The sequence below is a fragment of the Phyllobates terribilis genome, unplaced genomic scaffold, assembly GCF_046119375.1.
Source record: "Phyllobates terribilis strain yellow unplaced genomic scaffold, ASM4611937v1 Scaffold_17__1_contigs__length_24005725, whole genome shotgun sequence".
In the NCBI taxonomy this organism is placed as follows: domain Eukaryota; kingdom Metazoa; phylum Chordata; class Amphibia; order Anura; family Dendrobatidae; genus Phyllobates; species Phyllobates terribilis.
In genome coordinates, this window is record NW_027362777.1 from 1,013,041 (window position 1) to 1,085,129 (window position 72,089).

Genomic DNA, 72,089 nt, shown 5'->3' on the forward strand with positions numbered 1-72,089 from the left:
TCTCTGTTATACCTACGATGTCATACCTCTCCTCCGATATAAGCGCCCGCAGCTCATCCGCCTTATTGGTCAGGCTTCTTGCGTTGGTCAGCATGCAAGATAAAACTTTGGGGTTATTTAGCATCCTATTCTTCTCTAATGATCTAACTGTACTATCCCCACCCCCCTCTCCACCCTCATTATATTCACTTATCCCCTTCCCCCTTGCTTGCCTCACATCCCACCTATTTCCTTGGTTTCCCCCCCCGTCTCTAGTTTAAAAACTCCTCCAACCTATTAGCCATCTTCTTCCCCAGCACCGCTGCACCCTCCCCATTGAGGTGCAGCCCGTCCCTACGGTAGAGCCTGTAGCCGACCGCAAAGTCGGCCCAGTTCTCCATGAACCCAAACCCTTCTGCCTTGCACCAACTCTTTAGCCACTTATTCACCTCCCTAACTTCCCGTTGGCGCTCTTGTGTGGCTCGCGGGATTGGTAGTATTTCTGAGAAAACTACCTTGGAGGTCCTTGCCCTAAGCTTCCTACCTAGGTCCCTGAAATCATTTTTAAGGACCCTCCATCTACCACTCACTTTGTCATTGGTGCCGATGTGGACCATGACCGCTGGGTCTTCGCCAGCCCCACCCAGTAACTTGTCAACCCGATCCGCGATGTGCCGGACTCGAGCGCCAGGGAGGCAGCACACCGTTCGGCGATCCCGGTCTTTGTGACAGATTGCCCTGTCTGTCCCCCTAATAATAGAGTCACCCACTACCAGAACCTGTCTTGCCTGCCCTACACTTCCCCCCTCCCCCTCATTACTGGAGCATACACTCCCCCGGCGGTCAGAGAATCTGTCGTGCTCCAATAATGCCGGTTCTGAACCAGCCTTCCTATACTTCTTCCCTCTATCCCTCCTAACTGTTATCCAGCTCCCTGCCTGTTCAGCCTGCATTTCCCCTCTATGCTCCACCCCCAGTATTGACCCATTGAGTGTCTGCTCGGTGAGCAGCAAACTCCATTCCATGTTGTCGATGCTCCTCAGTATCGCTATCTGAGCACTTAGATCCAGAATTTGGGCTTCCAAGTGCACGATATGCTCACATCTCTCGCAGCAGTATGGATCCTCGAGCGGTTGCTCACGGAATGCATACATTGCGCAAGATGTACACTGCACGGCTCCGGCCAACATGGACGTCATTCTAAATATGGGGATACAGTCAGTATATATATACAAGTACAAAACACAATTATTTATATATAGGTGTATGGACGGGGATCAATTAGGGATGTGCAAGTGTATCAATTAGATATCGGCGGGGGATCAGTTAAGTATGGACGGGGGATCAATTAAGTATCAAGTATGGATGGGGGAATCAGCTAAGTAAGTCAGGTGGATTAATTAAGTAAAAAGTAAAGTAAGAAAGAATGAAATACAGTCAGCAATTCAGTCCTAAGTCCTCCCTTCCAAACTCCCTGAATCCAAAGTCACTGAAAAACAAGTCACACACTTACTTTCGTTCGCACTTACGCTCCGGACACACGCAGCTCGTTCACACTCGCAAACTAAGAGATTTAAAGAGGTTTTTTTTTTGTTTGTTTGTTTTTTCCTTTTCCAGCAATGTACCCTTCACCTCAATGCACTTCCAAAGGACTTGATGCCCAACCAGCTGCCCCTTATAAACCCTTAATTATGACCCCTTCCCCTTAATTAACCCCTTGTGAGTAAATCTACACCTCAGGATTTTAGTGCAATGTAGTTAACCCTTAAATACACAGGTAGTAAACTAAGAAACTAAAACTGTAGTGAGAAAATAGGTTTTAAAAAGCCCAATAAATCTAAACAGGTAGAAAAGCACTCAGCAGGTCACAATGCAGCACTTACCGCAATTCACACAGGTATTTTCTACAGGATTCCCAATACCTCTTCACTGAAAAACAAGTCACACACTTACTTTCGTTCGCACTTACGCAGCTCGTTTACACTCGCAAACTAAGACATTTAAAGAGTTTTTTTTTTTTTTCCTTTTCCAGCAATGTACCCTTCACCTCAATGCACTTCAAGCCCAGTCAAGAGAGCTTGTAAAAGAACTTCTACAAGATGTTTCAAGGATGGAAAGAGACTGCCATCTACTGGCCAGACGCAGTCAAGCGGAACCAGGATATGCAAGGGAAGTTGCAGGGAGAGCAAGTTCAGACGCTGGACCTGATCAGGTGACTTCCAGGAAGGAGTTCCGGAAAATAAGAGGCCAGCGCGCCAAACCTGAGGGGTCTTTGGCGCCAAGCAGCAGAAAGGAGCAGATGTGTTCCCTGCGTCTTGAGAAACCCCGCGTGACAGGCCTAAGCTAGAGGCCTGTGAGGTGCCACAGCCGGGCACCGGTAAAAGAGCTCCGGATATCTCGCGGATGTTACCTGAGTGCTGTGCCTGCTGAGGAGACTAGGAACCTAATTGCGGTGCTGAGTGAGTTTGTGGAACCCGACGTCGCCCGCCGACAGACGAGGCCTGGACCCCCCTATCCAAGGCTCGAGAGACTGCCTCCAACAGCCAAGGAGAGAGGAGTTGAGAGATGGTTGCCCCAGTAAAGTCATGCCAGCGGAAGCGGAGGAGCTGCATACGTGAACAGGGCCGTCACTTCCACTGTTCACCCACAGTACCGGGGACAATTGGGTTTAGATAATCAGGTTGGGAGGGGAACGGTTGGGACTAAAGGAGCACAACGTGATCTAATTGAATTTATGCGGAAGAGACTCACGGCCTAGCGTGAATAACCGATGACCCCCGCTAGGGCCAAATGTACAGTTAAAGAACTTACGTGGTGTCTCCCATGACTGAGGGCATCACCCTACTTAAGAGACTTCGCCTTACTTAAGAAACTTCACCTTACTTAAGAGACTTCACCCTACTAAAGAGACTGCACCTTACTTAAGAGACTTCACCTTACTTTGAGAGGCTTCACCTTACTTTGAGAGACTGCGTCTTATTTTGAGAGATTTTGACTTTTGCTGATATATTGAATTACTGTTCATTACCCTTGTTACTAATCCCATGTTCAGAATACCTGTTGCATAAAATTGTTTATTTTCATCTCAGACTGTTCTCGCCTTGTGTCTCTGTGCGTTGCATTCCCGCACCTGCATTACATTTGGCGTAGTCGGCAGGATGCAACATTCAGACGCAGAGATGGGGGATCAGTCTGTGGCTGGGTCCGGTCGGACCCATATACCCCTGGGGGCTATGCTCAGCCATCTTCCCAAGTTTTCAGGGGATGGCATGTCACTGTGGGACTGGGTAGAAAGACTGAGAAGTATGCTACGGATGTACCCCCTTGATCCCCTAGCCCAGGCGGAGCTGGCCCTCCTAACCCTTGATGGAGAGGCCCGACAGACTGTCATGTACCGCCCACCTGGGGACCGTGACACTGTGGATAAAGTGATAAAAATTTTAGAGGACATGCACGATGACACTACAGATTTGGGACACTTGCGTTTACGGTTGTTCCAGTGGGTCCAAGGGAAAAATGAGACAGTAAATCAGTATGTTAATGCGTTGCAGGAAGTGACGGCCCATATCACTAAGAAAGCTCGAGATGGGAACCGAGGACTGAGACCATTGGATGAGGTGTTGCGTGACCAACTGATTGCCGGCTTGAAAGACCCTTCCCTGAGGCAGATCCTGAAGGAGCGGCTGTGATTGAGCCCTGATATGGGCTTCCTGGAGGTAGGGGCTGAAGCTAGAGTGCTGGAGAGAGAAGTTCCTGTTCTCAAAGCCCCAGTTAGAAGTCAAGAGGCAATTGCTCCTGGATTCACCAACCAAGAGCCTGATTGGGTACGGGAAATACGTCAGGAAATTCGAGACATTCGGGGTGAGCTGAATGCTATTAGAAAGCCCCCTACTGCCCCCTTGCGGACGGAGACCAGAACGAGAGAGATGCTCCTATCCGGCCCCAGCACGACATGTACCAGACCTATCGGCAGAAAGAGGACCGGAGTGCTGGACTTGCGAAGGTAGGGGGCATATCTCCAAAGACTGTCCCAACCGAGAAAGGAGGAGGAGGGGACAGCCGTTAAACTAAAATGCCCCATGGTTGTGGAGCATACCGTGGGGTCTCGTGCTTCAGAGAGTAGAAGAGGGAGCTCTGAAGACATTGTCTCCGAGAGGCCCATCATCTGGGCTGAATTCAATGGGCAGCGGATCCGCTGTTTGATGGACACCGGGTCTCAAGTGACCACTATGCCTGAGACGTATTTCCAAAGTCACTTTCCTGAAGTCACTCGTTCCTGTCGGGAACCCACTGTCAAATTGGTGGCGGCCAATCAACTACCTATCCCAGTAGCGGGAGTAGTATGGATGTCCATGCGGGCATGTGGAAAGGACCTCGGTCGAAAAGGGATCGTACTAACCACAGGGCCTGGAGGCGATGGGCCCATTGTTACCCTGGGCATGAATGTGCTGAAAGAAGTCGGACAGTTCCTGGCTGAGGGCTGTAGCAAAAACAACTGGACCCTCGCCACTCGAGACCCAGCTAGCAAGAGAGTGTTCCAACACCTCGTGCGGGTCAGTCAGATTTAAAAATTGCCCGCTACCTCTCAGTACCTTGGCAAGGTATCGATCCCGCCCAAAGCCACAATGACAATGACACTGCCGGTGGGACAGACTGTACTCACGTTGCCGGTGCTGGCACATGTGTCCTTAGAGGGCGTGGACATTCAAACTGAACAGATGGAAGGAGAAGAAGCGCCCTCTGGACTCCTGATTGCTCGAACCCTGGGCACCGTGCGGCGCGGCCGAGTACCCGTGCGCTGCATCAATTTAGGTGGCACCAGTTTACAGTTGTTGCCCCGACAAGAGGTGGCGCGAGTGTACATAATTCCAGAGGCCCTTACTAGAGTGGACGCTATAGACCTGGCACCTGTGGAAGGAAAACCATGGACCCTGGAGGTGTCCCTCAACAGCCAGGAGAATGGAAGAGAACCGTTGGCTGGACGCCACCTTCTGGAAGAAATGGAGGCTAATCTGACTGAGTTTTCTGCTGGACAAGTAAGGCAGATCGAACAACTTCTACAGCGATATCAGGGAGTGTTTGCACAGCATGAAGATGATTTCGGATGCACTCGGGACATTCAGCACAAAATACCCACCGGAAATACTGCTCCCATCCGAGAGAGATATCGGCAGATCACGCCTCAAATGTACAAGGAGGTGAAAGAGCTGTTGGCCCACATTTTGCGGAACGGTGTGATCTGTGAAAGTCAGAGCCCCTGGGCGGCTCCGATCATGCTGGTCCGAAAGAAGGATGGTACCCTGAGATTTTGCGTGGACTATCGAAAGCTGAATGCCTGTACAGTTCGGGACTCCTATCCACTCCCCCGAATTGAAGAGTCTCTATCTGCACTAGGGAGCGACAAATTCTTCTCTTCCCTCGACCTGGCCAGTGGCTATTGGCAGGTCCCAGTAGCTGAGAAGGATTGCCCGAAGACCGCTTTTGTTCTCCCTATGGGCCTGTTTGAGTTCAATCGGATGCCGTTCGGACTAACAAATGCGCCAGGGACCTTCCAACGGCTGATGGAGAGATGCTTGGGGGACCTCAACTTTGAAGCCACTTTAATATATCTGGACGATATAATTATCTATTCCGCTACGTTTGAGGATCATCTCCGCCGATTGGAACAAGTGTTAGAACGGCTTCAGAGACACGGCCTGAAAATTAAGCCTCGAAAGTGTCGTCTCTTCAAACGAGAAATTGAGTATCTGGGGCACACTGTGTCCAGTGCAGGAGTACACCCAACTGCAGAGAAAGTAGCTGCCGTGCAGAAGTGGCCCACGCCCGCCAACCTAAGGGAATTGAGGGCGTTCCTGGGGCTTGCTGGATACTACCGCAGATTCATTAAAGACTTCGCTAAGATTGCGATCCCGCTCAATGAATTGCTGAGAGGAACAGCTGGGGGAGCCAAGCGACAGCCCATCCAGTGGGGCCCACGACAAGAAGAGGCATTCCGAGCATTGAAAATGGCGCTAACAGATGCCCCAATCTTGGCCTACGCCCACTTTTCGCAGCCTTTCGTGTTGTACACCAATGGAAGCTTGCATGGACTGGGAGCAGTGCTGGCTCAAGTACAAGGAGGAAAAGAGCGAGTTATCGCGTATGCCAGCAGGTCACTCCGAGATACGGAGAAGAATCCAGAGAACTACAGTTCGTTTAAGCTGGAGCTACTAGCACAGGTGTGGGCCATGACCGAGAAATTTGCTGAGTACTTGTCAGGGTCAGAAGTGCAAGTGCGGACAGATAACAACCCTTTGGCCCACTTGGAGAATGCCAAACTGGGCCCGTTAGGACAGCGGTGGGTTGCAAGGATGTCCAAATACCAGTATAAGATTGCCTATCGGTCCAAGGCCCTGAACACCCATGCCGATGCCCTGTCCCGGGTGACTCAGGCGGGGCCGAAGGAGGACAGAGATGAGGAGCTCGAAGGCGACGAGATTCCGGATTTCAGCCAGTTCGACGCTGCCCAAGAGACTAGAGAGGAGCCGAAGCCCACTCAGATTCTGGGCTGTTCAAGAGACGAATGGATACATTTGCAGCAATCCGATCCAGAGTTAGCAAAATTGAGGGAATGGGTCGCCCTAAATCAAAGACCCGACCAGGAAACCAGAGCCGCTTCACTTCCAACTACCCTACAAATCCTAGGTCAGTGGGAGAGGCTTCTACTGAAGGACGGCTTGCTATGCCGAAGAATCCAGCTGGCTCGAGAGTTTGATGTTACCTGGCAGGTGGTAGTTCCAGGAGCGCTAGTAACACAGCTAGCCCAAGAAGCTCATAGAAGAGGTGCTCACTTCGGAGTAGAAAAGACCTTTCGGTGGTTGCAACGGCTGGTGTATTGGCCTCAACTGCAGCAAGAAGTCGAGGGAGTCTGCCGAGCATGTCGCCAGTGTGAGTTCAATAAGCCCCCGGAACAAAGAGCTCCCATTCAGACCATCCGAACTTCTGCCCCCTTGGAGGTCTTGATGATTGACTACTTGATGATAGGAACTTCATACAATGGTCATGGACACTGTTTGGTCATGACTGATCACTTCACCAAGTTCGCAGTAGTGACGCCTACTAAAGACCAGACGGCAGAAGCCGCAGCTAAGGCCATCTGTCAAGATTTCATCCGGATTTATGGGTGCCCGAAGCGAATACATTCTGACCAGGGGGCCTGCTTCCAAGGGCGAGTGATGGATGAGTTCTACCGCATCCATGGAATCGACCGTTCCCGAACAACGCCCTACCACCCGCAAGGGAACGGCATATGCGAGCGCTTTAACCGAACCCGGTTATGTGTCCGAGCTGGTGTGAGTGTATAATAATCAAGTTCATGCGACCACCGGCTACACCCCTTACATGTTGCTGTTTGGAAGAAGTGGCCGAGAAATCACTGAACTGGAGCTAGACTCAGAAGACCCCGGCCCGGGCGGTAGCCCAAGTACCTGGATTCGAGAACACCGGCGTCAGCTACATACAGTGAGAAGACTGGTTGCTCAGAAGTTTCAGGAAGTAGAGCATGCAGTTTGGCCCCCGACGACAGGTGGATCACTTCAGCCAGGAGACCGAGTGCTGGTGAGGGCTAAACGATTTGGAAGTAAACTGGACCATCGTTGGGAGGCGATACCATATCGGGTGGTGAAGAAAGTTCACCCAGACAACCCAGTCTACGAGGTTAGGCCCGAAGGGGATGACGCCGCGACACCCAGGGTGTTGCACCGTAATATGCTGCAACCTTGCTCCTCTGAAGCAGAAGTCTGTAACGGAGTTGGGCCCCCAGACGTATTGGCTGAAGTGCCACATGCAGGAACCTTAGGGGATGAAGAAGGATGGGCCACAATGCAGTTGGGCCCGTCAGAACCGTTGATGCCAACCCCGAGTGGAATTCCAAATGAGTCGGGAAATGATTTGCAATCCCCAGTGGTTGATTCCTCGGATCTCCCGGAGTCACCTCCGCAAGAAGAGCTCCGCAGAACTGAGCGGGCTAATGCCGGAATCCCTCCTAACCAGTATGCTCAGGAAGAGTTCATCTGGTCTCAAATCCAACAGAAAACACAGGAGTGTGCCCAACTCCTGTCTGAGCTTGCACTGCCTGGAAGGAGGCATCAGTTCTGCGAGAAGCCCACTCGCCCGAGGACTGGCGAGCAAATAGGAGGGAGGAAGGTAGCCGAGTCAAGAGAGCTTGTAAAAGAACTTCTACATGATGTTTCAAGGATGGAAAGAGACTGCCATCTACTGGCCAGACGCAGTCAAGCGGAAACAAGATATGCAAGGGAAGTTGCAGTGAGAGCAAGTTCAGACGCTGGACCTGATCAGGTGACTTCCAGGAAGGAGTTCCGGAAAATAAGAGGCCAGCGCGCCAAACCTGAGGGGTCTTTGGCGCCAAGCAGCAGAAAGGAGCAGACGTGTTCCCTGCATCCTGTGAAACCCCGCGTGACAGGTCTAAGCCAGAGGCCTGTGAGGTGCCACAGCCGGGCACCGGTAAAAGAGCTCCGGATATCTCGCGGATGTTACCTGAGTGCTGTGCCTGCTGAGGAGACTAGGAACCTGATTGCGGTGCTGAGTGAGTTCGCGGAACCCGACGTTGCCCGCCGACAGACAAGGCCTGGACCCCCCTATCCAAGGCTCGAGATACTGCCTCCAACAGCCAAGCAGAGAGGAGTTGAGAGACGGTTGCCCCAGGAAAGTCACGCCAGCGGAAGCGGAGGAGCTGCATACGTGAACAGGGCCGTCACTTCCACTGTTCATCCACGGTATCGGGGACAATTGGGTTTAGATACTCAGGTTGGGAGGGTAACGGTTGGGACTAAAGGAGCACAACGTGATCTAATTGAATTTATGCGGAAGAGACTCACGGCCTAGCGGGAATAACCGGTGACCCCCGCTAGGGCCAAATGTACAGTTAAAGAACTTACGTGGTGTCTCCCATGACTGAGGGCATCACCCTACTTAAGAGACTTCGCCTTACTTAAGAGACTTCACCTTACTTAAGAGACTTCACCCTACTAAAGAGACTGCACCTTACTTAAGAGACTTCACCTTACTTTGAGAGGCTTCTCCTTGCTTTGAGAGACTGCGTCTTATTTTGAGAGATTTTGCCTTTTGCTGATATATTGAATTACTGTTCATTACCCTTGTTACTAATCCCTTGTTCAGAATACCTGTTGCATAAAATTGTTTATTTTCATCTCAGACTGTTCTCGCCTTGTGTCTCTGTGCGTTGCATTCCCTCACCTGCATTACATGATTGTATATGGGGGATAAAGGAAAGTTGTGTGTCAAATATGACTCCAAGACATCGAGCTTGCTGCTTGGGGGTTTATGGTGGCGCAACCCAAGAAAATTGAAAAGTCAGGTATAGGTAGGTTAGTAGAGAGAGAAAAAACAAGGAGTTCAGTTTTGGAGAGATTCAGTTTCAGATAGAGGGAAGACTTGATGTTAGAGACAGCAGACAGACAATCACTGGTATTTTGTATTACAGTGGCGGTGATGTCAGGTGAAGAGGTGTATAGTTGGGTGTCATCAGCATTGAGATGGTACTGGAAATCATATCTGCTGATGGTTTGTCCAATAGGAGCAGTATACAAGGAGAAGAGGAGGGGACCTAGGGCTGATCCTTGTGGAACCCCGATAGTAAGAGGAAGATTAGAGGAAGAAGAGCCGACAAAAGATACCGTGAAGGAGCGGTCAGAGGTAGGAGAAGAACCAGGAGGGAGCTGTGTCCTTGAGGCCTATACAGCGGATCATAGTGAGGAGGAGCTGATGATCTACAGTGTCAAAAGCGGCAGAGAGATCCAGGAGAAACAGCAGGGAGTAGTGACCATTAGATTTAGCTGTTAGTAGATCATTAGAGACTTTAGTGAGGGCAGTTTCAGTAGGGTGTGAGGAGCGGAAACCGGATTGTAAAGGGTCGAGAAGAGAGTTATCTGAGAGATAGCGGATTAGGCGGGAATGGACCAGGCGTTCCTGGAGTTTAGAGATGAAGGGAAGATTAGAGACCGGTCTGTAGTTAGCAGTGCAGTTCTGGTCCAGGGATGGCTTTTTCAGTAAAAGGGTTATGATGGCATGTTTAAGTGAGGAGGGAAAGATACCTGAAGAAAGAGAGAGGTCAAATATTTTAGTTAGGTGGGTAGTGATGTCAAGGTAAAATATATATATTATAGAAAATCAATTATTTTATTTTAATAGATTACCTAATCAGTGTGAATTAATATAGAGATGATGCAATAATCTATGTGTATGTATGTATGCAAATGTGTATATGCACATTGATTATGTTAATAGTTAATGATATATAACAGTTTCTGTTCTCAGCCTATGTGCCCACGATGCAGAAATGCTCCGGATTTTTCCTGAGCGTTTCTGCATCTCCCTGGCAGAAAAAATGTATGCGGATTGTACATGCGGATTTTACATGTGGATTGTACATGCGGATTTTACATGCGTTTTTCCTGCTAGGGACAAGCGGATGTGAAGCGTTCTTCACATGCATTTCCGCATGCGCGTTGAAAAGCGCTTTCCAAGCGATTTTAACATCACTTGGAAAGTGCTTGACAACTTGGTCACACTATATAAATCCATGCAAACGGCATGGATTTATATAGTGGGTCCGAAAGAATGTTAAAAAATAAAAAATAAATGTCATACTTACCTTCTGATGGCCCCCGGTGTCTTTATCCGATGCGTCTCAGCTTGCCGGCAGCTCGCGGTACACTGAAGGACCTGCCGTCACATGACTAAATGACGTCAGTGCAGGTCATTGAGTCCACCGCGATCTGCCGGCAAGCCAAGACAAGCACACCGGGGGCCATCAGAAGGTAAGTATAATATTTATTTTTATTCTTTTTTTGCAGGTACTATGGTACCTGGGTCCAGAGGAGAGTCTCCTCTTCTCCAGACCCGGGTACCATCCGCACATTGAAACTCATGGAATGCGCATGTACAGATCCAGTGATGCAGATTCCATGCGTTCCAATGCAAGTCAATGGCGGCGAAAACGCAAAATAATTGATCGTGCTGCGTTTTTTTCCGCAATGATAAGACGCAGAGGAAATTTCTACAGCATGTGCACAGCACATGCGGATTATCATTGGGGAACATGGCAGGCCTTCTACCAAGCGTTTTTTAAGCGTTTCTGCAGCGGAATTGCCGCTGCGGAAACTCTTAAAAAACACATCGTGGGCACACAGGCTTATTGTAGACATGAACAACTAAATGATTTCCTGGGAATGACGTATGTATGTGCATGGCTGATAACAGAGAAATTCATGTCGAGTTGGCAAAGATGGCGCTGAGAGACGACTTCACCCCTCCCATCAGAATTCCTAAGGTGTTACTGAGGCCAGGAGATACATGGATGAGCAAATTGCAGTGTGCCAAGTTATCAGAAGGAGCAATGAATTTTACTAATCCCACCTAGAAGTAGAATACTATATAACCCCATGTCTACATAATAAAGTATGTCATTTTGCGTGGTTTAGTCTCTGAGTGAAGTTTTTCAACCATATTAGCAAATTTGGTTGATTTGCATTCACTCGGACATCTTTAATTAGGAGGAGAGCAGTTACCTAGTGTATCTTAAATTGGTGAAACCTCCACAGTGACAGCTGGGGAAAGGAACTGAATGAGCTGTGAGGGAATAGGGTCACTGTTGCAGGTTGTAGGGCAGAAAGAAGTGAGGAGTCTGGTCACTTCTTCTTCTGTGACCAGCTCGAAGATGGAAAGTGAACTTGAGGTGCGGGAGGGAAGGGAATCCAGACTCTGAGGGGATTGTGTAAAAATGTCTTGACAGATATGATTGATTTTTTTTAGGAAATAAGTGGCCAGATCGTCAGCGCTTAGGTTGGTGACGGGGGTCTGTACTTTAGAGCTCAGGAGGGAGTGGAAGGTTTCAAAGAGTCGTTTAGGATTGTTGGGTAGAGATGTGATGAGAGTGGTAAAGTAGACTTGTTTAGCCGGATGGAGAGCAGAATTATAAGTTTTGAGCATGAACTTATAGTGGATGAAGAGAAACCAAAAACAAGAAAAATACTCAAATAATTGAAAGTAAATGTATAGTGGATGAAGTTTTCTGTCAAAAGAGATTTTCTCCACAGATGCTCCACTCACAAAATAAGAATACTTTGTATGTACAATAAGGCAGGTACATAACTCATCATAGCTCAACATTTCCCGCTCATAATAGAATAACGGAATAGATTCAGGGATAGGCATTTTTTCATAATGGTTTATGAAAAGTGCTTGGAGAAAACCGCCTCAAGGAGAAGTCTCTCATCCAGCTCCATTTCGCAGAGATCTCTTATTGGCATCCATTCATGATAAAGCATCTGGAAGGGAGTCAAACATATGAATTCCACCCTAAGCCGAGCAGGGTAGATTATAGAATAGGAAATTTGCTTTTCACAGAGCCTCCTTTTTCTATCCCAGAACTTGACCCTCTTCTTCTGAACTTCTGTTGAAAAGTCAGGATAAATAGATATTTTCCTTCCATCAAGGGTAAGTGAAGAGTGGTCCCTGGCCTTTCGTAGGATAAGGTCTCTCTCTTTAAAATTTTGTAATTTGATGAGTACAGGTCTTGGTGGAGCACCCGGTGGCAAAGGACGTGTAGGAACTCTGTGAGCTCTTTCAATTGCAAAAAATTGAGAGAGAGTGTCTTTGCCGAACATTGTAGTCAGCCAGGATTCAAAAAAAATCAACTGAATTACGACCCTCCGCTTTTTCATGAACCCCGACTAAACGTATGTTATTTCGCCGATGCCTGTTCTCTAGGTCATCAACCTTCTTGAGAAGGGCATTGCTATTCTGAAGACCTCTCCTGAGATATTTATGTATAGTAGGCATTTGGTCCGCAACAGAACTCACTCTTTCCTCCAACTCATTGACTCGGCTGTTTATTTTCTTCATGTTTTGTCTGATGAGATTAATGTCCTCTCTAAGCCCTCCCATGTGTTTGTTGAGAATTTCTAATGAGAAGCTACAGGATTTTCCAGCAGAGAAAACATCTTGTCGTGTAGGCTCTTGCCCAGAATCATTGACTTCTCCATAGGTGAAAGGATGCAGAGCAGGAGCAAAGCACAGAGCTTCCATGTGAAGAGGCTGTCAGCAAAAGGTCCTTTTTAAAGGGGAATCTGTAACACTCCCATCATCTGCTCCTGTGCTCACATCAAAGACAGTCTGTATTATATGTATTTTATATGAGCACTGCACTTGGCTTTTTCTGGCAAAGAAGATGACACACCCGATCTGCCGCTCCATTTTACAATAGGAATAAAAGTGCCCTGTCAGGGATAAAAATTCCCCATTCTTCCAATCGGTACAGTCCCAAATGGTCAGACCAATCAATCACTGACCAATAAGATATCACCTCTCCTGTGGATCCTATGGAGTTATCACCTCTCCTGTGGATCCTATGGTCATAACTTGTTTTCACCAACAAAGTCCTTTACTGCAAATTACCGTAATTGTACATCCCAGTTATGGTATCGCACAGTAAGAGGTGCAGGAGCCTCCTGTATTTTACTGCCGACGCTCCACTATAATCGGGATAATGGCTAACAGGTTTTCATATACAGCTGTAGTGTGGGCCCCTAGAATCAATTCCTATTGGGGCCCCAGACACCCCAGTTTGATCCTGGTTGGGGGTGGGGAGGGTAATTTTGCACCCTGTCGTAAAGAAAAATTGTAAAATCCAAAAAGACATCTCTGGAGAGGGGACATATCACCCTCACAATGAACACATAGGATTATAACTAGAAAAGTGAGAAAGAGCTGACACTTCAACCTCTATTGACGTAGGGCCTCCTGCCATGGTCAGGTAAATTCAACAAAGAATCTGATGAGAACCAGCCAACAAGTCTAGAATTTGCATACTCAGAGGCGGATAAGTACATTTCCGAAGCAAGGGCTTCCTCTTTTCAAAGGACTTGTCTCAGACACTCTGAAGACTGTGGTCAGTGATGAATATTGGGGTTTGCATCGATCCAATATTCATGGGAGATGTATTTTCGACATCGTAGCAAAGGGACGATCATAACGCATTCACTCACATCATTGTAAGGCCAGCCGAACACCCCCAACTTAATATCGTTTAGATGGATAATGCTATCCACGCCATGTTTCATCTCTATAGAAAGGTAAAATCATGATAGAAAACATGACCATGATATTTCCCGCCCGAGACCTCCATGGGCGAAGATATCCTGAAAGTTGGGGATCTCATAAACTTCTAAAAGATCTAGCACCCCTATGACAAGTCCTCATATGAGCTCACCAATAGAAGGTATGTGGGTGTAACCGTGATCTTATTAAATCAGGGCTTGGATTTTGGTCATTGGTCAGTCCTGGAAGGTACAGCTTGCTGTAGTTGTATCTGTTTTCCTAAGGAGTTCTTCTAAGGAGGGCTTCCTTGCGCTAAGCTCTGACCTATTTCTCTGACACAGGTTTAGCACTTTTCTTTTATTATCTTTTTGATTTTATGTTAATGTATATATCATATTGTTTGTATCATCTTTGTGTATTTTTTATACACACTGCCTACTTTTCAAGATTAGATCACTTGTTTTTATTCTGTTATTCCCACACCCTATCATTTACTTACTTAGAAAATTGGGCGTGAGGAACGATCAACACGCCCATATGATGGCGCGGTCGAGCATGTAAATTGTAACTCCCTACATGTATTTCTATAGCAGGACGAAGAACGTTTGGCGTTCGAAACGTGTAGGTTTCACAGAGGTCTCCACCTTTATTTATTTTATTTTTGCAATGTGTATATCTTTTTAATGGATTAACAATAAAATCATAATTTTATCTGCAATTGGATCTGGAAGCTGGCGTATCACAATGTCGGTGGATATGCACCTTCTCTTTTTGGTTGAGGAGAAGGTGACTCCTACAGGGTGAGATAGAAAAATGCAATGGGCCTAAGAACTATCAGGCAGGTAATTGCTTATTACGTGCTTGTTCTACCCTGTGGTGGCTAAGATTGCTCCTGGACCGCTCCTAACAGCGATTCTGCTGCTTCACGTCAACAGAACAGCTCTTCCTCTTCCCGACTGCTCTGTCAAAGAGGCGTGACTGCCAACTTTATGCTGATTGACAGACGGCTACCTGCAGTTAGACAGCAGGGAGCCAGCTGTCAATCAGCATGACACCGGCAGTCACACCCCATCAACAGATCAGAGCGGGAGCTGAAAAATCACTGTCAGGAGCGCTCCGTGACCACTCTGAACCAGCAGATATCAGCGCCTGGCACAACAGGCACATAGTTAGCAAATACTTGCCTGTTAGTTCTTAGGTCCATGGTAAAAAAAAAAAAAAAGTCCCGGACAACCCCTTTTAATATTAAGGAGCAGGAATTCTCCGCATGATGCTATAATCAAGAAAACATGAAATTCTCTCCTGCCCAGTCAGTCTGCCCGATCTGTTACACCATGATTACCAAAACCTCGACTCATTCCACTGCCCACTTGTATTACCACTTACCCGGCTCTGATTGGCCCCTGTTACCAGGCCATTGGCTTATCTGACTGCAAGTGCACACTTCTGAACCGGGAGTCCCTGTGGATTTTCACATCCCCTCAATTTGACATAATGAATTTCAGTGGCACAGAGGATTGTTCGGCTAGACTGAACAAACTAGCATCTATTTTTGATAATAAACCGTCAGTGGTGACAACAGAACCGGATGAATTTAAAGATCTCATGTTCCAGATGGAAAACAAAATGACCAGAGAACTTAAAGTTTGGTGGGATCTCACAACCTTGGACACATATATAAAAAAGGAAATGATCCCTAGAGGTCTGCGTTTAAAAAAAAGTCGCCACCACTATATACAATGACGGTTTTCAAGAAGATCAGAATGCGATTCTTAGTCAATGTTCACTGAATCTTATGCACCTCATAATCAAACATGAGGAACTGGAACTGACTTGAATTAAATTGGATATTAAAAATATACAATCGTCTTTGGGGAAATATGTGCAACTAAAAGAATTTAATATTTGTAATGACAAACTGAAATCTAATTTGGCCAAGTTGGAGAACACCATTATGGATATAAAAAGAACCAAGTTCAAAAGGGACAGTGAGGACTATGCGCAGAACAAGATTTATAGTTGGAATAAACAATTACCATCCATCTTAAAAAAAACGCTCCCACAAACGTTTTCAGAGATCTGGAAGAGGGAGTTTTAAGGAGCATGATGATGTTACGGATAATTCTTTTGCTGCCACCTCTGATGATTACTCAGATTCATCTATGAGTTCAATGGGAGAAATGCAACAATTGTATTTTGTCAAAAATAAATTATCTAGTGCTGGTGGAGCAATTACAAAAAACGGAGGAAGAGGGTGTGGCGCCTCTGAGGGTTCGGTCGCCACAGGGGGGTACTGCATCTTGTGAAAGAGGTGTGGTATCTCCTCTCCCAGGTTAGGATGGAGCACCTGTCAGGACCCCACCTCATCACTCAACACTACACACTCCTGTCCTATGGGGGGCTAGTATGCACTAGGGTGCTGCCCCAGCATGATAATGGAGATGGGGGAACCAAAGATAGGGGGAACCATGTAGTGGGTGAGGGTGGAGGATGCAATTTTAGGTTACACTTGTAGATACATATTTAATAGCCAGCCATCTTAAGTTCAAGGTTGTTTGATTGTGGTCTTCACAGCTGGCAGTGGCCTTGTGTAGGAGCCTGCAGCGTGCTGGAGATGCACGGTCCTCGGGCTCTGGCCTTGAGACGAGGAGCAGGATAGAGTTAACGGAGGTCTCTACCCGGTTAAGGACCCTGCTTAAGAAGGCCTGGAGGGGAGCTGAGGAGGAGAGCGCCGCAGGCAAAAGGATCCCAGGGAATACGGACGGATCGGCATATGCCACCTGTACTCTCCATTCTGGCCTAGTCAGAGGGACTCCTGCTGCAAGAGGGGTACCGGCCCCCGATATCTGACGTTACTTCACGTCTCAGTTGGAAAAGCATGAAGGCTAAGTGGTTCCCACCGGGTAACGGACGGAGCGGAGTCGCCACCTGTGCCCTTGTTCTGTGTATAGCCAGAGGGAGACCCAGCCTTGCAACGCGCACCGCACACGGACAGGAGAGGCCCAAGGGAGAGATTTCTAGGAACACACTGGTGCTGGGGGTCCTGATAGACGCACCTGAACTACCGGGGTGTGCCGAACCCCCTTCTCTGGTGGCCGCAGCACGCCGTGAGGAGCAAGGAGAAGCCTTGCAGCTGACCTCTAACAACGTGAGTAAAGCTTGGAAGACTACATCCATTGCCTCCGGTCCATTATTGCAGCGGGACACCACACCGCACAACTGCACCTACTACGACTCCCCTCATCCTCCTGTTTCCTCTGCCCTGAGGCCCTGCTCCGCCTGTGGGGAGTAGTACTACAGTCGGCTGCCACAACATCCCGCCTCAGAGGACTGCAGCAGCGCTGGTGGCGCATCACCAGACACCACAGGTGGCGTAGTCGTTTATCCACGCATAATTGCCACTCATCAACTGGCCCCTATTTTTAATGTGTGCACCCTGGGCACGGACCGGGCCGAGGCCGCGGCTGCATCCCCATTCTACCAACTGGGCCCGCCGTTCGAGTACACCCCTTTCCCAGGGAGGGCTAGCCGCTACTGAAACAGCTAGTGGCGGGTCACACAAGGGCGGGACGGGACGTAAGCGTAAATGCAAATAAGTACCCGACACAGAGGAAAAAACGCCATTATTAGAGTCACCTGTTTGGAATCTCTCTAGCTACATCTTATCTGAGAGTCAAATTTCTCTCCTGGCTAAAGGCCTGAGCTTTTCACCTTCTAACGAATTCGACATTTTCAGAACAATTCTGGATGTTAACAAACTAGCACATAACCTCACCATCCGATGTCATTTTATGGACATGAAAAATCCACAGAATACAGCTTCAGAACAAGTTTCTCCTAGGACAAGCCAGGATTCCATGTTATTATTCACAGAACAACAGTCTTTATTACAAATGAAACAATTCGAGACGGAATCTTTAATTCCAAATGTAAATTTAAATGAGGACTTTCGGGCTGGTAATCCTTTCTTTTACCCACTTCAGTCCAGACCATTGGTTCTGGATCAGTTCCAGGACTTAATTGAAAAAGAACTAGAGGAATTAAAGAATGAATTATCTTCTACTAATCATTTGGACTCTAATCTGACATATAGAGAAAAAGATGCTCTGAAAAAATTAAAGGATAATTCAGACATACTAGTCCGCTCAGCGGATAAAGGTGGCACTATAGTACTGAATGCAGGATTGTATAAAAAATTGAATTTGATGGATTTAGAAAATAGGGATGTTTATTTGGAGTTAGCTAGAGATCCTACTGTTGAGTTTAATGCTGCTATGTATAATCTATTAAACAAAGGTTTGCACTGAGGGGCCCTAAAAAAAAAAATAATGGAATATTTATACGTAGATCACCGAATTGTTCCAGTTTACCATTCGCCTCCAAAAATACATAAAAATATTTTTCCACCACCTTTAACCCCTTTACTACCCAAGGTGGTTTGCACATTAATGACCAGGCCAATTTTTACAATTCTGACCACTGTCACTTTATGAGGTAATTACTCTGGAACGCTTCAACGGATCCCCCTGATTCTGAGACTGTTTTTTCGTGACATATTGTACTTCATGATTGTGGTAAAATTTCTCCGATATCACTTGCATTTATTTGTGACAAAAACTGAAATTTGGCGAAAATTTTTGAAAATTTAGCAATTTTCAAAATTTGAATTTTTCTGCCCTTAAATCAGAGAGATATGTCACACAAAATAGCTAATAAATAACATTTACCACATATCTTCTTTACATCAGCACAATTTTGGAACCAAATTTTTTTTTTATTAGGGTTAAAAGTTAACCAGAGATTTCTCATTTTTCCAACAAAATTTACAAAACCATTTTTTTAGGGACCACATCACATTTGAAGTCACTTTGAGGGGTCTTTATGACAGAAAATAGCCAAAAGTAACACCACTCTAAAATCTGCACCCCCAAGGTGCTCAAAACCACATTCAAAAAATGTATTAACCCTTCAAGTGCTTCACAGAAATTTTTGGAATGTGGAAGAAAAAAATTAACATTTAACTTTTTTCACAAAAATGTTACTTTAGATCCAATTTTTTTTATTTTCACAGGGTTAACAGGAAAAATGGACCCCAAAATTTGTTGTTCAATTTCCCCTGACCACACAAATACCCCATATGTGGGGAAAAACCACTGTTTAGGCGTACGGCAGGGGTCGGAAGGGAAGGAGCGCCATTTGACTTTTTGAAAGTAAAATTTGCTTGAATAATTAGCGGACGCCATGTTGTGTTTGGGGAGCCCCTGATGTGCCTAAACAGTGGAAACCCCCCACAAGTGACACCATTTTGGAAACTAGACCCCTCAGAGAACCTTTACAGAAGTTTAAACATGGAGCCATGACAATAAATAATCAAACTTTTTCCACAAAAATTATGTTTTAGCCCCAATTTTTTTATTTTCACAAGGGTAAGAGGAGAAAATGGACCCCAAAAACTTTTTGCAATTTCTCCTGAGTACGCCAATACCCTATATGTGGGGAAAATACAGTGTTTGGGTGCAAGGCAGAGTTCAGAATGGAAGGAGCACTGTGTGACTTTTTGAAAGTAAAATTGTCTGGAATTGAGGGCGGACGCCATGTCATGTTTGAAGAGCCCCTGATGTGCCTAAATAGTTGAAACCCCCCACAAGTGACCCCATTTTGGAAACTACACCCCTCAAGGATTTTATCAAGGGGTATAATGAACATTTTGAACCCGGTACGACACATAATTTGATAACATTAGGTCATCATATTGAATAAGTTGTCATTAGTCTTGAGCACAAGTGCTCGCTACTTGAGTTTGCATCGTGTACTTGGGTATGCACCATGTATCGCACATGCTCGAGTGACATGCTCGAGTCCTGCCCACATGTTTCACGGTTATTAGACACCCAAAACAAACATGCAGGGATTGCTGGTGCATGGCAGGCAATCCCCGCACGTTTTTTTTGACTGTGAAGCATATGGGGCAGAGACTCGAGCACCCGCGATACTCAATGCATACCCGAGCACCCGATGCAAACTCAAGTAGCGAGCACTTGTGCTCAACACTAGTCGCCATATCGTCATCTTTTTTTTTTTGCTTTTGAAAAAAATCCCAACCCTAGCACAACCCTAACCCTAGAGTTTATTTTTTACACCGTTCCTTGTGCAGTATAAGTGATTAGACGACTTTATTCTTTGGGTCGGTGCGATTACAGCGATACCAGAATCCTATTGGGTTTTTATGATTGACAGCTGTCTCACACTAAAAGACGCATTTTTTTGCAAAATCTAGTTTTTGCTTCGCCATATTTTGAGAGCTATAATTTTTCCATATTTTGGCCGACAGAGTCATTTGACAACTTGTTTTTTGCGGGATGAGTTGATGTTTTTATTCGTACCATTTTCAGGCACGTGACATTTTTTGATCGCTTTCTATTCCGATTTTTGGGAGGCAGAATAAGCAAAAACCAACAATTCAGGAATTTTTTTTTTTTATTTTTTTATGCTGTTCTGCGTGTGGTAAAATTCATGAGGTAGCTTTATTCTTTGGGTCTGTACGTTTACAGCGGTACCACATTTATATCTTTTTTTATGTTTTGGCGCTTCTACACAATAAAAGCTATTTTCTAGAAAAAATTATTTTTTTGCATCACTTTATTCTGAGAGCTATAACTTTTTTACTTTTCAGCTGATGGAGCTGTATGGCGGCTTGTTTTTTGTGGAACAAGATGACGTCTTCAGTGGTACCATTTTTATTTATATTCATCTTTTTGATCGCGTTTAATTCCATTTTTTGTTTAGCGGTATGATGATAAAGCATCGTTTTTTGCTTTGTTTTTTATTTTAATTTTTTACCGTGTTCACTAAAGGAGTTAACTTGTGACACAGTTTTATAGGTCAGGTCGTTCCGGACGTGGCGATACCAAATATGTGTACTTTTATTGTTTTGTTTGTTTTTTTCCATTATAATATTTATTGATGGGTACATTATATTTTTATTTTTGGTGGATTATTTTTTTTTTTACATTTTTTTACCACTTTTTTTTACTTTTATACTTTGTCCCACTATGGGACTTTCACTTTTTATACTCTGATCGCCTGTATAACATAGGGATGAAGCACCATCCCTGTGCTATACAGGCTGTCAGCGCTGTAGATGCAGAAGATACTTTGGTCATGCACTGTGCATGATCAAAGTATCTTTCTGCTGTCTGGTGACCCGGATGTTGTCATGACGACATCTGAATTACCATGACAACCACGGAAGCCAGCCTCAGACAGCGCGCGACGGCGGGGAAGAGGTTAGTATGCAGTACTTACCTCCGCAATGCTGTGATCGACTTCGATTGCAGCATTGCGGGGGTTAATGTGGCGGGAGCCATGCGTGACCGCTCCCAGCACATAGCAAAAATCAGTTCACACCCGGCGGCGATCGTGCCCGCACAGCCTGTGTGTGGCCGAAATCAACAGGGCGTACTAATACGTACCTGGCTCTTAAAGCCCAGGGTGCAGGTACAGTACGTATTAGTAAGCCCTGGGCTGTAAAGGGGTTAAGACCCATAGTGGTGGGGATTGGTTCCCATGGTGAAAAATTAAGTGCCTGGATGGATTTTTACCTACAGCCTCTGGTTCAGTAAACTCCGAGTTACATTACGGATTCAAAATTCATAGTGACCATTTTTGATAAATTTGAATGGCCAAAAAACTTTGGATGATTGTCCTGTGATGTGGTGGCATTATACCCCCTCAATTCCACACCATATTGCTTTAGCATGTTTAACCTACCACCTTGACACATACAGTTCGTACACTATAGAAATAAAAGAATTTCTGGTCATAGCAGTACAGTTCCTCTTAGAGCGTAATTATTTTAGCTTTGATAAAAGTTTTTTTTTACAGAAAAGAGGAGTCAGCATGGGCAGTAAATTTTCTCCTTCGCTAGTGAACATAGTGATGTGTAGGTGGAGGAGCTTTTCATTTACCATAATGATAACACATATAGTGGACACATTGTGTGGTACGGTAGATTTATTGATGACCTCCTCCTGGTGTGGGGGGGCACACAGGAGGAGGTGGTACAATTTGTACAGTACATCAACTGCAATAATTTTAATCTTAAATTCACTTAGTTCTACCATTCATCCAAAATTACTTTTTTGGATCTCGAACTTGAGGCTACCAAGGAGAAAGAATTGGTCAAAATTAATCCCCACAGAAAATCTACAGCCTCAAATTCTATTCTATCAGCTAAATGTTGTCATCCGCCACATATTAAGAGAAATATCCCTTACGGTGAGCTAATACGAACAATACGAAATTGTTCAGATAACATCACTTTTCAGAAGGAATCAGAAAAAAATGTGTAACAGACTATCCAATAGGTGCTATCCCGAGTGGTCTTTAAGAAAAGCGAGAAGAATTGTCTCCAATATAAATCGGAAAGATATACTCCGAAATAAACAGAAAAATAACATTAACACATTGGATACTAGGGTAACGTTTTCTACCACCTATAGTCCTCAGTATAAGAAAATTACATCTAGAATTAAAAAGTATAACCCTATTATATATCAGAACAAGAAACTAAAAAACCTACTTTCTAATGCCATCCGCTTTGTAGCCAGGAAAGCGCCCGCTCTGGGAACCATCCTTTCTCCTAGCTTATACACCAGTGAGACTAATACTGTACAACCAAATTGGCTCAGCACAAAAGGTTTCTTCAGATATGGAGCGCGTGTACGAGGCGTACGGAGCGGAGCCACACGTGTACGAGGCGTACGGAGCGGAGCCGCGCGTGTACGAGGCGTACGGAGCGGAGCCGCGCGTGTACGAATCGCACGGAGCGGAGCCGCGTGTACGAGGCGTACGGAGCGGAGGCGCGCGTGTACGAGGCGTGCGGAGCCGCGCGTGTACGAGGCGTACGGAGCGGAGCCGCGCATGTACGAGGCGTACGGAGCGGAGCCGCGCGGTGACGAGGCGTACGGAGCGGAGCTGCGCGTGTACGAGGCGTACGGAGCGGAGCTGCGCGTGTACGAGGCATACGGAGCGGAGCCGCGCGTGTACAAGGTGTATGGAGCGAAGCCGTATGTGTACGAGGTGTACGGAGCGGAGCCTCTTTCCGGGCAGAGACGCCGTTTCCTTCGCCGCCACAGTCCCGGTCCGGCGTCTTCCAGCTCCCCTGCACCAGCTGCTGCTGTTCCACGCACCGCACACAGCTTCCCGGGCACTGTGCTTAGGCCGCGCGCGCCGTCCTAAAGAGTCCCCGGCCAATTGCCGGAGGACCACTCCTATATAAAGCACCTCCTCCAAAATGGAGGTGCCTGTGCAAGGTTGTTGTTTGTGTGCTAACACTGTCCTCAGCCCTCAGGTCCCACTGCCTGTCAGTCCTGCCCGCCAGCCTGTCTGTCAGCCGTGCCCGCCAGCTTGTCTAGCAGCCGTGCCCGCCAGCCTGTCTACCCGGATCACCTGTCAGGCCACCTGCCATGCCCGCCTGCTCACCAACCCAGATCACGCATCAGGCTACCTGCCGTGCCCGCCTGCTTGCCAACCCGGATCACCTGTCCGGTTACCTGCCGTGCTCTCCCGCTGTACCTGTCAGCTTCAGCCATCTGACCCATGGGAGTCGCCTGCTCTCACACAAGGTCCGTCCCAGTGTCGCACCTGGTCCACCTGCCCGGTCCCGCCTTGGTTCACGGAGTCGACTAGGCTGCCGTGCGACCAGGGTCGGTCCGAGTAGGCACTTAGTTACGCTCCCTTGGTCCCTCCTTGCATTCCAGCATAGAGGTTCCACCACCCGCATAAGTAACAGTTTGCACAGGCTATGGAACCCGGTGGCTCCCAGGCTCCTTCGCTCTCTGACCTGTACCAACAGGATACTATCCTGTCCTATCTGCGGACAGTCAACTCCCATCTGGACGCGCTGTCCACCCCTACTGTGTCCACCTCTATCCAAGCGGCACCCCAACCCTGGGCGCTGCCACCTCGTTTTGGTGGTGATCCCGTACTATGTCAGGGCTTCATAAATCAGTGCACGCTGTACTTTGAACTCCTGACACACCAGTTCACCTCCGACAGGGCCAAGGTGGCGTTCATCATGTCTCACCTCACTGGAGAGGCGTTGGCGTGGCTTAACCCTCTGTGGGAGACAGGGGATCCTCTGGTGTCCGATCTTCAGGCTTTCCTCGCGGCCTTCTGGAAGGTGTTCGATGAGGCTGGACGAAAATCTCCTACTGCCTCCTCACTTCTCCAACTCTGCCAAGGGAGTCTCACTGTGGGCCAGTATGCCGTACATTTCCGAACCCTCGCATCTGAACTTGCCTGGAGCAATGAGGCCCTGGTGTCCACCTTTTGGGAGGGCCTTTCCGGACGGATCAAGGATGAGCTAGCCGGTCGTGACATACCTCCCTCCCTGGACGACCCGGTGTCATTAGCTACCCAGATTGACATTCATTTCCTGGAACGCGCTAAGGAGATGAACCGTGAGAGGAAACCTCCGCGCCTCGCTCCCGTCCTCCAAAGTCCAGTCTCGCAACCTGCACTCCCCCGGGTGTCTTCTCCAGAGCCGATGCAAATTGACCAAGTCAAGATGGTCAAGTCTCGCCAGGAGACCCGTCGTGCTGAGGGGAGTTGCTTCTATTGTGGCAATAATGAGCATCTTATCTGCTCTTGCCCGGTGAGACCGGGAAACTCCAGTGTCTAGAACTGCTCGGAGAGGTCGTCTTAGGCAAGAGTTTTTCCTCTCTGCCCTTGACTCTATCCATTTCCGTTACCAGTGGTGAGACCCGCTTTTTTGAGACTACCCATCTTGATTCCGGAGCCGCTGGGAATCTCATCCAACAGGCCGTTGCGGAACATTTTCAGATTCTTACCATACGTCTGGCGGACACTTTAGCAGTCTCCTCTGTGGATGGAAACCTTCTCCCTGAAACCATCTTGCTGGTCACTGAGCCGGTAACTCTTCATGTGGGAATGCTGCACTCTGAGAAGATCTCCTTTTACGTACTGTCCGGTCTCTCTCATCCCATCTTGCCTGCCTTGGTTACAAAGACATGAGCCCGTCCTGAACTGGAGCTCTGGAGAGGTGCTCCGTTGGGGTCAGGAACGCCATAAGACCTGTCTGGTTCCAGTTCGTCCTGCTCAACCCCTGTCTACTCCGGCTAACCTACCTGGCCTGCCAGCACCCTACTGGTCCTATGCGGACGTTTTTAATAAAAAGGAGGCAGATACACTACAACCTCATAGGCCGTATGATTGCCCCATCGATCTAATACCTGGTGCTTCACCTCCTCGCGGGCGAATCTACCCCTTGTCGCTGGCCGAGACCCGTGCCATGTCTGAATATATCGAAGAAAATCTTGCTAGGGGATTTATCCAGAAATCCACCTCTCCGGTTGGAGCAGGATTATTCTTTGTCAAGAAGAACGGCTCTCTTCGTCCTTGTATCGACTATAGGGGCCTCAACCAGATTACCTTCAAGAATAAGTACCCCCTGCCTCTCATCTTGGAGCTGTTTGACCGCCTAAAGGGCGCAAAGGTCTTCACTTAACTCGACCTGCGTGGGGCGTACAATCTGGTCCAGATACGCCAGGGAGACAAGTGGAAGACTGCATTCAACACCCGGGATGGTCACTACGAGTACCGCGTGATGCCCTTCGGTCTCTGTAATGCTCCAGCCATCTTCCAGGAGTTAGTAAACTATATCTTTCGAGATCTCCTGTATTCCTGCGTGGTGGTGTACCTGGACGATATCTTGGTGTTCTCCCCTGATCTGCCCTCTCACCGGAGGGATGTTCGTCAGGTACTGCTGAGGCTCTGGAAGGATCACCTGTATGCTAAGTATGAGAAATGCCTCTTTGAGCAGACCTCCCTGCCATTTCTGGGGTATATCAACTCAGAGACTGGACTGTGGATTGATCCCGAGAACATGTTTGCTGTCTTAAAGTGGCCCCGACCGGAGGGGTTGAAGGTTATTCAGCAGTTTCTGGGATTCACTAACTATTACAGCCTCTCCATTCCTCATTTCTCCTCCCGGACAGCTCCGATCTCTGCTCTTACCCGTAAGGGAGCAAATCCCAGGGAGTGGTCTCCTGAGGCAGAGAATGCCTTTATCTCTCTTACACAAGCCTTCTCCTCAGCTCCTGTGCTACACCGTCCTGATGGCAATAAACAGTTCTTCCTGGAGGTTGATGCCTCTTCCTCCAGAGCTGGAGCAGTGCTCACCCAGAAATCCTCGTCCGGGCGAATGGTGATCTGCGGCTTCTTCTCCAAACTCTTCTCTCCGGCCGGGCGTAATTACCTTATAGGAGATCGAGAACTGCTCGCCATCAAATTAGCGGTAGAGGAGTGGCGCTACTTGCTTGAGGGGGCTCTGCACCTGGTGGTCATCTACACTAACCATAAAAACCTCACGTATTTGCAGACCGTCCAGAGACTTAACCCTCGTCAGGTCAGATGGTTTTTGTTCTTTGCTCGATTCTGCTTCAATCTCCATTACCGCCTGGTAGACAAGAACATTAAAGCCGATGCTCTATCCCGCTCTTTTCTGTCTTCCGAACTGGAGGAGGAGCCTCTACACATCATTGATCCCTCCAGAATAATGACTATTGCTCCGTTTGACCTGTCTCATCTACCTCCTGGTAAGACCTTTGTAGCGGCTCAAGATCGTTAGAGGGTCTTACTCTGGGGCCATTCATCCAAACTGGCTGGCCATGCCGGCCAGAGGAAGACACTTCTGCTCATTGCCCAGCACTATTGGTGGCCCACCCTGCGCAAGGATGTTGCGGATTTTGTCTCGACTTGTGCCCGTAACAAGATACCTAGGCACCTTACAGCCTGTCACCTCCTTCCTCTTCCCGTGCCTTCCGCTCCGTGGCAACATATTGCAATGGATTTCATCACGGATCTCCCTGTATCGTCCAGTTGTACAGTCATTTGGGTGGTCGCCAACCGCTTCTCCAAGATGGCTCACTTCATCCCTCTGCCTGGTCTTCCGTCTGCACCTGTGCTGGCTAAGGACTTCATCCGTCAAATCTTCTGTCTCCATGGCTTACCACTCTACATTGTCTCGGACCGAGGAGTTCAGTTCACTTCTCGCTTTTGGAGAGCCACGTGCAAGCTGCTGGATGTCTCTTGGGATTTCTCTTCTGCTTATCATCCTCAGTCCAATGGTCAAGTGGAAAGTATCAATCAGATCCTTACCAGCTTTCTTCGGCACTTTGTCAACGCTCACAATAGTGATTGGGTTGAGCTCCTGCCCTGGGCCGAGTTTTCCTATAACAACCATGTGAGTGAGTCCTCTGCTAAGTCTCCGTTTTTTGTGGTCTACAGTCAACACCCCCGGATTCCGTTTCCCGTCTCCGCTGCAGTGGACAATCCTGCCACGGAGTCTCTCGTCAGTGAATTTTCTGTTATTTGGGAAGACACTAGATCTGCGCTTCTTCAGTCCTCCGAGCGGATGAAGAAGCATGCTGATAAGAGACGTCTGGATGCGCCTCAATTCCGTCTGGGAGACAAGGTCTGGCTTTTCTCCAAATATGTCCATCTCAAGATACCATTATATAAGTTGGGTCCACGGTTCATCGGTCCGGTCGAGATTCAGAACCAAATAAATCCAGTGGCTTACAAGCTGAAACTCCCGGCCTCTTTACGGATTCCCAACTCCTTTCATGTGTCTATCCTCAAACCTGTTGTCCTTAATTCTTTCTCTGACGATCCAGGTACCGCTCCAGCTCCAGTCTCCGCTGAGGATGTCTTTGAGGTAGAGAACATTTTGGCCATCAACAGGGTAAGAGGAAAGACTTTCTTTCTTGTGGATTGGAAGGGGTTTGGAGATGCTTGTGCAAGTTTGTTGTTTGTGTGCTAACACTCTCCTCAGCCCTCAGGTTCCAGTGCCCGCCAGCCTGTCTGTTAGCCGTGCCCACCAGCCTGTCTATCATCCGTACCCGCCAGCCTGTCAGCCGTGTCCCGCCAGCCTGTCTGTCAGCCGTGTCCCACCAGCCTGTCTGTCAGCCGTGTCCCGCCAGCCTGTCTATCATCCGTACCTGCCAGCCTGTCAGCCGTGTCCCGCCAGCCTGTCTGTCAGCCGTGTCCCGCCAACCTGTCTGTCAGCCGTGTCCCGCCAGCCTGTCTGTCAGCCGTGTCCCGCCAGCCTGTCTACCCGGATCACCCGTCTGGCTACGTGCCGTGCCCGCCTTTTTGCCAACCTGGATCACCCGTCAGGCTACCTGCCGTGCTCTCCCGCTGTACCTGTCAGCTTCAGCCATCTGACCTGTGGGAGTCGCCTGTTTTCACACAAGGTTGGTCCCAGTGTGGTACCTGTTCCACCTGCCTGGTCCCTCCTTGGTTCACGGAGTCAACTAAGCCGCCGTGCGACCAGGGTCGGTCAGAGTAGGCACTTAGTTATGCCCCTCCTTGCATCCCAGCACAGAGGTTCCACCACCCGGATCCGTAACAATGTCATGTGTTTGGAAGCTTCTCAGACACACCTGTGGATGTATTTTAATGCACACCTGAAACACACTGCTTCTTTGTGCAGCATCATGGGAAAGTCTAAAGAAATCAGCCAAGATACCAGAAAGAGAATTGTGGACTTGCACTTGTCTGGCTCATCCTTGGGTACAATTTCAAGATACCTGAAGGTGCCTCGTTCATCTGTACAAACAATTATATGCAAGTACAAACAAGATGGGAATGTCCAGCCATCATACCGCTCAGAAAGGAGATGGGTTCTGTGTCCCAGAGATGAACGTGCTTTAGTCCGACATGTACATATCAACCCAAGGACCAAAGCAAAAGACCTTGTGAAGATGATGGCGGAAGCTGGTAAGATTGTGTCAATATCCACAGTGAAACGAGTACTATATCAACATGGGCTGAAAGGCCAATCTGCCAGGAAGAAGCCATTACTCCAAAAGAAACATAAAAAAGCCAGATTAATGTTTGTAAATGCACACAGGAACAAAGACCTTAATTTTTGGAGACGTCCTGTGGTCTGATTAAACTAAAATTCAACTTTTTGGGCATAATGACTATTGTTACGTTGGGAGGAAAAAGGGAGAAGCTTGGAAGCTTAAGAACACCATGCCAACTGTGAAACATAGGGGGGCAGCATCATGTTGTGGGGTTGTTTTGCTGCAGGAGGGACTGGTGCACTTCACAAAATAGATGGCATCATTAACAAAGAAGATTATGTGGCAATACTGAAGCAACATCTCAAAACATCAGCCAGGAAGTTAAAACTTGGGCGGGAATGGGTCTTCCAAATGGACAATGACCTGAAGCATACTGCCAAAATAGTAACAAAGTGGCTTAAGGATAACAAATTCAATGTTTTGGAGTGGCCATCACAAAGTCCTGATCTCAATCCTATTGAAAATTTATGGGCAAAGCTGAAAATGCAGGTGCAAGTAAGGCAACCTACAGCATAGACTGTGCTACCTGGTAAAATAGGGGGACCCCACACCAAGGCTTCAAAAAAAAGGCTTCAAGACCCCACAAAAAGCCCTTCCCAGGTTTCAAAAATCTGCTCCAGCCGTCTGCTTAACCTCTGCTAGACTATAAAATTACGGGGGGCCCCACACCAATTTTTTTTTAATAAATCCTTTAATTTAACAATAAATGACAAGTACAGTAACCAACAGTCACTGTACTAATTATATACATGACTGACACCTTTCTATCTATTCTATGTGTATAGCTATTCTTTCTATTCTAAATTGTTGGGCACCGATGTATTGTAACTGTATGCGGCTGATGAATTGCAGGCTTTTAAAGAGACGGGGGCGTGAGAATTGGACGCCACTCGCATGGTCTGAGTGCTATGAGATTTTTTTCACACACCCATTGACTTGAATTGGCGAGTCTCGTCCGAGATACGTGGCAAATTGCAGCATGCTGTGAATTTTTTCTCAGCCCGATTTCAGCTGATAAAAAAAAAATGGCAGATGAGATGTCACTCATTCATTAACATTGGTCCGAGTGCAATTACATTTTTTATTGCTCTTTCCCAACTAAAGCAGAGAGGGAAAGCACGAGGTGGATGCTGAGCTGTGATGTGCGATGAAACCCCGACCACAGCCCATCACTCAATGGGGAGGGCGTCACTTGCTCACGCCCGACTGCAGCCGGAACTTGACGTGACATCAGCGGACGTCGGAGTCGGCTGCAGCCGGGGTCACGTGATGCCTGGTGAGCAGCCAGCAATAGCGCCGCTCACAGGCAATAAAGAACAAGCAAGGTATTTACAAAAAGACTTGTTGGCACAATTTAAATCCATGGGGGCATTGTTAATCGTAGTGGACAACCTCTTTAAAGGTCTGGAGGGAGGTCGAAAGGTATCTTTTGGTAGATAGTGACTGGACCAAAAGAGTTGCTAACCGCAGACATAGGAAGGCTCCTGTCTTTAGGGTGGGGGATTTTGTGTGGTTGTCCTCAAAAAATCTGCACTTAAAGATAATATCTAGAAAGTTTGCACCTAAATTTGTAGGTCCTTATAAAATTATTAAAATTTTAAACCCTGTGACCGTTAAGTTGCAACTTCCTATTGCCTGGAAAATCAATAATTCTTTCCATTCTTCTCTTTTAAAAAAATTTGAGGGGACCTCAAGACATAATTGAGGTGGATTTGGAAGGGTATCGGGAGTATGAAGTAAGGCGAATTCTTGGTTTCAGGTGGGTCAGGTACCGTCTGCATTATCTCTTCATGTGGAAAGATTATGGTCCTTAAGATAATTCCTAAGTTAATTTGGGGTGTTATAGATAAATATATGTATGATTATGGAAGTTATATGAAAATGGAACTCCATACTTTTATGTATTAAGAGTTGCAGACAATCCAGAATGCCCTCCTCCTGCCCGTACCACATTGTACCAATAACCTCATATTGATCAAAGATCCACATACTACGTGGAACATGGAATTATGGAAAATCCCTAACGATTATTGACTAACATATTAATCTGATAATAAGAGCTTGCTAATGATCTCATTACTTTTAGGGAAATTACAGAATAATAAAAGATAAGTGACTATACTGATTGACCTTTGAACCTTATGTGCAAGACGGACTTAATTGATTTGAGAGTCAGCTTGACTTAACTGTTTACATATTAAAATAATGACCCATTAGTGACAGATGTCAGCCATAATTATAAGATAAGGCAATGAGGTAATGTGTGGAAAGGTCCCTGATTTTTCTTATAAAAAGCCTATTTGAGACACTTCTCAGTGTTCATTTGTGATTTCTCTGACCGTATAGATCCTATATACAATTTGCCGGCAGACAACTAAGACGAGAACACACACATTTTGTGTGCCCCTAACAGGGTGATCTTCATGCTATCAGATAGACAGATTATTGGGTGGGGCTGGGGAAAACCCAGCAGTCATGGTAGACATTGGTACCAATGACAAAGTTAGAGGGAGGTGAAAGGTCTTTAAAAATGATTACAAGGAATTAGGAGAGAAGCTGAAGTACAGGTGGTGTCTTCAGAAATACTGCTGATTCCACTACGTCACTAGAAAGTCAGCGGGAACTTAAGGAGATAATTGTCAGGAAGAAAGGGTTTAGGTTCATGGAGAACTGCGCTGACTTAAGACCTCAAGCTCAATGACGACATGTAGGGCAGCTTCGACAATGTACAGCACACATGCCCAACTCTTGCTGATTATATTTGACCCACGACACCAGAACCACCACACCTATGTGGGGCCATTATTCTGCATGGAGGACTTTGTGGGGCCCACTATACTGTATGGAAAACTATGTGGGGCCCATTATACTGGATGGAAAGTTATGTGGGACCAATCATACTGTATGAAGGACTATGTGGGACCCATTATTCAGTATGGAGGACTATGTGGGGCCCATTATACTGTATACTGGATGGTCCACAATTTTGTCCAAGTTTTTCATTTTGGCCTTCTGCATGTTTTGAGCTTTACATCCCTGATGTAAAATCAGTATGGTTAATGTACATGGAAATGGCAATAATGGAAAGCTGCTAACTGGACTTTGTTACAATCCTCCTAATATAGCTGAACATGAAGAGGATGATATGCTGCAACAAATTAAAAAGGCAACAAAAACAAGTCATGGTCAAAAGTGTTGGCTCCCTTTAAATTGTTCCAGAAAATGAAGTAATTCTCCCAGAAAATTATTGCAGTTACATGTTTTGTTATACACGTTTATTTCCTTTGTGTGTATTGGAACAACACAAGAAAACAGAGAAAAAAAAAGGCAAATTTAACATAATTTCACACAAAACCACATAAAATAGGTCGGGCAAATGATTGACACCTTGCCAAAATTGTGGGTAAACAACTTTGTTTCAAGCATGTGACGCTTGTTCAAACGTGATTGTGGCAAGTAACAGGTGTGGGCAATATGAAAATCACAACTAAAACCAAATAAAAAAGGGAGAAGTTGATTCAATCTTTGCATTGTGTACATATGTGTGGCACACTAAGCATGGAGAAAACAGAAAAAGGAGAACTGTCTGAGGACTTGAGAACCAAAATTGTTGAAAAATATCAATAATTTCAAGGTTATAAGTCCATCTTTAGAGATCCGGATGTTCCGCTGTCCAAGGTGCGCAACATAATCAATAAATTTACAACACATACAGTCAAATATGGTGGCGCTTCAAAGATGTTTTTGGGTTGTTTTGCTGCCTTTGGTCAGGTACCTTGACTGTGTGCAAGGAATTATGAAATCTGAAGATTAGCAAAGGATTTTGGGGCACAATGTAGTGCCTAGTGTCAGAAAGCTGAGTTTGCATCCTAGGTCATGGGTCTTCCAGCATGACAATGACCCCAAACATACTTCAAGAAGCACCCAGAAAATGGATGGAAACAAAGTGCTGGACAGTTCTGACCAGCAATGAATCCGGATCTAAATCCCATTGAACACCTGTGGAGAGATCTTAAAATTGCTGCTTGGAGAAAAACATTAAAATTTGAAAGTTCTCAGTGGTTGATACAATCTTTTCAGTTAGCCATTAGTCAGTAAGCTTTCGAGACTACTCAGGTCTCTTCATCAGATATAGTATAATACAAAATCTGAAGAGTCACATATTTATACACAACATGGCACAGGAATAATGCAATAGATAAGACAAGTGACGTGAAGCAGAACTATCAGTATGGGAGAGGGAGAAGCAGTTGTGGCCGTAAAAATGTTTGGCCACAAGTAGATCTATTCTTTTTTTTTCTTTTATTGTGTGGCGATGAGAATTCATCATTTTTTTAAGTTTTTGCCCTGTCTCCCCTACATACAGACCCCCAGTTGGACATTTGGTACATATAATTAAGTTCATTGTGATGCAGCTGAAAGTACCTGGGGTCTTGTGGTCCTGATGTGAGTTGGGAACCTTTATCTTGTCCGTGGTCATTATAAAAGGACAGGTTTACATTTACAGTTGGTGAGGATAAATTTTGTAAGTTTCACCACAAAGGTGAAACTATCCTCCCGGTCAGTTTGCTTTCCCTCCCAGTACCTTTTAATTCTAACAATGTTAGGTTTCGGGGAGATTATTCTTGTTCCTTTTATTTTTGGTTCTCCTTAGCTTGCCTTCTTTGCCCTATATGAATGTGTTTTTGTTTCTCATTCAGCTTTTTTGTATTTTACTTCATACTTTCCTTTCCCCTTGTTAAGAGTGTGTTGCAGCCTCCCCTCTGGTTCCTCTGGGGGTATGAGAAACTCCTCAATGGCTTATTAGTTAGTTGGGTGTGTGGTGGTGTTTTTAGGTGTGCAGCTAGGGCCTTTCTAGTCTCTACAGAGACTAGTTGGGTGTAGTTGCGACATTCTCCCCTGTGTGGGTTCTCTGGTGCTTATCAAGATCCGATTTCTGGTTAAAACATTTCCCACATTCTGAACATGAAAAAGGCTTCTTCCCAATATGAGTTTTGTGATGTTTGGTAAGAGTTGATTTCTCTGTAAAACATTTTCCACAATCTGAACATGAAAAAGGCTTCTCCCCTGTGTGAGTTCTGTAGTGAATAATAAGATTCCATTTATTTTTAAAATATTTCCCACATTCTGAACAGGAAAAAGGCTTCTTCCCTATGTGAGTTTTGTGATGTTTGGTAAGAGTTGATTTCTCTGTAAAACATTTCCCACATTCTGAACAGGAAAAAGGCTTCTTCCCTATGTGAGTTTTGTGATGTTTGGTAAGAGTTGATTTCTCTGTAAAACATTTTCCACAATCTGAACATGAAAACGGCTTCTCCCCTGTGTGAATTCTCTGATGTTTGATAAGATTTGATTTCGTTGCAAAAGATTTTCCACATTCTGAACAGGAAAATGGCTTCTCCCCTGTGTGAATTCTCTGATGTTTGATAAGATTTGATTTCTCTGTAAAACATTTCCAACATTCTGAACAGGAAAATGGCTTCTCTCCTGTGTGAGTTCTCTGATGTGTGATAAGAATTGATTTCTCTGTAAAACGTTTCCCACATTCTGAACAGGAAAATGGCTTCTCTCCTGTGTGAGTTCTCTGGTGCCTAACAAGATCTGATTTCTGATTAAAACATCTCCCACACTTTGAACAAGAAAATTTATTCTTCACTGTGTGAATTTTTTGAGGTTTAAGAAAAGACTTTTTGAGAGGAAAACTATTTCCATATTCTGAACGTGAAAATGGCTTCTTTGCTTTAGGAGCAATTTGTTTTTTAATGCTTATTTTGTGACTTTGATTTTCCTTAGTAGTCGGTAATGAATCAGAAGACAGGACCTGTTTCAAAGGATCAGATGACAGATCTTGGCTGTGAAGCGATGATGGTAAATCTGGAGAAATGGCATTCACTTCAATTGTATCCTGTTGGATCTGAAAATTATCTGATTTGAAAATTGAAGATGTCAGCTGTCCCTCTGATCTCCTGGTACAGACATCTGCCAAGAATAAGAACAATTATTATTTTTAATAAAAAATCCTTGAATTTTATATGTTTTAACATTTCTACTTAAATTGTCCGTAAAAAGGCAAGTTATATAAAAAAAAATTCACTTATTCACCAGAACAATGACTGTCTAATAGAAAACCTCATAGGATGGACCAGTAGAGCGTGGTGTTCAACTGTTTTTTCATTCTGCCTCCCAAATATGGAATAAAAAGACACAAAATGATGTTATGTAGGCGAAAATAATACCAATAAAAACTTCTACTCATCTCACAAAAAACAAGTCCCCACTCAGATCCATCATCTGTCAATGGAAAAACAGAGGTTTCCACATTATTAGTGGCTCAAAGGCTTTTGAAAAGCAACATGGCTTCCATAAACCAATCTAGCAATATCAGCTCTTCCAAAGTCAGATATCCTTCTCGCTTCTGAGCTTCGCAGTAGTTTATGTGCCTAAATCTCATCTAGCATCCATGTATTTGGTATTACTATAATGAGAAGAACCCACTTAATTTATGGTGTGTGTCTCCTGGAGCACAATCTGGGCACTATGTGTTGGGTAATAAAATGGCATATTTGCAATTTTCACTCTCCAACATCCACTGCGTGCTAATTTCTGGAGAGTGACTGTGGAGTCAAAATAGTCACTACTCCTATAGATTATTTCACTGAGGGTTATAATTTCCAAAATGGAGTCACTTTATGGGGATTTCTACAGCTCTGGTTTTCTGCCATTTTGTTACATTAGGGCTTCTGCAAAAGGTGTGTCCCATCTCCTCTGGGTCGTCTACTTCTCCTCCTGCTCCGACTTGTGTGACTTGTCTGCTTTTGTCACCAGGAGCCTTATTCATTCTGCAGGTGGCGCTGGTGATGGAAGAGACGTCAGAACCAGAAGCTCTGGGCGGCGCAGGCTCTGTCCAGCCACTAAGATTAGGGTGCCTGGGACCTGTAGTACCATCCAGTCTGGCAGTATGTGTGTGTGTGTTGTCCAGCTGGAGTAATCTGCTCCTTGCTTCAGCAATTTGGAAAGCACCGCACCCTACTAAAGCTGGAAGCATATTGCCGGAAGCTGCCAGATACAGCCTTGTTCTCCTCTGGGTCAGTCCTCTGTGCTCAGCTCCCGGCTTGTGTATTTGTTTCCTGTTGTGACCCCGGCCCGTTTACTGTCTACTCTTGTGTCTTCTGAGTTCGTATTTTCTCTGAGTTTGCAGGTAACACAGTGACCCAAGCCTAGGGATCTCTGTGTTAGTCCAGATCCATGTAGAGGGGTTAAAGGATGATGAGCAAAGTAATTTGTGTTTATGACGTAAATTTATGAAGTAATTTATGTCCTCCCTCTGTCTAAAACTGAATCTGTCAAAAACTGAACTACTCGTATTTCCTCCCTCCACTAACCTACCTGTGCCCGATATTGCCATTTCCGTTTGTGGCTCAACCATTACTCCCCAGCAACAAGCCCGCTGTCTTGGGGTCATTTTTGACTCAGATCTTTCCTTCACTCCTCACATCAAATCACTCGCTCGTTCATGTCATCTACACCTCAAAAACATCTCAAGAATCAGGACTTTGCTCACCTTTAACTCGGCAAAAACTCTTACTGTAGCTCTTATTCATTCTCGTCTGCACTACTGCAACTCTCTACTTATCGGGCTCCCTCTTACTAAACTCTCCCCTCTCCAATCCGTCCTTAACGCAGCAGCCAGGATCATATTCCTCGCCAACCGCTACACCGATGCCTCTTCCCTGTGCCAGTCATTGCATTGGTTACCCATCCAATATAGAGTTCAATTTAAACTTACCACGCTTACCCACAAAGCGCTCCATGCTTCAGTACCCCCCTACATCTCCTCCCTTGTCTCAGTCTACCACCCTACACGTGGCCTCCGTTCTGCCAGTGACTTAAAACTAAAATCCTCCATAATCCGAACTTCCCACTCCCGTCTCCAAGATTTCTCGCGTGCTGCGACAATTCTTTGGAATGCACTACCCAGGACAGTTCGATTAATTCCCAATACCCACAGTTTCAAGTGGACCCTAAAAACCCATTTCTTTAGACTGGCGTATCGACTCCACACACTATCTGTCCATCCCAGTTGTCCATCCCAGTTTTCCCCCATATTAAAATCTTCTTCAAGTTAAGGTTCATACCAACCATGCACATAATAGCCTCGGTCAGGACTGCACACATACTGGCAGGCGACCAGTCCATGTATTATTTATCCTATTTAGTATATCAAGGCTGCATTATACAATATATGTACATTCTACCTTTTGTGTCTCCCCCATTTCCTCATAGACTGTAAGCTTGCGAGCAGGGCCCTCACTCCTTTCGATATGAGATATGCTTATTCTGTATTGTCTGAATAAGTCCCCCCTAAAATTTGTAAAGTGCTGCGGAATATGTTGGCGCTATAAAAATAAAAAAAATTATTATTATTATTAATTTGTGAAATCTGTAAATGGGTTAGATAAGGCAAGCCTGTTCGTGGTGGCCATCTTTTGAGCTTCCAGGTGACCATGAACAGTGCCCCCAATACATTGTGTCTGCTAACTATTCCAGCAAGATCTGCATTCAAATAGCTAAATGTCGCTCCTTCCCTTCTTAACCTACCATGTGCCCAGACAGTAGTGTACAACCATATATAGGGTATTGTCAGATTCAAAAGAAGTTGGAATATTATTTGTAACGTACATTTGTTTCCAATTATCCTTTGTGAAGAATTCCAAAGTTATCATCACATAAAGTGATTTGAAAAATGGGGCCTGTTTAGAAACACAAAACTGACTGTGGGAAGGGGTTAAATCAGAGGATTACAAAGTCAAAAACTGTGATTATACACAATAAAACATCTACTGAAATGATCAAACTAAACAGTCTCCATCAGAGAAAAATGAGTAACTGGTGGTGAAACCTCCCTGGGGTAATTGGAGTATGGGGCTCGATGGCTCTTGGGAATCTAAACTATCGTAAGGGCCAATATTTTCTGTCAGATGAGAAGACATATTAGACATTTAAAGTGAACTTTTTTATAATACTGCAGAGCTGAGGGGTCTTAAATTTAGATTTCGGGCATTTGGAAGAGATAATGGAGATCTTTTTGAAAGACTACCAGGGAGTTACAGAGTCACATAAGTGAGGCCGGCCGATCCCACCACAATGAAACCATCATACAGAATGAACTTGTGAAAAAAGAAAGAATATATAAGCATGTAACATCCCCAACAACAATGTATGTATGAGGGGAGAAATCCAACACTAAACCGGAGTCACACTCATATATGGTAGACCATTGGAGCTACTATGAGTTCTGACCAGAACAGTAGAGAAAGTATTAGCGCCCCCATTTCAGGAGAGATTGTGCAGTAATCTGAATTCCTTAGGATTGAAAACATAATGGAATTTATGACGTGGAGTGAATCCATGAAACCAGGGCTGGAGCCAACACATCTCCTGCAGGTGTGAATAAATGTATATTACAGCCATCAGCCACGCACAGCTTAGAGATATATCATGGCACAGTGTAAATTTTGTGTACATTATCGCGATCCTATTTGAAGTTAGTTGGTTTGAAAAGAAATTGAACAGTCAGGATAAAGGGAAACTCGGCTGTTATTGTACAGAAATTCACACTTGGCCTCACTGCATGTGTAATGTTGTCGATCATAAATGTGAAGTTTGGCCAGAAAGACTGGACCTGGTCTTGTAGGTACCATATGAGCACATTCAGCAGCACAGAAGGTAGAGAAGGTAGATTTATCCAATAAGATATCAGGGATCTAGGAACCCAACACCATCATTACCCTCCGCTTTCTCTTACAGGCCCATCATAATATTTTTCTTCAACTGATTTTCTCACTTGTCAGCACATTCTACATACGCTGTCATTTGGCTTTGTAGTTTACAGATCTGGGCAGGTAATGGACAGTGTCTTGTAATCCCAGGGGGAGGTGGATCCTCCAGGTTGTAAGTTCTATAGAAAAGGGCTCTCACAATTTCCCAAAGTAATTTGAACATTTTCAGATGGAGGAGAATGTTGTGGTCTAGAGGCAAAATGGTGATCACACAATTGTGATACAGCTGGACTACATCACCGATAAAGCAGCCACAGACAGGGACTGAGAAGAATCTGTGACGACTTCTCTGTATTTAGTGGTTCCTACTCACCTGGGTAGTCATATGTAGGAATCTCCTCTTTACACCGCTCATCACCCCTCACATATGTCTCTGTAGTATTAATATGGGTCAGATCTTCACCCTGAAACAAATATTGTAAAAGTCACAGACAGATGGAGAAGTCCCATCTATGATCATCTCTAATCCTGCCATCTCCACCGTTCTCATTACACAAGTATAAAATATATAATACTGGTGGATAAAAAAAGACTGAGCACAAGACCTTCACAGCAGTCTACATATCATAGGGGAGATCTCATGACACCTTCTCTCCATCTACCTGATGATCCTGAGGAACATTGGGGTCTTCTTGTTTACAGTTCTGTGGAAGAAGAGGACGGGGACATCTCTCTGGTGTTGTCCTCTTACTGGATAGATCTGGAGGAAACACATACAAGGACTGAATTCATTCTTTACATACAATTATAGGCCGTGTGTGTTCAGTCCTGTCTATTACCTGGTGATGTGAGGGGCTGGGGAACCGCCATCATGACGTCCTTGTACACATCTTTGTGTCCTTCTAAATACTCCCACTCCTCCATGGAAAAATAGAGGGCGACATTCTGACACCTTATAGGAACCTGACACATACAATGATACCGTCATCCCCCCGATCCCTTCATAGCGTTACTGTATAATGTCCCAGCATTCCCAGCAGTGTCACCTCTCCAGTCAGCAGTTCAATCATCTTGTAGGTGAGTTCTAGGATCTTCTGGTCATTGATGTCCTCATGTATCAGGGGGTGAGGTGGAGGCCCCGTGATTAATCTCTGGTTATGGAGAGACACATTAATAAATCTCACTACAGACATTTCCAGAGTCCTCACCTCTCCAGTTCTGTCCATCTGTTATTCCCATAGATAATAATGATGTAATGTGACGTCATCAGAATCTCTCACCTCTCCAGTAAGCCGGAAGAGGATCTCTAGGGTGAGGTGTAATATCCTCTCCACCATCTTGTCTCTGTCCATATCCATCTTTGATAGGGAAATCAGGAAAATTCTCTTATATAGAAGATCTTCTCTGAGAGGATCCGATATTGTAGAGAGAAGATGATGAGCCGATGTAACATGATAAAAATCATGTGTAATAATACAATTACTGGAGATAATAAGGGGAAACATATAAGGAGATTTATTATTTTACAGAATTTCATTTTTTTCCCTTTACATCTAGTAATAAAACCTATATATTTTAGGCCACAGACAACGAGCAGTTTCTTCCTCGGAGTCTGCAGCTGAATACGCTTCTCATAGACTCATCTTCCATAAAGCTAATTCTCATCTAATTCTCTGACACTAGAATTGACATTGAGAATAACCTCGGCACTCAATGGTTCTTATAGAATTTTTTTTTTTTTAATGCAGGCCAAAAACAAAAGTAAATGTTTCGGTCGATCTGACCTTCATCAGTAACTGTTGGAAATAGCACAAAGAACAAAACAATAAATAAAAGAATAAAAATAAATAATAAAATAAAAAAGCATATGCAAATGGATCATAGTGCAATAACATGATAATATCTCTTGTTTAACCTGAACAATAAACATGCTGTCAAACAGTGCATAATATTTTGTAAAACCCCATTAATGCGGATACAACATCACAGTATAGAGCAAGTATATATACAAATTGAAGAGAGCTGACACCTACTAGATTGCTGGATGGTATTCAAAGGTAGGAATTCAAAAGTGTGGAGATATGGTGACACTGGTTACTTGGGTCTGCAGAAAAGAGCAGAGAGTGGCAGACTCAGAGTTAACAGCTGAGAGGGACTGTGGAGGCAGAGATACCCAGAATAGAGCTGGACGTAGCATAGCTGTGACCCAGAGTTCCTGGTTATAAAGTTGGTACTGCACGTAGTGGCTTAGAGGAACGCAGTGTCCACCGCTAGTTCCTGGTACTGTGCGCGTTGTCAGGGGCAGGATGGTATCTAAAGGCCGGGAGCGGGAATAGAGAGGGCGGCTGACCAATCGCCGCCAATCCCGCAGTGCTGTGTAGTGTGAACTCCGGAAGTGCACGTGTGACGTCACCGGAAGTGACACGCTGCTCCCAGGAAGCTGTGCGTTCCACAGGCCGGTGTAAATGCATTCCAGTGAGCCGGAAATTTCAGTGCCAGGGAGAGAGAACGTGCGTTCCACCAGTATAGAGCATAAGACTTAATGGCCATGAGCCAGAGCCTTTGTTGGAGTGGAGAAGGATCCAGGAGAGGGGACAAGAGGAATAATCTGCAATAAAGGAGACAATATTTGAGTAGGATATGGAGATCAAAACATGTATATTATTGACCTATTCAAATTGAAGACCACATTTCCAAACGTAAAATATATTTCAACATAGGGTCACATAAGATCCCTGGGTGACAAGTTTCTCTATACCAATTGTTCAATGAGAACCAAACTCCAAACATAAAAAAACCTTATATAAAAGGCCAGTAGGTCATAGTCCCTATTAGGGCCTTTCGGCTCTAAGGACTGTAATTCATGAATCCAGAAGGCTTCTCTACGTTTGGTGATAAAGTGTTGGGGAATGGGTAACATTAGGTTTTTGCACAGAATTGTGGATTTGTGCTTTGAAATCCTATCCCTTATGGGCTGTGTCGTCTCCCCCACATAGATTCGGCCGCATGGTCATTTAATAAGATATTCCACATATGAGCTGTCACATGTAAAGTACCCTTTGATGTTGTACATCTTGCCAGTTTGTGGGTGATGAACAATGCTACCCCTGATGACATTGTTGCATTGACGACATTGGAATGTACCCATTTGGGATTCTGCAAGAACGGTTGTGCGGGACCTTGGTGCGCTGCACCCAAATCAGCACTTACCAGAGAGTCTCTAATATTGGTTGCCCTCTTAAAACACGGTAGGAAGGGTTGCTGGAATGCAGGGATCGTGGGATAGTCGGTTTGTAAGATGCTCCTGTGTTTCCTAATGGTTTTATGCAAGATGAGGCGAAGAGGTCGAACGTGTGAACGAAGGGGATTCTGTCCTTAGTGTTTGGAAGATCAGTTCTGGAATTACACGCCAAGGGATGCAAGAAGCTAGGTGGATAGCCTCGTTCAGTGAATTTGGTCGACATTTCTTGTAACCTCTGATTGCAGATAGTTTCACTGGACACTATCCGTTTGACCCTCTGAAATTGTGATGTAGGTATAGATTTCTTCATCAACCTTGGATGATTGCTAGAAAAGTATAATAGGCCATTGCAATCGGTGGGCTTGGAATAGAGGTCAGTTGTTAGGTGGCCCTGTGTATCCTTGATCACCATGGTATTAAGGAAACTAACCCGGCTTGAATCATATGTCATGGTGAAGCTCAAATCTGGCCATGCGGAGTTCAGTGTGGAGAAAAAACTAAGGATTCCAAGGGACCTCCCCCATATGCAAAAGATGTCGCCTATGAAACGTTTCCAGAGAATACAATGTTCTTGAAAAAGTGGATTAGAGTGGACCACCTGACTCTTGAAGGTTGCCATGTAGCTCCTTGGTCAGTTCCTTTGAGCTCATGATTCTCATTTGGTCTGACATGCACTGTGAGCTTTGAGGTCTTATATAGACAGGTGTGTGCCTTTCCAAATCAAGTCCTATCAGTTTAATTAAACACAGTTGGACTCCAATGAAGGAGTAGAACCATTTCAAGGAGGATCACAAGGAAATGGACAGCATGTGATTTAAATATGAGTGTCTGAGCAAAGGATCTGAATACTTATGACTATGTGATATTTCAGTTTTTCTTTTTTAATACATTTGCAAAAAAAATTCTACATTACTGTTTTTTTCAGTCAAGATGGGGTGCAGAGTGTACTTTAATGAGAAAAAAAATGAACTTTTTAGAATTTACCAAATGGCTGCAATGAACAAAGAGTGAACAAATTTAAAGGGGTCTGAATACTTTCCGTACTCACTGTATAAATAGGAACTAGGGGTCACAGTTATGCTACATCCAGCTCTATTCTGTCTATCTCTGCCTCTACAGTCCCTCTCAGCTGACTGGGTGTCACCTCTCTTCAATTTGTATATATACTTGCTCTATACTATGATGTTGTACCGCATTAATGGGGTTTGATTAAATATTATACACTGTTTGACAGCATGTTTATTGTTCAGGTTAAACAAGAGATATTATCATGTTATTGAACAATGATCCATTTGTATATGCTTTTTTATTTTATTATTTATTATTATTTTTTCATTTATTGTTTTGTTCTTTGTGCTATTTCCAACTGTTACTGATGAAGGTCAGATCGACTGAAACGTTTACTTTTGTTTTTGGACTGCATTAAAAAAAAAAAAAAATTCTATAAGAACCATTGAGTGTTTAGGTTATTCTCAGTTACAGTATGGGTTTGGACCCTACTCGAGCACCTCTGTCCGGTAGTGCAGCGGTTATTTTCTTATCCTGCTGCGCCTGTATGCTTGCACATCGCAGTGATATGTCATCACTGACCTTTTCATATAATGCGGATGAGACATCTACCATTCTGACTGCCTAACGGTCCCACCTAAGGAAACCAGAGGCCGGGACGTGGAAAGGCAACACCGACATCTGATCAACATAGAGCTGCACTGTGCAACTGTAACAGAATACCTAAGGGTCCAACGGATCCCTAGGGGGCTGAGAGTGCCAATACGTCCCACCTTGTTTTCCGATCAATCGGATTACTGTACCAAATTTGAACAGATTTTGAATAAGTGTTCATTTGATTTGATGACGCTAAGAGTCGATTTTTTACATAAGGCTATCAACTCAAAGAAGGACCAAATCAAGAACATCAAGTCACAACTCTCCTCTACAGTCAGCGCTGAAGAATTGACAACCCTCTAGGGTAAGATCAAGGACAACACTGACCGCCATCGGAGAGACACTGAGGCAAGGAAACGAAGAAAGTTCTTAAGAGATACAGAGGATTACGATCTGAACAGAGTTTACCAATGTCAGGACAGATCTTTCTCTGGGAGAAATCCCAATCGATTCAACAGATCATCCACCGAGCTTTCCTCTTCCAGATCGGAACTGGACAGGTGAGACCCATATGTCTCTTCTTCTCATTTTTTAGGACAACCAAGGCGACGTCAAACAACAAGAAGAAGACGAGAAGAGGCGGAAAACATGAGAGGCAACACCGACTTCATCAGGGTGACTCGGTCTCAGGCGCAGGCCCCTGGTGGTAAATATTTCCTCTTATACACTTAGCACTGCCCAGCTAACAGTACTACAAAAAGGTCTCTCCTTTTATTCAGTTAATAGATACAATACCTTTAACTTGGATATGGAACTGCTGCGGTTTTACCGCTCTTTGCCCCTGAAAGCACATTTAGCTCAAACTGAAATGTCCGGCGTTAATAACTCTAGTAGCATCCATCCCAATCCAGCTATAGCCATCACATCCAGTAGTTTGGCCCTCCGCACAAAAGGCTCCTACAGATCACCCATGCCCTTGAAACGTTTATCAGCTTTGTGGACACTGTTTTTCAGGAATTACGCTCCAAAGTTGACATAGGTAAACTACACTATGAACCCAATTTGTCCTCCCTTGATCAACAGGCTTTGAGAAGTCTCAAAGAGGACAAAAATTTGGTCATAAAACCAGCCGACAAGGGAGGAGCAATTGTGGTCATGAATAAGTGTGACTATGTCAGGGAAATAGAGCGTCAACTTAGTGCCCAGACTACATATCGCCGATTGCCCCATGATACCCTGCCCCAATACAGCACTTTAATATCTTCAGTCATTAACCGCTTCATTACGGCGGGCGTCATTGATATTAAAACAGGTGAATTCCTTTCAAAGAAACATTCTATCACACCGGTCTTTTACGTCTTGCCTAAGATTCACAAAAGTGTAACGGATCCACCGGGGAGGCCGATTGTGGCCTCCACAGAGTCACTTCTATCCCCATTGTCTATTTTCCTTGAAAAAGTCCTCACGCCCCTCATTCAACAGAGTCCATCTTTCCTACTGGACACAGGAGCTTTCCTCGCCTAACTCACTGAACTCAAACAGGTCCCAACTAGGGCTATCCTAGTCTCTTTTGATGTAAAAAATCCATATACATCTATTCTCCATGACCAAGGAATCAGGACAGTACAGAATCTTCTCATTGAGTCACACACGGATCGACAGGTAGTTGATCTGTGCAATGAATTACTCACGTTGGTTCTTACCAATAATTATTTCTTGTTCCAGGACACCTACTGTATTACCTCAAAATTAAGGGCACCGCGATGGGCTCTATTGTGGCTCCCCCATATGCAAATTGATACATGTCAGCCTTCGAGAGTCAGGTGGTCTACTTTAATCCACTTTTTCAAGAACATTCCATTCTCTGGAAACGTTTCATAGACAACATCTTTTGCATATGGGGGGGGGTCCCTTGGAATTCTTAGAGGTTTTTCTCCACTCTGAACTCCGCATGGCCAGATTTGAGCTTCACCATGACATATGATTCAAGCCGTGTTAGTTTCCTTGATACCATGGTGATCAAGGATACACATGGCCACCTAACAACTGACCTCTATTCCAAGCCGACCGATTGCAATGGCCTATTACACTTTTCTTGCAATCATCCAAGGTTGATGAAGAAATCTATACCTACATCACAATTTCAGAGGGTCAAACGGATAGTGTCCAGTGAAACTATCTGCAATCAGAGGTTACAAGAAATGTCGACCAAATTCACTGAACGAGGCTATCCACCTAGCTTCTTGCATCCCTTGGCGTGTAATTTCAGAACTGATCTTCCAAACACTAAGGACAGAATCCCCTTCATTCACACGTTCCACCCCTTCACCTACATCTTACATAAAACCATTAGGAAACACAGGAGCATCTTACAAACCGGCTATCCCACGATCCCTGCATTCCAACAACCCTTCCTAACGTGTTTTAAGAGCGCAGCCAATATTAGAGACTCTCTGGTACGTGCCGATTTGGGCGCAGCGCACCAAGGTCCCGCACAACGGTTATTGCAGAATCCCAAAATGGGCACATTCCCATGTCTCCAATGTCGTCAATATAACAATGTCCTCAGGGGTAGCATTGTTCATCACTCACAAACTGGCAAGATATACAACATCAAAGGGTACTTTAGATGTGACAGTTCATATGTGGTATATCTTATTAAATGACCATGCGGCCGAATCTATGTGGGGGAGACGACACAGCCCATAAGGGATAGGATTTCAAAGCACAAGTCCACAATCCTGTGCAAAAACCTAATGTTACCCGTTCCCCAACACTTTATCATGGCAGGTCATAGTATTTCTCAAGTCAAATACCAGGTATTGGAACAAGTTTTTAAACCACGTCAGGGGGGGCGACCGAGTGAGCCTTCTCAAATGTAAAGAAACCTACTGGATTCATGAATTACAGTCCCTAGAGCCGAAAGGCCTTAATAGGGACGTACTGGCCTTTATATAAGGTTTTTTTTTATGTTTGGAGTTTGGTTCTCATTGAATAATTGGTATAGAGAAACTTGTCACCAAGGGATCTTATGTGACCCTATGTTGAAATGTATTTTACGCTTGGAAATGTGGTCTTCAATTTGAATAGGTCAATAGTATACATGTTTTGATCTCCATATCCTACTCATATATTGTCTCCTTTATTGCAGATTATTCCTCTCTGGCACACTCTTGTCCCCTCTCCTGGATCCTTCTCCACTCCAACAAAGGCTCTGGCTCATGCCCATGGGGTTTTATGCTCTATACTGGTGGAACGCACGTTCTCTCTCCCTCAAACTTCTGGCTCACTGAAACGCATTTACACTGGCCTGTGGAACGCACAGCTTCCTGGGAGCAGCGAGCCACTTCCGGTGACGTCACACGTGCACTTCCGGAGTTCACACTACACAGCCCTGTGGGATTGGCGGCGATTGGCCAGCCGCCCTCACTATTCCCGCCCCCGCCTTTAGATACCATCCTGCCCCTGACAACGCGCACAGTACCAGGAACTAGCGGTGGACACTGCGTTCTTCTAAGCCACTACGTGCAGTACCAACTTATAACCAGGAACTCTGGGTCACAGCTATGCTACGTCCAGCTCTATTCTGGGTATCTCTGCCTCCACAGTCCCTCTCAGCTGTTAACTCTGAGTCTGCCACTCTCTGCTCTTTTCTGCAGACCCAAGTAACCAGTGTCACCATATCTCCACACTTTTGAATTCCTACCTTTGAACACCATCCAGCAGTCTAGTAGATGTCACCTCTCTTCAATTTGTATATATACTTGCTCTATACTATGATTTTGTATCCGCATTAATGGGGTTTGACGAAATATTATACACTGTGTGACAGCATGTTTATTGTTCAGGTTAAACAAGAGATATTATCATGTTATTGCACTATGATCTATTGGTATATGCTTTTATATTTTTATTATTTATTATTCATTTATTTATTGTTTAGTTCTTTGTGCTATTTCCAACAGTTACTGATGAAGGTCAGATCGACCGAAACGTTTACTTTTGTGTTTGGACTGCATTAAAAAAACATTTTTCTATAAGAACCATTGAGAGCCGAGGTTATTCTCAGTTACAATATGAGCTTGGACCCAACTCTAGCACCTCTGTCCGGTAGTGCAACGGTTATCATCTTATACTGGCATTGACATTAGCAATTCTGCAGGAGATATTTATTTCATGTGACATGAGAAATAACTACTTCATGATGAAGACAAAATCTTCATCTTCTACTACGGCTCTAAAACCATATTTGGCCACAGTCCGTCACTGACTACATCACCACCGGCCGTCTATATGTTTCCCGTCTTCCCTGAACTGTAATCTTCTATCACGTTAGATCTCAGGTCTGATTCACACACAGAAGTTTAAGGATTTTATAAAAGCTGTTTTGTTTGCACAAACACCGCAGACAGAAAAGATTTGATACTAAAGTCTACATGTATAGTGTATTATGGGGTTTATTTCTGGCCTTAGGCTTTCCTATATTACAAGAAAACCCCAGAAAAAAAATTGTTTTTGGTTTTATATGAACTCTTTTGGGCACCAGAACATAGATGTGCACCGCAGGGATGTCACAGGTGCGGCAGCAATAAAATCCCTGGCAGTTTAACCACTTGCTCCTGCAAAAACCAAACATGGCATCTAAGAAGGCGTGACAGAGTTCGGCTGATTGCCCCTCCTCATCCCCCAAGTACTCAATAGTATGGGGCTGCCTAGTTCCTACAATACTGAAATGCCTAATAATGGTGTCTGGGCCTGCAATGTACGAAAGTCTATTAGGCCGGGCCAGAGGCAGCGTTCCAAACGTTACCTTTTAACGACCCCATAAACATTTGACTACAGTTGCATGGAAGCACTGATTTTGGGGGTTTTGGTTGACTATATAATGTATTATGAGGCCTCCCTACAGTCAGTCATACAAACCACAGGAAAACTGGAATATTTGTGTATGGGGGAGTCTGGATAGATAGCCGTCTGCCAAATGACCGATCAGTCAACACTTATCTCATGTGTATGGGGACTTTACTATTGCACAGGCAGTGATAATACACAGCACTACAGTAGTACAGTGCATCACCGGAGCGATCAGAGGCTTCTGTGTTGTATGATAGCACTAATGAGAGTTGTTAAAAAAAGTTTAAAAAAAGTTTTAAAGTGAAAATATCACAGTTTTGGCAAAAATAAATATTTGTCACTATAGGGAAAACATCATATAATGGTAAAATGGAGAGGGAGGTCAGCTCACTGTTTATTCAATGCACCTTGTCTGAAGATCACCGCATGGAGCCGCCCTGGTCAGGGACATTTCAAGGTTCAAGTAGAGAAAGGAGGAGAGATGGATTCTCCAGCATGGTCTATATTGTTAAAACCTCACATTTATTGTGAATTCATAAAAACTGTTGTGATGGCATACCACCAAGTGCCCACATACCAAACCAATGCTTATTCCTGATTTACAACATGTGAGTCTCTCTGATACTTTTATATCCTTCCCTTTCCTGGGTGTCCATTGATTACTGAGCACTTCTCAGACAATTTAACCCTGTATTGTATGGAAGTAAAAGATAATACACAAATACAACTCATGCATGAGACATTCAATAAAATCACTGGAAATCAAAGACAAATACAATTAATTGCACTGTAATATTAATCCTGTCTGATGTTCATTCCCTGTGGGGCTCTAGTTTGTAAATTAAATATCCAATATGACTTTCTATTTAAGATTTTTCTTTTCATATCTCCACCTCTTAATGGTTTATAAGACTTTTCTATTCCTAATATCTGAAGGATCTGATATCCCCTTTATGTTTTTGTGAAAAGTGTCTTGAAACCACAGACACGTTTAATGATTGTCTAATACATTTTTTTAGCAGATCTGACGTGCATCCCGCATATTGTAATTAACTCTCTATACACTCTATTAAATAGATGACCCCTATAGTGTTACAACTGATGAAATTGTGTATTGCAAATTGCTGTCCCGTTAGATTTTCTTCAAATGTGTCAGCTTTATTAACATAGTTGCATGCTTTACAGGATGTATGTCCACATTTAAAAAAAAACCTTATAAGATAACCAAGTCGCCAAATACTGGCCCATAAAGACACACTTTGTCACTCTCGTACTCCCTACTGATTGAACCACTGGACCAGTCTAAAACATGCTTCCAATCTCAATGGGAGAGAGATCTGGGTTGCACCTTAACGAGGGATCAGTGGAAGCAGATCTTAACCTTGACACACAAATCATCAATCAGCTCGCGATTTCAGGTGGCCAGCTATAAACTGCTGTCTCAGTGGTATAGGGTCCCAACTCGCCTACACTCTATATTCCCAGATGCTAGTCCCATGTGTTGGACATGTGGGGAGGAGGGGGGTGACCTACTACATATTTTCTGGACCTGTAAACTCCTTTCTCCTTTCTGGGGAAAAGTTCTACTAGTGATTAGTAAATTCACTGATCTTATTTCAGACCTTGACCCAGCTTTCGTCCTTCTCCATCACAGCAACATCCCTTTAAAAACATATAAAAACTCGATACTGAGACACTTCATCACGTCTGCTAGAGCATGTATTCCCTCGCTATAAAAAAGTAACAATATCTCGACAATCTCACTATGGTTCTGCAAAATAAATGCGATTATGTTAACGGAGGAGCTCACCTATACGATCAATAACTCCCATGATAAATTTTATAAAACATGGTTCTACTGGTTGGAGTTTAAATCTACCGCTGATTACCTTGACCTCATAGGGGAAAACTAAAGGTACCGTTACACTTCGCGACGCTACAGCAATCCCGACAACGATACGACCTGGCTGGGATCGTTACTGCGTCGCTATGTGGTCGCTGGTGAGATGTCAAACAGTCAGATCTTCCCAACGACGCAGCAACGATACGGTGACCCGTAGGGACCTGCATGACGATGTTGACGGTCGTTGGGACCCTGTCACATAGCAGCTACTCTGACGATTCAGACCTCGATGAGAAACGACTTCCCAGTTCTGAGTCGCCAACGAGGTCGTTGGTAAGGTGTCAAACATAAAGATGCATGCTACCCAGTGGGACCTCAACGATCAAAAATTGGTCCAGGCCATTTCGACACGACCAGCGATCTCACAGCATGGCTCTGGTCGCTGCTATGTGTCAAGCGTAGCGAGATCGATGCTGAGGTCGCTGTTGCGTCACAAAACTTTTGACTCAGCAGCGATCTCGCTAGCAATCTCGCTTAGTGTGATGGGGCTTAAGTCTATACTTTAGGAGCCCCTCTGATATTACCCTAACCCTCTTACCCATACATCCCTTCCCCCACTTTCCTTTATCTTTGTTTGAATTTGTGTTTTTGGTTTTAACTACTCGTTTTTTCTTTATAACCCTTATACACCCCCAAAATTAAAGTGGAAAAACACACTACAGGCTGATCCAACTTTGATGTAATGTCCTTAAAACAAGTCAAAATGAGGCTCAGTATTGTGTGTGGCCTCCACGTGCCTGTATGACCTCCCTACAATGCCTGGGCATGATCCTGATGAGGTTGCGGATGGTCTCCTGTGGGATCTCCTCCCAGACCTGGACTACCGCCAACTGCTGGACAGTCTGTGGTGCAATGTGACGTTGGTGGATGGAGCGAGACATGATGTCCCAGATGAGCTCAATCGGATTCAGGTCTGGGGAACAGACGGGCCAGTCCATAGCTTCAATGCCGTCATCTTGCAGGAACTGCTGACACACTCCAGCCACATGAGGTCTGGCATTGTCCTGCATTAGGAGGAATCCAGGGCCAACCGCACCAGCATATGGTCTCACAAGGGGTCTGAGGATCTCATCTCGGTACCTAATGGCAGTCAGGCTACCTCTGGCGAGCACATGGAGGGCTGTGCGGCCCTCCAAAGAAATGCTACCCCACACCATTACTGACCCACTGCTAAACCAGTCATGCTGAAGCATGTAGCAGGCAGCAGATAGCTCTCCACAGCGTCTCCAGACTCTGTCACGTCTGTCACATGTGCTCAGTGTGAACCTGCTTTCATCTGTGAAGAGCACAGGGCACCAGTGGCGACTTTGCCAATCCTGGTGTTCTGTGGCAAATGCCAAGCGTCCTACACGGTGTTGGGCTGTGAGCACAACCCCCATCTGTGGACGTCGGGCCCTCATACCACCCTCATGGAGTCGGTTTCTAACTGTTTGCGCAGACACATGTACATTTGTGGCCTGCTGGGCTCTGGCAGAGCTCTTCCTATTCCTCCTTGAACAAAAGCAGAAGTAGCGGTCCTGCTGCTGGGTTTTTGCCCTCCTACGGCCCCCTCCATGTCTCCTGGTGTACTGGCCTGTCTCCTGGTAGCGCCTCCAGCCTCTGGACACTACGCTGACAGACACAGCAAACCTTCTTGCCACAGCTCGAATTGATGTGCCATCCTGGATGAGCTGCACTACCTGAGCAACTTCTGTGGGTTGTAGAGTCCGTCTCATGCTACCACGAGTGTGAAGGCACAATCAACATTCAAAAGTGACCAAAAGATCAGCCTGAAAGCATTGGTACTGAGATGTGGTCTGTGGTCCCCACCTGCAGAACCGCTCCTTTATTGAGTGTGTCTTGATAATTGCCAATAATTTCCATCTATTGTCTATTCCATTTTCACAACAGCATGGGAAATTGATTGTCAATCAGTGTTGCTTTCTAAGTGGTTGTTGCAACTGCACTTGGGGACACTTTCAAAGTTTGCCCAATTTTTCGGACTGACTGACCTTCATTTCTTAAAGTAATGATGGCCACTCGTTTTTCTTTACTTAGCTGCTTTTTTCTTGCCATAATACAAATTCTAACAGTCTATTCAGTAGGACTATCAGCTGTGTATCCACCTGACTTCTCCACAACACAACTGATGGTCCCAGACAAGAAATCCCACTTATTAAACCTGACAGGGCACACCTGTGAAGAGAAAACCATTTCCGGTGACTACTTCTTGAAGCTCATCAAGAGAATGCCAAGAGTGTGCAAAGCAGTCATCAAAGCAAAAGGTGGCTACTTTGAAGAACCTAGAATATAAGACATATTTTCAGTTGTTTCACACTATTTTGTTAAGTATATAATTCCACATGTGTTAATTCATAGTTTCGATGCCTTCAGTGTGAATGTACAATTTTCAAAGTCATGAAAATACAGAAAAATCTTTAAATGATAAGGTGTGTCCAAACTTTTGGTCTGTACTGTACTTGGAGTTATATTCTGTTGTTTAAGTGTTCCATTTATTTTTTTGAGCAGTGTATGTTAATCCACATGAATATGTAATGACTTAATGTTTAAGTCTGAGTCACTACGATGGTATATCCTAAAACACATTGAACCAATGTTCTACCAGTGACTCTACTTTGTATTGTGTTTAATTATTTCATTTTGTTTTCAAATGTTTTGGAAATACTGGTTATTGTTATGGTTATGGGGTCATGTTTGACCTACTACTTGTTGCACAACTAGTACCCGGTGTTTGTATTTGTATTTCCTTTTCAAAACTTAATAAAGATAAGTTTATAAAGGATAATCAAGTCACATTGCGTTTGATATTTGTTGCTTGAAAAAAACTAGGTGAAAGTTTTCCGCCCAGTGTAGAAGCCTTTATGGATACAAAACTCAAACAAAATATGCAAAAGAATTTACAAAGTCTGGAGGATGGATCTCAGACATCGAAAAAACTAAGTTTGAAAGAGATATCAAAGACTACGAGTCAAATTCAATTTACACATGGAAATGAAACAAACCAAGAGCTACTGTTCTGAAATACAAGTCACACAATAAATTCAAAGGAAATAGAGGAGAGCGGAGGTCAGCTTCACAAATCCTAATGTGTCCATGGGTTCCTCTAATTATAATTCTCTGAGGACTTATCTGATGTATCAGTGGGATCAACTAAACACAGAAGGAACAAAAATAAATTCTCAAGTATTCCCCACAATTCAGCACAAAACAACGGAGACGGGCGGGCAGAAAGCTCAAGCGTGCCCGGACATGTGCGTTCCATGCCGGAGTGCATCACGGTCTCCTATCTGCGAATGCGCATGTCCGGAAGCATGCGTTCCACACATATGGTATTGGATTGCATTCCACCAATATAGAAAAATCCTCTCTCTGAGATCAGCGTCATGGGAGACTAAAGCAAGTATTGCACATCCTCCCATCATGCAATAGGCATGTAGATCTACTTTATCACGACATAAAATATGGGATGGTGGCCCACAGTATATTCCTAAATGGTCAAATTTGACCCTTATTGCATAGAGATACACAAGGAACACCACACTTGTTAATTATGAAATAGTAGATGTGGGATATAACTGATAAGAAATAATTCTGATATAGAAGCTCAGATATCTCGATGAAGTACAACAATAAGTGAACCCATTCACAGGGAACTGAGTAGCAATGGGTAGAGTATAAAATCCAAAATGTAATCCAGAATGGGGCTGCATTAACACAAAACAGGCATAGGAAATTTACTCATTGAGTCCCTTAGGGGCTCGTGAATCCAGTCTAAAAATCCACTCACTTTCTTTTTTGAGGACACATCTATTGTGATCACCTCCCCTCACATTGGGTTTAACCACCTCAATGATGCAAAAGGAGATGTCTCCGGTTTGACCTCAATGTACACTGTTCATGTGTCTCGCTAATGAGGTGTCCCGACCATGGTGTATATCGCCCAAATGATCCCCCACTCTCTTCCTAGACTGACTCTTGGTCTTGCATACATAATCTAGGGGGCAGGTGCATGTGGCCATATATACAAATCCTGAGGTTTTACAGTTGGAATAATCCCAATGGTAAAAAGATTTTACTCGTGGAGGAACTCGAGAAAGATTTACATGGTCTCATCCAATTACATGTACAACATTCTCCACATCTAAAGAAACCGCAGATTCTTTTATCTAGCCAAGTCCCCTTGGGTGCAGGTATTTTGTAGAAACTATGCACTAAATGGTCCCTAATGGACCAACCCTTTCTGAAAGTTATTGTGGGAGTAGATCCCACAGCACCCTCAGGGCCGGGTCAGCTATAAGTTTATCCCAGTGTTTTCTGAGGATATTAAAGATACAGTCACTCTGATTGTCATAAGTTTTTCTTACTCGTGTTATCCCATCTTTTTCTTGGTCTCTTGGTTAGGTATGGAGGAGTGTCTGTCTCTCCCATTTTTTTGCAAACGATGATGCGGAGTCCAAAATGTACCAGGAGTACCCTTTTTCCCTGAATCTTGTGTTCAGGTCTATTGCCTGTATATTAAAATCTGTGACATTATGGCTGTACCTTCTCAACCATAAAAATTGGCCCCTGGGTATTCCTCTTTTTATGGGGATGGGGGTGGTGGCTATTCCACTTCAATAGTTTATTAGTGCTTGTAGGTTTATGGTAGATGAGTGTCCCTAGGGTCCCATCCCGTTCTATCTAGATTAGTACATCCAGGAAAGGCAACTGGTAATAATTAAATTCAGATATAAATCTCAGGCTCACTCTATTGATGTTGAGTTCCCTGACACATTCAAAAGATTGTTCACTCGTCCCTGACCAGATGATTAAAATGTAGTCAATATATTTGTACCATACCCCAATATATGGCTGCCACCACTTATCATCATCCCTGAATATTGTGGATTCCTCCCACCAGCACAGGAAAAGGTTAGCATTAGTGTTGAGCGAGTATGTTCTATTAACCCTTTCGCCGAGTATGCTCGGGCCGAGCTCCAAGTATTTACAGCTGCTCGGTGATAAGGTTAAATCACTCCCGTGTGCATGATTTGCAACTGTTTGACAGTTTTATTACATGTGAGGAATGTGTAAGAAATAGACATTCCTTACATGTAATAAAGCTGTCAAACAGTTGCAAATCATGCACACGGGAGCGATTTAACCTTATCACCGAGCAGCTGTAAATACTCGGAGCTCGGCCCGAGCATACTCGGACAGAACATACTCACTCAACCCTAGTTAGCATATGAGGGGGCACAGGGGCTCCCAATCGCAGTACCCGTGAGCTGGTGGAAGTACTGCCTGTCAAAAATAAAGAAGTTATGAGTAAGAGTGAATTTTAGAAGATCCTCCATGAAGTCATTATGTCTGCTACACTCTATTGATCTCGATTTCAAGAAATGTCTTACTCCTCTGATACCATCCTCATACTGTATATTACTGTACAAAGCCTCGATATCTAGTAAGGCCTGCTCCCCTACATGCATGTATACATGCTCGAGGGTCCACATGGAGGGGAGCAGGGAAAGGGAAAACCAACTCCAGAGGGATTATTCCAACTTCAGGTAGTCAGGCAGTACTGGAGGAACATTATACTGGGTGGAGGCATCATACATCTTGCATAAGGGGCAAAATGGGGGCATCATACATACTGTATAAGGGGCATAATGGGGGCATTACACTGGGTGGGGGGCATCATACATCCTGCATAAGGAGCATAATGGGGGCATTACACTGTGTGGAGGCATCATACATCCTGCATAAGGGGTATAATGGGGGCATTACACTGTGTGGGGGCATCATACATACTGCATAATAATAATAATAATAATTTTTATTTATATAGCGCCAACATATTCCGCAGCACTTTGCAATTAAGCGGGGACATGTACAAACAATAAATTCAATACAAGGTGAGACAGTTTAACAGTTACAGTACATCAGGAGTGTGGTCCCTGCTCGCAAGCCTACATTGTACAAGGAAATGGGGGGACACAATAGGTGGAAAGTGCTTGTTATTTCAGGTCTGGCAATTATAATAAGTCGGGATTATCATATAAAGCTGTATGATCCGGTCATCAGCCTGTATGTTCAAGTGCAATACTCAATTACCGAGTGCAGTTATCGTGTGCATGGAGGGTGTAGAGACAGATGAAGAGAAGGGAACAGATTCTGAATAGTATTTAGGAGGGAACAGGGGAAAGTTAGTTTACTGAGTATTTGAGGTGGTAGGCTTGTTTAAAGAGATGGGTTTTTAAAGCGCGCTTGAAGATATCGGGACTAGGCATCAATCGGATCGTCTTGGGTACAGCATTCCAGAGAACTGGCGCAGAACGAGAGAAGTCTTGGAGATGGAGGTGCGAGGTTCGGATTATGGAGGATGTTAGTCTTAGGTCATTTGTGGAACGGAGGGCACATGTAGGATGATAGACTGAGATGAGCGAGGAGATATAAGGTGGTGCATAACTGTGGAGAGCTTTGTGGGTGAGATCGATGAGTTTATTGTGGACCCTGTAGCGAATGGGTAACCAGCGTAATGACTGGCACAAGGTGGAGGCATCAGTGAAGCGGCTGAACAGAAATATGACCCTGGCTGCCGCATTCAGGACAGATTGGAGAGGGGAAATTTTGGTAAGAGGGAAACCGATCAGAAGAGAGTTGCAGTAGTCCAGACGAGAGTGAATAAGAGCGACAGTAAGAGTTTTAGCATTTTCAAAAGTGAGAAAAGATCGGATTCTGGAGATGTTTTTAAGATGCAGGTGACAAGAGCGAGTGAGTGATCGGAGATAGGGAGTAAAGGAAAGGTTAGTGTCGAATATGACCCCAAGGCAGCGGGCGTGCTGCTTGGGAGTTATGGTTGAACCCTCCAAGGTAATTTCGATGTTAGGTAGAGTTAGGTTAGTAGAGGGGGGAAACACAAGAAGTTCAGTTTTGGAGAGATTCAGTTTAAGATAGAGGGAGGACATGATGCTAGACACAGCAGACAAACAATCCTTGGTATTTTGTATTAGGGTAGGGGTGATGTCAGGGGAAGAAGTGTATAATTGGGTGTCCTCAGCATAGAGATGATACTGGAACCCAAATCTGCTGATTGTTTGTCCAATAGGGGCAGTGTATAGAGAGAAGAGGAGGGGGCCTAGGACTGAGCCCTGCGGAACCCCGATAGTAAGGGGATGAGGAGGGGAAGAGGAGCCGGCAAAATATACAGTGAAGGAGCAGTCAGAGAGGTAGGAGGAGAACCAGGAGAGAACGGTTTCCTTGAGGCCTATAGAGCGGAGCATAGTGAGGAGGAGCTGGTTATCCACAGTGTCAAATGCTGCAGAGAGATCCAGGAGAATCAGCAGGGAGCAGTGACCTTTGGATTTGGCTGTTAGTAGATCATTAGAGACTTTACTGAGGGCAGTTTCAGTGGAGTGTAAGGAGCGGAAACCAGATTGTAGAGGGTCAAGGAGAGAGTTAATCAGAGAGATAGCGGATTAGATGGGAGTGGACCAAGCGTTCCAGGACTTTAGAGATGAAAGGAAGATTAGAGACAGGTCTGTAGTTAGCAGCGCAGTTCTGGTCCAGGGATGGCTTTTTAAGTAAAGGCGTTATGATGGCATGTTTAAATAAGGAGGGAAAGATACCTGAAGAAAGAGAGAGGTTAAATATTTTAGTCAGGTGAGTGGTGACCATCGGTCAGAGGAACTGCAGGAGATGTGAAGGAATGGGGTCACTGTTGCAAGTTGTAGGCCGAGAAGAAGCGAGGAGCTGGGTAACTTCTTCTTCTGTGACAGGCTCAAAGATGGCAAGTGAGCTTGAAGTGCGGCAGGGAAGGGGATCCAGGCACTGAGGAGATTGGGCTGAGATGTCCTCATGGATGTGGTTGATTTTTCAAAGAAATAAGTGGCCAGATCCTCCCCGCTGAGGTTGGTGGTGGGGGCCTGTGCTTTAGGTTTCAGGAGGGAGTTTAAGGTTTCGAAAAGTCGTTTTGGATTGTTGGACATTGAAGTGATGAGGGTGGTGAAGTAGGATTGTTTGGCCAGATGAAGGGCAGAGTTATAGGTTTTGAGCATGAATTTATAGTGGATGAAGTCCTCTGCTAAAAGAGATTTTCTCCACTGACGCTCAGCACACCTTGAGCAACGTTGAAGAAAACGTGTTTGCATCGTGTGCCAGGGCTGCCGTTGCCAGCGTCGGATCTTTCTGCGAGTAGAAGGAGCTGCTTCATCTAGGGCACTCTTCAGTGTATTATTGTAGTGTGACAATGCTAAGTCTGGACAGGAGAAGGAGGAGATGGGGGCTGAAGATGTGTGGAGATTGTTCATAAGCTGCTGGGTATTAATGGTACGTGTATTCCTATAAGTGTGGTAAGTGGGGGTGTCCCGGGTGAGGAGACAATTCTTAACAGAGAAGGAAAGAAGGTTATGGTCCGAGAGCGGGAGAGGGGAGTTGGTAAAGTCATCCAGCAAGCAGAGACTGGAAAAAAACAGGTCCAGAGTATTCCCGTCTTCATGGGTAGGAGAATTAGTAAACTGTGAGAGACGGAATGAAGAGGTTAGAGAAAGTAGATGAGAGGCAGATTGGGAGAGGGGATCATCGATGGGGAAGTTAAAGTCGCCCATGATGAGGGTGGGGATGTCACAGGATAGAAAGTGAGGAAGCCAGGTGGCAAAGTGATCCAAGAACTGGCGGGAGGAGCCTGGAGGGCGATACACAATTGCCACTCGCAGGGAGAAGGGTTTAAAAAGAGTCTGATGGTGTGGACTTCAAAGGAAGGAAACATAAGTGAGGGAACTGGGGGGATGACCTGGAAAACACATGGTGAGGAAAGGAGCAGACCAACACCTCCATCCTGTCTGTTGCCAGGTCTGGCGGTATGTGAAAATTTCAGCCCACCAAACGAGAGAGCAGCAGCAGCGGTGGTGTCTGGCTGCTGAATCCAGGTTTTTGTGATAGCCAGAAGGCTAATGGAATTAGAGAGGAAAAAATCATGGCTGTAAGTTAGTTTGTTACACACAGACCGTGCGTTCCAGAGAGCACAATGGAAATCGATAGGAGAGGGCATGCACTGAACGGTAATAAAATTAGCAGGGTTTCTATATGCAGCTGGAGGAGAGTAATGTATGCTAGTGGAGGGGGGCCCAGGGTTGGGGGAGATGTTTCCTGCGACTAGTAGAAGGATAAAGAAGAGAAAGAGCAGGTGGTCTAATGATTTGTATGAACGTTTTGAGTGCTGTATGGAGGTAGAGGATGGCTTGCAGTGGGTGAGGAATGTCAGTAGAGCCTCAGAGTTATACATGGGAGAGGGGAGAAGGGAGGGGTTGATATAGGGAGAGTGCACAAAATGTGTTAAAGGGCAGGCGAGTTGTGAGAAAGCAGAAGTGAAAACAAATAAAAAGCAGATTGATAAGACTAATGCATAATGCAGTATGACTGACCGAGAAGCATGTTTGTATGAATATCTTATGCACCTTACCTGTCTCCTGCCCTGTCCAACTGTCATGTATAACTACACTTTTAACTATTGCACTTCAAATCTATTGCACGCGTGACCCAGCACGCGTGCTATCCCGAGCCAGAGCATAACGGGCATAATGGGGGCATTACACTGTGGGGGCATCATACATACTGCATAAGGGGCATAATGGGGGCATTACACTGTGGGGCCAGTAAAGGGGCCCTGTACTATGAGAACGATACATTTCCTCCCTTCCTGTCTCCATAGTTGGGTCGTATGTATCTATTACAGGAAACAGAACAAAAACCTTATGATTCTTATAAAGGGGCAACACAAGACCCCAAAAGAGTCTCCATGCTGAAGGGGTTAATGCCCCCTGCGCCCAGTAATGGGGGATCTCCACATACCTCCACCTGCAGAGCCGCCACCACATATATGGCTGTTCTGTGCGCACAGGACCTGTGATGAGGTCACAGGAGGGGAGGAGTCAGGGGTCACATGATCAGGGGCCTCAGTGGATGCAGGACTCTGCTGTGCTGGTTGTCATGGTGCTGGATGAGCTGAAGTTTATGTGTGGGGTCAGGAGGGGTTTACAGTGTGGATGTAACAGAGCCGAGTGTGTACGGGGCATACGGAGCAGAGCCGCGCGTGTACGAGGCATACGGAGCGGAGCCGCGCGTGTACGAGGCGTACTGAGCGGAGCCGCGCGTGTACGAGGCGTACTGAGCGGAGCCGCGCGTGTACGAGGCGTACTGAGCGGAGCCGCGCGTGTACGAGGCGTACTGAGCGGAGCCGCGTGTGAACGAAGCGGAGCCGTGTGTGTTTGTCAGTCCTCACTTGTGGGGGCCAATAGCTATGCCCCCAAGGTGTGAAGAACATACAACCCCCTAAAGTGACCCCATTTCAGACACTGTACCCACCAGGGAAGTCATCTGAGGGTGTAATGGGCAGGGCCGGTGTCAGCACCCGGCGGACCCGGGCAAGTGCCGGGGCCCTGAGAAGGTGGGGGGCCCACTTGCCGTCGGGCACCCCGTTGCGCTATGGGACCCGTGAGCGGAGGAGAGTGGTGCCAGTGCCCGCCCCACCCCCGCTTGCTCAGGGCCCCGGCAGCCAGCACAATACTTACCTCTCCCTGTGCCTCCGCAGCAGATCCGGTCTCTTCCGCGGCTGCTGCACTGTGACGTCTTTACACCACGCTCTCTCCTGAGCCGTCACAGCGCAGAGTGGTAAGTCACTGAGGAGCCTGGAGCAGCGGCAGCAGGTAAGGAGAAGTGAGGTGAGTATTTGATTTTTTTTATTGTATGGAGGCATGGGGCATTATATGGTGGGGTGGGGAGGGGGGGGTGTGACATCCTGCATGGGGCATTATAAGGGGGGGGGTGACCTCCTTTATGGGGCATTATAAGGGGTGGGGTGTGACATCCTGCATGGGGCATTATAAGGGGGGGTGACATCCTGTATGGGGCATTATAAGGGAGGGGGAGTGTGACATCCTGCATGGGGCATTATAAGGGAGGGGGGGTGACATCCTGTATGGGGCATTATAAGGGGGGTGACATCCTGTATGGGGCATTATAAGGGAGGGGGGTGACATCCTGTATGGGGCATTATAAGGGAGCGGGGTATGACATCCGGCATGGGGCATTATAAGGGAGGAGGGTGTGACATCCTGCATGGGACATTATAAGAGAGGGGGGGGTGACCTGCATGGGGCATTATAAGGGAGGGGGGGTGACCTCCAGCATGGGGCTTTATAAGGGGGGGTGACATCCTGCATGGGGCATTATAAGGGAGGGGGGTGTGACATCCTGCATGGGGCATTATGGGGCATTATAAGGGAGGGGGAAACTGACATCCTGCATGGGGCATTATAAGGAGGGGGGTGACATCCTGCATGGGGCATTATAAGGGGGGGGTGACATCCTGTATGGGGCATTATAAGGGGGGGTGACATCCTGTATGGGGCATTATAAGGGAGGGGTGTGTAACATCCTGCATGGAGCATTATAAGGGGGGGTGTGACATCCTGTGTGGGGCATTATAAGGGGGGTGACATCCTGCATGGGGCATTATAAGGGAGGGGGTGTGAGACATCCTGCATGGGGCATTATAAGGGAGGGGGTGTGACATCCTGCATGGGGCATTATAAGGGAGGGGGGTGACATCCTGCATGGGGCATTATAAGTGAGGGGGGGGTGACATCCTGCATGGGCCATTATAAGGGAGGGGCGGTGACATCCTGTATGGGGCATTATAAGGGAGGGGGTGTGACATCCTGCATGGGGCATTATAAGGTAGGGGGGGTGACATCCTGCATGGGGCATTATAAGGGGGGGTGACATCCTACATGGGGCATTATGTGGGGGGAACAGCCTGTGTGGGGCATTATGTGGGGGAAACAGCCTGTGCGGGGCATTAAGTGGGGGTAACAACCTGCATGAGGCATTATGTGGGGGGAACAGCCTTCATGGAGCATTATGTGGGGTCACAGCCTGCATGGAACATTATATGGGGACCAGTATTCTGTATGGAGCGTTATATGTGGGGCCACTATCCTGTATGGAGCGTTATATGGGGGCCAGTATACTGTGTGGAGCGATTCGCCGGTTTCTGAGCTAAAGAAGAATTTACAATAGATATCGCTCATGTAATGTAAGAAGTGAAATCTTCGGGCTTGTACTATATATATATATATATTTATCTGCGGTATCTGTGCATCATGAATCGTGGTATGTGTTAAAGGGGCCACTGAGACTCTTTCACCTGAGGCCCACAAAAACCTGGAGCCGGCCCTGGTAATGGGCGTTGTTATCCCACAGGGGTCTCACTGATTTCTTTACCACTCGTTTGTGTGTAAATAATATTACATTTGCTTAGAGCCGCAGCGAGGGGTTCAGCCAGGGGCGGACACACCGCCGATGCAGCTGCACCCAGGCCCAGAGGTGGAGGGGGGCCCATGCAGGAAGGGGCGTAGTGCTCAGGCAGTAGACCACGATCAGTCAAGGGGCCCGATGCTGCTTAACCTTGTCCACTCCCACCCATCATGATTTTTGATACCCAGGGCAGAGTGCGCCCATTGAAAAAGGGGACGTGTCATGCAGGAGAGAGGCCGCTGGCCAATGAACGATTCCTCATCAGACTGATAAGAGCGCTGATTGACTGCTTTGTCTGTCCTCCTGCAGGGTCTTACAGGGGGTCTTCTGCCTCCTGCTGTTCCTTTCCCAGCAGCATTTCCTCAAAGAGTAGAGGGTGGGGGAGGAGAGTCGGACATCAAACAGCACGCAGGGGCAGGAAGCTGAAATCAGTCCTGTCTGCTGTGTCCCCTCCTCCACAGTGCATTCTGCAGCCCTCTCCAGAAGACCCCTATATCATAAAAGATTAGTATATGAGTGTATGTATATGTGTGCAGGGCTGCCACCAGGAATTTCAGGTCCCTTACTGGCAAAATTTTCGGGCCCCGTGAGACTCCACCCAGGCTCCACCCCAGCTCAGCCTTCACTCCTCGAGCCTTCCATAGTCACACCGCCCACTCTTGGAAAAACTCCACTTATGCACCACATCCTCAGTAATCACACATTAAGGGTATGTGCCCATGGTCAGGAGCCACCTGCAGCCCCAAAGCTGCGGGATAGCCGTGCGGCTTCTGCCCTTATTTTATGCAAATGAGTGGCGCTGTAATGACCGGAATGCCGGTCGAATGTGTATGAGGAATGCGGCGCTGCTATGAATGACTCCGACCTTTGTATAGTGGCAAATAACTTTCTTTTTACTGGTCACAAAAATGACAGGGTTAAACAATTCTACAAAATATGGGCCACAACAGCCACTAACACAAAATACAAGTTATGCAGCCCGAGAGAGCCCAAGTGCCAATCTCGCGGGGATGAGCCAATCTACCCCTGGGCTATGCCGCTCCCACCCTTATTCAGTACAGGGCCTACCCAGGACGTTACCGCGGACGTGGCAAGTGGTCCTCCCAGGAATATAACCTTACACCCCCCTCCCACACTAATACAATGGGATCTGGGTACCCTTGTTTTCCCCTTAGTTCATAACAGGGCTCCTTTGTAGTATCCACGTACACAGTCTTAGTATGTCCATCAGCAGTGATATACACCAGGCAGTTCTCAGCACTACTGGAATCACTAACTAGCTTTCCCTAACTGACTACACAGTTGGTGACCGGTCACATATCTCAGTTACTCACAGGGCACAGCCTCTCCTTGGACACACAGTATGGCCCCAGTCTGTATAAGCTCTCCAACATCAAAACAGCATTCAGACGCCTGTCGCCTTCTTTCTGGACTACCTAGATCAGTGTTTTCCCGAGCTTTTTCTTTACTTGTTTCTTGCTGACCCCTAATGGCCGGACTAAGTCATTGCAGGAGAAATTTACACTGTCATAAAAAATGAGCTCATTACCAGAAAGACATGTCAACATGTTACACTCCACCCCACTTAGAATTTGGCGTCCCGACAAATGGTTTCATACCACTCATATGTAACACATACTCCTCAGGATTATATCGTATTGGGGGAACACCAGCTGTGCTCCTCTCCGATCTCCGCAAACCAGTACCAGCCGAGCTTGATGGAGGGTCCACCGCATCTAGTGGAACAGTAACATCAGGGGCGGTGTCTGAAACACCTGGAACTTGCGCTATCGGACTCTGCACGTCCGATGGTCTCACCCCGAAGTCATCCCAACAGTCGCATTCAACATTGCTCGGTGCAACTGCCGTAGGTGGCGCAGGTGACTCAGGGTGACAGGCAGGTGTGTCGGACATACACCTCTTTAGCCAGTTCCGGTGCATTGTGCGACGGGGTCCAATGCACCCTTCAGGAACCACTGTGTACACACTTCCCCCTGGGAATACCCTTTCCACTACTGTGTAGGGCGTTTCCTCCCACCTGTCGCTCAACTTCCCTCCCGGACGCGTGACTCGTACTAGCACCTTATCACCTACCCGGAACTCATCTAGGTGCAACGGCCCCCGATCTCGGTGGGGATGATCCTGCACATGGTCTTTTACTATCCGGTGGATTTCACGCAACCTTCGGCGATGATCCTGGACCCACTCACTGGCTGTATGATATTCTGGTTCATCGGGTACAGTGAGACTAAGTTCTTTAATCTTTCGCCCAGGCCGACTGAACATCATCGCGTACAGAGTGAATCCTGTGGTGCTATGGACCCGATTGTTATAGGCCCACATAAGTTCTGAGAGGAACTCAGTCCATCGCTCCTTCTGCCTCTGTTCAAGCGTTCTCAGCATCTGAAGCAGGGTTCGGTTGAACCGTTCACAGGCCCCATTTCCCTGCGGATGGTAGGGCGTTGTCCGGGATTGCTGAATCCTATAGACTTGCAGCAACTCCGTTATGAGTTGACCTTGGAAGCAAGCATCTTGATCTGAATGTATCCTTTGAGAACATCCATAAACCTGGATGAAATACTTACAAATTGCCTCCGCTGCAGACTTAGCAGTCTGATCCTTGGTGGGGACAGCGACGGCAAACTTAGTAAAGTGATCAGTCATGACCAGACATGACTGATGACCACTTCTGGCGTACCCAATTGACAAATAATCCACCATTAGCATTTCCAGTGGGGCAGACGTCACGATTGTCTGGACAGGAGCCCTCTGCTCTGGGGACTTATTCAGCTCACATGCCCGGCACCTACCACACACCTCTCTCACAACTTCTTCTAAGCCAGGCGTGTACACGTACCGGTGCAGCCAACGATAAGTCTTCTCAGGCCCGAAATGTGCACCCCGTGTATGAGCTTCCTGGGCAATGTCCGGAGCCACTGAAGCTGGAATTACTACCTGCAAAGGGTACCCCGGCTCCGCTGCTATGTAGATCCAGCGATACAGTATCCCCTCCGCTATGACCAATCGATCCCACTGCCTTAGCAGCTTTTGTCCTTCAGCTCCCAGCTGGGCTCTTGCTCTCCCATCGGGCCAGGACTTTTGACTCAGCCATTTCTTTACTCATGACAGTTCGGAGTCTGCATCCTGTAACTCAGCCCACTCTTGATGAGTCTGGCCCAGCAACGTGGCGACCCGTGTCGCCACCCCACTTGAACGTGCCACGTCCACAAACACAGGCAATCGCCTCAAATAGGGGATCTCAGTATCCTCGAGGTCTTCATCCACCCCATGCTCGGGTGCGCCCCGGGTCACTCGTGATAATGCGTCAGCATTGGAGCTCTCTTTACCCGAACGCAACCGAATCCGGTAATTAAACTTGGACATCCGAGCTACCCATCTCTGCTCCAGGGCTCCAAGCTTAGCGTTTTCCAAGTGTGCAAGCGGATTATTGTCCGTCATCACGAGAATCTCAGAACCAGCTCATGGCCCACACCAGGGCCAACATCTCCAGCTTAAACGAGCTGTAATTGTCCGGATTTCGCTCGGTGTCCCGTAGAGACCGGCTAGCATACGTGATGACCCTCTTACGCCCATCTTGTTCTTGGGCTAACACAGCTCCCAGAGCATGGAGACTTCCATCCGTGTACAGGGTGAACGGTTGGTCAAAGCGAGCATACGCCAATAAAGGTGCCTGTACGAGGGCGGCCCTGACCCGATCAAATGCCTGTTGCTGTCGGTCAGTCCACCGAATTGGCTGATTCTTGGGCCCCTGTGCCGTCCCTCTCAACAACTCATTCAATGGTTCAGCCACCTTAGCAAAGTCCTTCACAAACCGACGGTAGTATCCAGCTAAACCTAGGAACGCTCGTATTTCTCTCACGGTCTTGGGACGGGGCTACCCCTGAATGGTCTCAATTTTACTAGGTGCTGGTCGCACACCCTCAGCAGACACTTCATGCCCCAGATACTCGATCTGTGTCTGGAACAAGTAACATTTCTTCGGCTTGATCTTAAGTCCATTGTCTCTCAGTCGGTGCAACACTTGCCGGAGCTTCTTCAGGTGGTCGTCGAACGAATCTCCAAATATAATCACATCATCCAAATAGATCAGCACGGAATCGAAATTGTAATCGCCCAAGCAGTATTCCATTAACCGCTGAAATGTTCCTGGAGCATTAGTCAGTCCGAAGGGCATTCGATTAAATTCGTACAGTCCCATCGGCAAGATGAATGCTGTCTTCTGCCGATCTAGAGCTACCATGGGCACCTGCCAGTAGCCGCTGGCCAGGTCAAGAGTGGAGAAGTACTTCACCTTTCCCAGGGCAGACAGGGATTCCTCGATCCGGGGCAATGGGTAAGAATCACGTACTGTATGCGCATTCAGCTTACGGTAATCAACACAAAACCGTACGGTCCCATCCTTTTTCCAGACCAGCACGACCGGTGCGGCCCAAGGACTTTGACTTGGCCGGATCACCCCATTATCCAGCATCTGCGCCAGCATTCCTTTGACCTCCTGATAAAGACTCGGTGGGATCTGGCGATATCTCTCCCGAATTGGGGGGGGTGTTTCCCGTGGGTGCTCCACAGCCTTGGTGCAACCAAAGTCTTCATCTCCCCTGGAGAAGGCAGCCTGATATTCCCACTGCGCAGCCTCCAGTCTGCGAGCCTGTTGGGGAGTCAACTGGGACTCATCCACTCCCATTATTTCCATAATCCTTCTGCCATTCCACTCAGGTGTGGGGGATTCTTCAGCTGTCGTCTGCATCGACAGGGTCCAGGCGGTCCGGCGGTCTGCCCTCAGTGTGAACTGGCTTTTGGGGATGACTCCTTCACCACACACATACATGTCAGCCAGATTTGTGCCCACTGCCAGAGTCACCTCATGATTCTGCAGATTCAGACATCTCACTGGTACACTTCCATCTTGCACAATGGCCAGTGTTTGGGCTATCATCGGGCTATCAGTATCTTCTGACTGTCCCACCGGTTCCAGAATCACCTCCACACCATTCAGTTTCCTGTGCGTCCCTACCGGCATCAACACAAGCTTCTCTTGACCCGGAGCGATTACAACGGCAGACCCACGTGGGACATACACCGCTCCCACTGCTCTTCCTTCAGCCGAACTCTTTTGAATGCCGCACGAACGGACCACCTGTTGCAGGGCCCTCTGAGTGGCTTTGTGGGGTGTCGCTCGTTTCCAGTATCTTGGACCATCACACTCAAACAAAAGGGAGTCCAGTTCTCTCAGGATATTCATTCCCAGAACCACCAGGAGATTCGGCCTCGCCTGAGTCTTCACGAGCACCACTCCTTTGGTTCCCAACTCCTGGCCGCACAGCTGTACTCTCATCCAAGCGATGCCTGCCACTGGAATTTCTTCATTAATAGCGGCCTTCAGCCTTAGCAGGTGTCCTGACTCCGTTTTGACAGTCTCTTCGAAGTGCGTCTTGAAAAATTCCATCGGCATGGTCGTCACCTCCGATCCGGTATCCACCAAGCACGCCACCTTTTTTCCTGCAAACTGCACATCCAACGTGGGACTCTCTGCAATCAGATCCTCGGAACAGACATTGGGCACTGATTTTCATTCCTGCCTTGCCGTATGCCCAACTACAGCAAGGGCCTCTCTTTTACCGATGCCGGGACTTCAGCTGGCAGACTCCTCGGGCAGTACCGCTGCATATGCCCCAGTTCATGGCATCGCCAACATTGAAGTGGTCTTCTTGCCCTACCTCCGGATACCTCAGGTCTAGGAGCAGTCTGCGTCCTTCCTGAGGTATAGGGGGGTTGATCATAAAGGGGAATAGAGGGATTCGTCAAGGCCGAGCATATCGGAGGCGTTCCCCGAACTTGCATCTATTGTACCTGTTCCGTCAGGTTTTCCACGGTTTTCTGCAAAGCAGCCAGCTGTGCCTGAACAGGATCTGGTCTCGGCTCTCTTGTGTTAGCCACTTGCAGGCTATTCCACTGCAGAGCAGGCTTCACTTCCAAAGTCCGTGCTACCGCCTCTTCCTGTATTTCGGCATAGGTGACACCAGGGGTATTCCGCGCCTTCAGCAACAATTCGTTCCTTAGCGCCTCACTCCGTATCCCCTCGATGAACTGATCCCGAAGAATGCTGTCGACATCGGCTTCAGTACCCACGGTTACAGGCGACTTCTTTTTGATCTCTTGATGCAATTCCTCCAGCGCTATAGCATACTGGATCAGGCTTTTCCCGTCTCTCTGGGTCCGGGCGAAAAACTGTACTTGTAGTTGCCCTGCTGCCGCCACGTGATCAAATGCTTTCCCTAGTATCCGGATGATGTCGTCGACTGTTTTTCGCCTATCCTCGGATTTTAACATGACAACTTTACGGGCATCCCCCTCCAGAGCATTCAGCGTGACTTCCGGTTGCAGCTGAAAGCTGACACCGTGCAAGGCAATAGCATTCTTCACCCTGCCTACCCAATCACTGAACAGCAAGTTATACCCATCAAACTTGGCCAGGTGGTTAAGTAGCACGCCCATTGCAGAGCAACCAACTAACCGGTCTCTACCGGTCACAACGGGAGAAGGGGGGTGGCGTACTACAGTGGACGCGGCAGCACCTTCCGCGCTACTGTCACCATTCATGACGAGCACCGTATTCTGCCGACTACGCCAAGATGTAACGACCGGAACTCCGGTCGCATGTGTATGAGGAATACGGCGCTGCTATGAATGACTCCGACCTTTGTATAGTGGCAAATAACTTTCTTTTTACTGGTCACAAAAATGACAAGGTTAAACAATTCTACAAAATATGGGCCACAACAGCCACTAACACAAAATACAAGTTATGCAGCCCGAGAGAGCCCAAGTGCCAATCTCGCGGGGATGAGCCAATCTACCCCTGGGCTATGCCGCTCCCACCCTTATTCAGTACAGGACCTACCAAGGACGTTACCGCGAACGTGGCACGTGGTCCTCCCAGGAATATAACCTTATACCCCCCTCCCACACTAATACAATGAGATCTGGGTACCCTTGTTTTCCCCTTAGAGAACACTCATATATATTTTACCAACGCGTTACCTATACAGTGTACAGTTTCTCTTCTTACAAGAGCAAAGAGAAATCTCTCAGACTTAATGCATATGCAAACAGTTAACAAACTAAACCTTTAGCTAGACTCTGATCTCCGGCCACAGGGTTTGATCTGCTTCTCCTTCTCACCAAGCTCTCCAGCACATCCAGGTGTCAGCAGGAATTAGAATCAATCTCAGTCTCAAAGTGTAGTTCACAACAGGGCTCCTTTGTAGTATCCACGTGCACAGTCTTAGTATACCAGATCCTTCACAATCTCTGGATCATGCCTGCTCAGTCCATCAGCAGTGATATACACCAGGCAGTTCTCAGCACTACTGGAATCACTAACTAGCTTTCCCTAACTGACTACACAGTTGGTGACCGGTCACATATCTCAGTTACTCACAGGGCACAGCCTCTCCTTGGACACACAGTATGGCCCCCAGTCTGTATAAGCTTTCCAACATCAAAACAGCATTCAGACACCTGTTGCCTTCTTTCTGGACTTCCTGGATCAGTGTTTTCCCGGGCTTTTTTTTACTTGTTTCTTGCTGACCCCTAATGGCCGGACTAAGTCATTGCAGGAGAAATTTACACTGTCATAAAAAATGAGCTCATTACCAGAAAGACATGTCAACATGTTACGGTAGTCATATGTAGGAAACTCCTCTCCGCTCATCACCCCTCACATATGTCTCTGTAGTATTAATATGGGTCAGATCTTCACCCTGAAACAAATATTGTAAAAGTCACAGACAGATGGAGAAGTCACATCTATGATCAGTTCTAATCCTGCCATCTCCACCGTTTTCATTACACAAGTATAAAACATATAATACTGGTGGATAAAACAAGACTGAGCACAAGACCTTCACAGCCGTCTACACATCATAGGGAAGATCTCATGACACCTTCTCTCCATCTACCTGATGATCCTGAGGAACATTGGGATCTTCTTGTTTAGAGTCCTGTAGAAGAAGAGGACGGGGACATCTCTCTGGTGTTGTCCTCTTACTGGATAAAACTGGAGGAAACACATACAGGGACTGAATTCGTTCTTTACATACAGATAATTATAGGCTGTGTGTATTTAGTCCAGTCTATTACCTGGTGATGTGAGGGGCTGGGGAACCTCCATCATGACGTCCTTGTACAGATCTTTGTGTCCTTCTAAATACTCCCACTCCTCCATGGAGAAATAGACGGCGACATCCTGACACCTTATAGGAACCTGACACACACAATGATACCGTCATCCCCCTGATCCCTTCATAGCGTTACTGTATAATGTCCCAGCATTCCCAGCAGTGTCACCTCTTCAGTCAGCAGCTCAATCATCTTATAGGCGAGTGCTAGGATCTTCTGGTCATTGATGTCCTCATGTATCAGGGGGTGAGGTGGAGGCCTCGTGATTGGGCTCAGGGGTCTTCCCCATCTCTCAGACACAGGGTCCTGACAGCGCTCACTAGAGGTCTTCTTCACTACTGTGTAATCCTGGTTATGGAGAGACACATTCATAAATCTCACTCCAGACATTTCCAGAGTCCTCACCTCTCCAGTTCTGTCCATCTGTTATTCCCATAGATAAGAATGATGTAATGTGACGTCATCAGAATCTCTCACCTCTCCAGTAAGCCGGAAGAGGATCTCCAGGGTGAGATATAATATTTTCTCTGCCATCTTGTCTCTGTCCATATCCATCTTTGGTAAATCAGGAAAATTCTCTTATATAGAAGATCTTCACTGAGAGGATCCAATATTGTAGAGACCTGAATGAGAAGAAGATGAGCCGACGTAACATCATAAAAATCCTGTGTAATAATACAATTACTGGAGACAATAAGGGAAATATATGAGGAGATTTATTATTTTACAGTATTTAGTTTTCTTCTTTACACCTAGTAATAAAACGTATATATTTTTGGCCACAGAAGACCAGCAGTTTCTTCCCCGCAGTCTGCAGCTGAATACTTTCTCACAAGATGGTGGTTTGATGGTTATTATGAGATGGTTGTCTGTTCTCGGCCCCGACCCTTTCACAACTCCTGTCTCCTGGTTTAATCAAAGAGAAACACATAATGAGAACCTGGCTTACACCTCTGGGTTGTCACAGATGCGGCATTGATAAATGTCCACCATGTAAATATGCCGAACACAAGAAATAGATTTAATCACATTAAATAAAACATTTCATTACACAATGGATCACCTGCAGCAGTGAATTTGTAGTATATTGTATTCAGTGTCTGGGGTGTAATGTCAGATATGTCGGCTGCTCCTCCCGTAAATAAGGCAGAGAATTAATGAGCACATAGGAGACCCCACTAATCCCGCAGCTATTAACCCTTCCAACGTTTCCACACATT

General features: G+C 46.1%; 2 protein-coding genes across 2 annotated transcripts in view; both read right to left on the minus strand.

Annotated features, from left to right (window-relative positions):
• Positions 1 to 31,011: 31,011 nt before the first annotated feature.
• On the minus strand, positions 31,012 to 60,280 carry LOC141176168 (uncharacterized). The gene is made up of 7 exons (XM_073660164.1): positions 60,202 to 60,280; positions 40,051 to 40,252; positions 39,817 to 39,921; positions 39,610 to 39,733; positions 39,433 to 39,530; positions 39,144 to 39,234; positions 31,012 to 31,070 (listed from the first exon to the last, which is right to left on the minus strand). The coding sequence occupies exons 1-7, from the start codon at positions 60,225 to 60,227 to the stop codon at positions 31,012 to 31,014; spliced, it is 705 nt and encodes a 234-aa protein (XP_073516265.1). The 5' UTR covers positions 60,228 to 60,280.
• A 10,093-nt stretch (positions 60,281 to 70,373) lies between these two features.
• The window catches only part of LOC141176169 (gastrula zinc finger protein XlCGF66.1-like), a 2,263-nt gene continuing 547 nt past the window's right edge, over positions 70,374 to 72,089 (minus strand). Inside the window, exons 2-6 of the mRNA XM_073660165.1 lie at positions 71,347 to 71,492; positions 71,038 to 71,217; positions 70,831 to 70,954; positions 70,650 to 70,747; positions 70,374 to 70,451 (exon numbers count right to left, since the gene is read on the minus strand). Coding sequence (XP_073516266.1) covers positions 70,374 to 70,451; positions 70,650 to 70,747; positions 70,831 to 70,954; positions 71,038 to 71,217; positions 71,347 to 71,424 — 558 coding nt within the window. The 5' untranslated portion in view covers positions 71,425 to 71,492. The remainder of the gene's footprint in view (positions 70,452 to 70,649; positions 70,748 to 70,830; positions 70,955 to 71,037; positions 71,218 to 71,346; positions 71,493 to 72,089) is intronic.

Excerpts from the sequence above, each read along its gene's own strand:
- LOC141176168 (XM_073660164.1), bottom strand. The coding sequence starts at position 60,227 with ATGTGGTGGCGGCTCTGCAGGTGGAG. Across the intron at positions 39,235-39,432 it reads ATGTTCCTCAGGATCATCAG|GGTGAAGATCTGACCCATAT; the intron begins GTAGATGGAGAG and ends TATTTGTTTCAG. Across the intron at positions 31,071-39,143 it reads TCCTACATATGACTACCCAG|TAATGAGATCATTAGCAAGC; the intron begins GTGAGTAGGAAC and ends TTTCCCTAAAAG.